The sequence below is a fragment of the Aulonocara stuartgranti genome, assembly GCF_965226115.1.
Source record: "Aulonocara stuartgranti genome assembly, chromosome: 12".
NCBI classification, from domain to species: domain Eukaryota; kingdom Metazoa; phylum Chordata; class Actinopteri; order Cichliformes; family Cichlidae; genus Aulonocara; species Aulonocara stuartgranti.
In genome coordinates this window covers 20,337,926-20,406,606 of record NC_138948.1, presented here as the reverse complement: position 1 = coordinate 20,406,606, position 68,681 = coordinate 20,337,926, and the positions used below count along the sequence as shown (strand labels likewise).

At 40.0% G+C, this 68,681-nt stretch overlaps 7 protein-coding genes across 12 annotated transcripts in view; 1 reads left to right on the top strand and 6 right to left on the bottom strand.

Moving 5' to 3' along the window:
* The window catches only part of LOC309718783 (transmembrane protein 248), a 4,352-nt gene extending 1,670 nt beyond the window's left edge, over positions 1 to 2,682 (bottom strand). The window contains exons 1-5 of the mRNA XM_082554338.1: positions 2,514 to 2,682; positions 1,922 to 1,988; positions 960 to 1,152; positions 116 to 377; positions 1 to 27 (exon numbers count right to left, since the gene is read on the bottom strand). The exon at positions 1 to 27 is cut by the window's left edge and continues 73 nt beyond it. Coding sequence (XP_082410464.1) covers positions 1 to 27; positions 116 to 377; positions 960 to 1,121 — 451 coding nt within the window. The 5' untranslated portion in view covers positions 1,122 to 1,152; positions 1,922 to 1,988; positions 2,514 to 2,682. The remainder of the gene's footprint in view (positions 28 to 115; positions 378 to 959; positions 1,153 to 1,921; positions 1,989 to 2,513) is intronic.
* Positions 2,683 to 6,363: 3,681 nt separating this feature from the next.
* Positions 6,364 to 11,703, bottom strand: plbd2 (phospholipase B domain containing 2). The gene is made up of 12 exons (XM_082553302.1): positions 11,448 to 11,703; positions 9,418 to 9,511; positions 9,176 to 9,334; positions 8,984 to 9,084; positions 8,678 to 8,892; positions 8,179 to 8,273; positions 7,894 to 8,054; positions 7,621 to 7,716; positions 7,428 to 7,499; positions 7,175 to 7,327; positions 6,900 to 7,062; positions 6,364 to 6,756 (listed from the first exon to the last, which is right to left on the bottom strand). The coding sequence occupies exons 1-12, from the start codon at positions 11,666 to 11,668 to the stop codon at positions 6,586 to 6,588; spliced, it is 1,701 nt and encodes a 566-aa protein (XP_082409428.1). The 5' UTR covers positions 11,669 to 11,703; the 3' UTR covers positions 6,364 to 6,585.
* Positions 11,704 to 11,817: 114 nt separating this feature from the next.
* rbm19 (RNA binding motif protein 19) lies at positions 11,818 to 21,355 on the bottom strand. The gene is made up of 24 exons (XM_082556142.1): positions 21,187 to 21,355; positions 20,917 to 21,099; positions 20,723 to 20,836; positions 20,447 to 20,488; positions 19,831 to 20,062; positions 19,424 to 19,656; positions 19,269 to 19,328; positions 19,094 to 19,172; positions 17,627 to 17,698; positions 17,214 to 17,423; positions 17,004 to 17,134; positions 16,779 to 16,903; positions 16,593 to 16,689; positions 15,253 to 15,363; positions 14,960 to 15,160; positions 14,805 to 14,871; positions 14,547 to 14,695; positions 14,406 to 14,466; positions 13,687 to 13,766; positions 13,537 to 13,592; positions 13,254 to 13,370; positions 13,052 to 13,157; positions 12,213 to 12,333; positions 11,818 to 12,116 (listed from the first exon to the last, which is right to left on the bottom strand). The coding sequence occupies exons 1-24, from the start codon at positions 21,220 to 21,222 to the stop codon at positions 12,034 to 12,036; spliced, it is 2,766 nt and encodes a 921-aa protein (XP_082412268.1). The 5' UTR covers positions 21,223 to 21,355; the 3' UTR covers positions 11,818 to 12,033.
* Positions 21,356 to 25,082: 3,727 nt separating this feature from the next.
* Positions 25,083 to 32,730, bottom strand: slc2a11b (solute carrier family 2 member 11b). 2 transcript variants are annotated; one of them, XM_082555581.1, is made up of 12 exons: positions 32,526 to 32,730; positions 30,931 to 31,029; positions 30,444 to 30,604; positions 30,231 to 30,355; positions 29,960 to 30,089; positions 29,710 to 29,858; positions 29,229 to 29,416; positions 29,006 to 29,116; positions 26,743 to 26,844; positions 25,829 to 25,904; positions 25,604 to 25,731; positions 25,083 to 25,470 (listed from the first exon to the last, which is right to left on the bottom strand). In XM_082555581.1, exons 1-12 carry the CDS (start codon positions 32,562 to 32,564, stop codon positions 25,276 to 25,278), a joined length of 1,503 nt encoding a protein of 500 aa, XP_082411707.1. In that variant the 5' UTR covers positions 32,565 to 32,730; the 3' UTR covers positions 25,083 to 25,275. The 2 variants fall into 2 exon arrangements, with proteins under 2 accessions (XP_082411707.1, XP_082411706.1); XM_082555580.1 differs by lacking the exon at positions 32,526 to 32,730 and adding an exon at positions 31,159 to 31,337.
* Positions 32,731 to 34,852: 2,122 nt separating this feature from the next.
* On the top strand, positions 34,853 to 44,935 carry LOC309719232 (uncharacterized protein). Its single transcript, XM_082555205.1, has 12 exons — positions 34,853 to 35,021; positions 36,259 to 36,370; positions 37,912 to 38,005; positions 38,749 to 38,803; positions 41,346 to 41,486; positions 41,613 to 41,773; positions 41,856 to 41,954; positions 42,297 to 42,442; positions 42,565 to 42,736; positions 42,847 to 42,959; positions 43,940 to 44,027; positions 44,404 to 44,935. The coding sequence occupies exons 1-12, from the start codon at positions 34,910 to 34,912 to the stop codon at positions 44,455 to 44,457; spliced, it is 1,347 nt and encodes a 448-aa protein (XP_082411331.1). The 5' UTR covers positions 34,853 to 34,909; the 3' UTR covers positions 44,458 to 44,935.
* Positions 44,936 to 47,644: 2,709 nt separating this feature from the next.
* aifm3 (AIF family member 3) lies at positions 47,645 to 65,693 on the bottom strand. Of its 5 annotated transcripts, none has more exons than XM_082553986.1 (21): positions 65,155 to 65,693; positions 60,341 to 60,555; positions 57,036 to 57,249; positions 55,791 to 55,900; positions 54,875 to 54,984; positions 54,730 to 54,774; positions 54,546 to 54,642; positions 54,298 to 54,410; positions 53,757 to 53,843; positions 53,517 to 53,608; positions 53,291 to 53,421; positions 52,782 to 52,897; positions 52,456 to 52,527; positions 52,068 to 52,131; positions 51,878 to 51,954; positions 51,685 to 51,802; positions 51,484 to 51,582; positions 51,199 to 51,274; positions 50,963 to 51,067; positions 49,015 to 49,035; positions 47,645 to 48,870 (listed from the first exon to the last, which is right to left on the bottom strand). In XM_082553986.1, exons 2-21 carry the CDS (start codon positions 60,369 to 60,371, stop codon positions 48,828 to 48,830), a joined length of 1,821 nt encoding a protein of 606 aa, XP_082410112.1. In that variant the 5' UTR covers positions 60,372 to 60,555; positions 65,155 to 65,693; the 3' UTR covers positions 47,645 to 48,827. The 5 variants fall into 5 exon arrangements, 3 of the variants coding, with proteins under 3 accessions (XP_082410112.1, XP_082410114.1, XP_082410113.1); XM_082553988.1 differs by having other exon boundaries at positions 57,036 to 57,213; XR_014280025.1 differs by lacking the exon at positions 49,015 to 49,035 and having other exon boundaries at positions 50,963 to 51,105.
* Positions 65,694 to 67,547: 1,854 nt separating this feature from the next.
* Positions 67,548 to 68,204, bottom strand: cldn26 (claudin 26; the record flags this gene model as incomplete). The annotated part of the gene is made up of 1 exon (XM_082553919.1): positions 67,548 to 68,204. One exon carries the CDS (start codon positions 68,202 to 68,204, stop codon positions 67,548 to 67,550), a length of 657 nt encoding a protein of 218 aa, XP_082410045.1.
* Between the last annotated feature and the right edge of the window lie 477 nt (positions 68,205 to 68,681).

The window sequence follows — 68,681 nt, the reverse complement described above, 5'->3', positions numbered from 1 at the left end:
CTAGTGTCAAATTAACATTTTCATTGCCTGGGGAGTAAAAAATTACAATCAGAATGTAAGGTGATAAAGACTTTCACATAATATCACACCCATAGCACTCCATGGCAAAACTAACCTCCAATAAGCAGCTGACTGGCTCTCAAGGTTGTATGTAGACTGAGATCTCTCAGCGAGACACTCGGAGAGCTGGAAGTCACAAGAGCAAGAGGAACCTTGAGATGTAAATGGGTGACAGAAGAAGGACTCTTTGCTGAGTTAACTGAGGTCTTTCTGTCCTCTTCCTGCTTGATAAGAGGTGATTGGACTGAGGAATTAAGCTCATTTGCTTTCACACATAGGTGGAATGTTGATAAGGAGGACAACACACGGTTCCAGTCCTATGAGAATAGTAAAGTGCACAAATTACACACAGATACAATCAGGGCACAGAATGTGTGGGTATATTCAGTCACAGCCTGCACAGCATCATATTTCCTATGCACACCAGCACCAATTATCTATTTAGAGAAGGCATGGAGGAAAATTAGCTCAGTTTACTAAGGAAACCTACTATACTCATTCCCAGCTCCATATTGTTATCTTTGGACTGATCTAAAGTTTCTTTGCATGAGTCACTGCTCTAAAAAAAAAAATCCATATTTGTCTGACATCAGGCCTTGATTCATTCTCAATCTGAACCCAGTCATTTTAACTCCCCTATCTTTAAGGTACATTTCTTCTGATTAATCTGATTAATTGCTCCTCTGTATAGAATATTTGAGCCTCAAAAAGAACCAAGAGTAGAAAAAAAAATTGATACAGAGAGCTTAGAGCAGTCTGCAACCTAGGTTTTGACACAGGTTGATTGCACGTAAATATTTGAAACTTCAGCCATGTTTATTGTGCATCCACTACTCTAATATATAGATAACAGAAAAGAGCAAAAACCCAAAATTGCTATAGTTAAAATCACTCCTCACCTTTGTTATATCAGGGTTAGGCAGAGTGTGAGTGTTGCTGTAAAAACTAAGGCAGATGAATGAAATAGCCAGAGTTAGCAAACACAGGAAAAATGTAGTCCCTGGAGGATTCTGTGACACATAATCTCTAAGATTAGTCAGCGGCTGCCAGAAACCCATCATCAGGCTCCACAAAAAGCAGAGATGTGGCGAGCTGTAAACAGAAGAGACAAATTTCACATAACTTAAGTAATGTACCTTTTCATTATTATTAGGCAAGTTCAATACATCTGTTCTTCATAGAGGAAGACAATTTCAGTAGGAAACAAATGGAAGAGAGCCTGGAGAAATAGAAGTATGCAAAGGAATGAAAGTCAGTAGAAGAAGAGAGAGTATGTGTGTGAATGAGAAGTAGACAGGTGGAGTGAAAGTGAAGCTGCAAGGAGCAGGGGTAGTGAAGGTGGACCTGTGTAAATAGATGGGGTCAACCATTCTAAACAACAAACATTGCAAAAGACAGGTGAAGAAGAGAGCACATAGAGACGGCAGGATGGAGTCAGGTTTTAGGGGTGATTTGTAACAGTAGGATAGCAGCAATAGCAGAAAGAGAAGGTTTACAAGATGCTAATGAGAAATGCTATAACTTTGGTTTGGAGACAGTGCCGCTAACAAAAAGTCAAAATTGTAGGGGGCAGAGTTACTCAGAGTGACCACAGGGACAATTCATGGATTCATATATACATGCAGGGGCAGGGGTGTGACAGAGGAGGATGCTCGGGTCAGAGTAATATGAGGCAGATTGGAAGTCCTAAAAGGAGAAAGAAGTCTGTTCAAACCCACTCCAAAATGCTTTTGGCAGAGGTGGGTGCCTATGTCCCACATTTTAGCCAGTGTTGCCCTCTTGGCTGTTTGACCTTTACTCTCCAGAATAATCTCTGTTCAGACTTTGGCACTGGGAGACCAGAAAGTTTATCTCCACTCACCTAACATCTAAATGTAATCTTCCTTGTTGGGAACAGAAAGCCAATCTTGGTCCAACAGACAGGCACCCTGTAGTGCAGTGATACAGATAGTGTACATAAATAGATATAATCATAAATATATACACAAAAACTTTGGCATGAACACACATGCTCTGTATTGCACATACATGGAGACATCGTGTATGAAGCAGTTAAACTTTTCTAATGAAAAATCTTTGCATGGATCACCTAGTTATGTTCATAGTGAGCATTAAGCTGTAGAAAATCTGTAACTTTTATTGTGGAAATACTATATAGCTACTGCTTAACAAAACAGGATATTCGGCATGTCTTTTCTCGAGCGGACCTCGTTTTCAACATAACCACATTTAGTTTGAGCAAAGCTGAAAGCACGTACTCTCTGTCACGTGACTGTAGACAGTTAAACGCTTACTTATAATAAAAAAAAAAGAAGACATCTATGTAGTAATTACATTAAATCAATACTCTACGCAACAGGAGACGTACAACTAGTCTAACAACCAGCTCTACTGGCAAAGATTACCGCTCTTATGACGCTAACTAGCTAGCTTTCTGAAATATAACGTCATACCTCGAGCTCGTATGCTTGTTCACGTCTCCGCGCTTGGTAAAATACACCGGAATAGTTTCTTAAAGACAAGTAAACAAAAGTTCGACATTTAAGAAGGAAGTTCAGCAGTTAAATAGTGACACGACACCGCTGTCACTTTACGACAATACACTGCTATGACGACAACAAGGACCAGATCACATGACTTTAAATGGGTTTTTTTAAACGGGGGAAAAGCAAGGACACAGCAACAGTAGATATCATTATTGTTATCTGTTAGGTATTTTAGTACCATGGTAGCATTTACTGGATATTGTTTTATAGTGACATTATGCAGGAAAACTCTGTCATTCAATAAGGCCCCTTTGTTTTAGTTATTTTTCTCTTTGACCCAAGAATTGATGTGTGAGAATCACAGGCTGGTACGAGGTTGAAATACCACAGAGATCACTCCCTCAGCTACATTAGTTTCTTAATCTTTTAGACGCCTGTTGAAGGCCAAATGGTTTGTTTCAGATTTCACTAATGAAAGAACTCTTCGTTTTGTGCCTTGAAAATATGTCGCTGAGATAATCACAATTGTAGCTGAACTGATACACTACACAAAGGATGCTTCTTCACCCAAGGGCAGGAAGACGCTCCCTTATCTTGGTCTGTACTGGTTTAAACTGATAATCTGCTGTCTCATGAATTTTACCCTCTATATAAACTGTTGTACTTGTGAATAAAGTTGAGTCAATTTGGGAAGACAACCTGAAGCAGTCTCTGTTTTCTTGTTCTCCCAAGCTGCTCCCGAGCTCGTACTAACACGCTGAATGGCATGCTTGAATATTACTTGAGAATATATTTGACTGTGTTACAGACTAAGGGACATTCTCTGCTGATAGACGTCCACGCCTCGAAGGAAGTCGATCCACGGATTAGGCCTTGGAAACCGTTTCCTTCATTATCTTTATTCTTATTTTGAGCATTAGAATATATATATATATATATATATATATATATATATATATATATACATATATACACATTGGGTGAATGTGCAGTAGTAGCAGCAAGCAGGTGAATTCTGTACATTAATAAGAATAGACATCTGACTATTTTGGACATCTGACTATTTTACAGGATAGACAATATAAACATATTTAAATTTAAAGGAATTTGAAATGTACATTGTTCCTTGGTTTAGTGTCTGGAAGAGAGTCCTGTCTCAGTCAATTATAGATGATGTGAGATGATGTGAGCGGGCGGGTGTGTGTGTTTAGGGCACGGATGGCTTGGGGATAGAAGCTCCTCTTGAGTCTCTCTGTCCTTGCCCGGAAGATGCGGAACCTTCTACCAGATTGTAGAAGTTGGAACAGTTTGTTGCCAGGATGGGACGGGTCCTTCAGTATCTGCGCTGCTCTAGTCCGGCATCTCCTGGTGTAGGTGTCCTGAAGCGGGGGGAGAGCAATCCTGCAGCAGCGTTCTGCTGTACGGATCACTCTCTGGAGAGCTTTTTGGTCCTTCACACAGCTGTTCCCAAACCACGATGTCATGTTCTGTGTGAGGATGCTCTCCACAGCGCCTGTATAGAAAATCCTGAGGATCTTTGGAGAGACCCTGAACTTCCTCAGTTGTCGTAGGTGATACAGGCGCTGCCTAGCCTTTTTGGTCTGGGCCTGAATGTGGGCAGCCCATGTCAGGTCTGAGGAGATGTGAACACCAAGATACTTGAAGGACTGCACCCTCTCCACTGGAGCTCCATTGATGATAATGGGCTGATGATAATATATCCAGAATATTCAGTGGTAGCAATACCAAATTTGTTTCAGCAGAAAGTCTGAGGCAGCTTCAGCCAAATGTTGAATCAAATTCATTCTGCTGGAGTTGTATTGTGTCATGGTCTGTGGGAGCAGACTGTGTGAAGTGTGAATTTGGAGTTCTATTTGCATGGTCTCTTATATATGAACACAACTTTACACCCCATACGTATTGGACTAATATGCCATATTGTTTGATTTGATACCTATGGGTATTATAATGCTATTTAAAGAAATTCAACCTTGTATATCACCTGTTTCTCTCCCCAATCCTGTGGATTCACACATAGGAAGAGTCTGTCTACAAACCATAGTAAAGGTAATAAGAATCTTTGTGCTTTGTTCCAGAGAGAATCTCTGTTTGTTCCATACGTGATTTCTTATTGGAAGTCCTTTGTCAGTGACATTACTTGGAAAAGAGTATGGACAATTCCTAATAAGCATCTTGTACCCAATAAAGTAAAAGAAGTTTCATTCAAAATACTTCATAAATATTATCCTGCTAATCATTATATGACAAAGTTCAAAAGGGACATAAATCTGAACTGTGGATTTTGTGGAAGTCAACCTGAGACTGTGCAGCACCTCTTCTGGATCTGTTCACATGCTAGAACGTCTTGGAAAGACTTCAGTAAATTCATTACTGGACAGCTCTACAAGGACTTTACTCTGAAATTGGAAAATGTTGTATTTTCTTTCTTTTGACGGCAAAAAAGATGTATACTTTATAATAAACTTGTTAGTTACCTTAGCTAAATTTTATTTCCACAAATGCAAATACATTAGCCAAAAGCCTAATTTTAAACACTACTATAATGATACTCTGTCTTACATGAAATTGATTAGTATTAGTGGATCACACAGGAGGTGATCAGGGAAGTAAAAACATGTGAGGAAACAGCCAACTAGATGAACATATTGATGCCACAGGGAAGTCTAAACTAAGCACATAGAATATGGAAACAAGACTTTCAAAATAAACAGGAAACATGACAGGACGCAGACATGACACAACTTGACAACATGAACCACACAGACATGAAACAAGACAGATTAGACACACTAACCAACAAGGGAGACTTAACAGAGGTGATGACACAAAGGAATCTAAATAATCAAAAGAATATAACTAGATGGACTTAACCATAAACAATGAATAACAATATACAAGGAAACTCAGATCCAAACTAATAACAGCCACAACAAGAACTTAACATACCTTCAATATACCTAAGAAAAGAAATAGAGGAATAAACTCGAAGTGCTGGGTCAGAGAACCAGCTACTGACATAGTGGTAACTCATTGAAGTGTTATTGAGTATTCATAACCAGCCACTTTGCTGATACAGTGAGTAAAAGCATTGGGTGAACTGTTGTATGTCCTGTTGCTCCTTCTCTTGAAGCAACTGCTGATTTTGGAGCAGTGTTTCATTAAGAGTTATTTGGAGCATTTTGTATTTTTCCTCCATGTCTTCAAGCTTGCATACCATTTCTTCCTCTTTTATGTCCTGCTGTTCTTTCTCGTGAACAAACTCTTTATTTCTCTGCAGTGTTTTATCGAGCCTTATTTGCAGCACACTGCCTTTTCCCTCCATGTCTTTAAGCTTGGAGTCCATTTCTTTCTGTTTTGTGTCATGCTGCTTGTTCTCTTGAAGAAACTGTTGATTTTTGTGCAGTGTTTTATTATGCTTTACATGCAGCGCTCTGTATTTTTCCTCCATGCCTTGGAGTTTGCACTGCATGTCTCTCAGGTCTGTGTCCTGCTGTTCTTTCTCTTGAAGGGTCTATTTTTTCCAGAGCTTCATCAAGCTTTACTTTGAGCTCCTGATTCACTTTGACCATTTTTTCCTGTTTTATCACACACGCACGCACACGCACGCACGCGTGCACACACACGCCTTTTAAAAAGAAGTGATCGCTCTGTTGTTTATTTAAAAAGTTATTTACAAAAAAATCTAAACTTCAGAAAATACTGAATAACTCAAAAATGATTTATCCCAGGATTAAAACATTTGCAACAAGTGTTACAGAAAATGTTCATCAGCATAAAAGTAAGTAATAATACTTGGTGATTTCTCCACAGAAAGGTGCATATTTATTGGGTTTATTATAATGATTTTCACATATTTTGCATGAGAAAGAAAAATGCAAAAAAAATAAATCTAATTTTCTGTCTTCTTATTCAAATAGAGGTACATTATTAATCTCTGTACCACTTAAAGATTTTTGTGAGAAGCAGTGATGCCATTTCCCTTTGTCAAACATCATAGAGCTGGAACTACTGATGCCAGTTAAGGAGTCCAGGTGACTTTTATAGGCTTGAAACGCCATACATCAGGCTGACCCATGTGTAGCAGGTCTTTGTAGGGGGAAGCGCTCCACTGGAAGGGTGGCACTTGGTCCCAGGTTGGACCACTCACTGCCACCATGCCGTACTCTCGAAACATCTCGTAGGAGGTCAGCTGCAAAGAATCACACACAATGGCTCAAACTCAGTGGACATCTCTTTTAAACTCATTTTTACTTACGGCAAACCAAAAAAAAAATCTTCAGGGTGCATGATGGGTAAAAGGGTTAGGGCAAAGGGAGATGTGAAAATGAAAACCTTCATGTCTGTTCCTCCGTGTGGTCTCTGCTTTAAGGCGCCAAATGGATATGTTCCATTAGCTGGGTTCAGGTCTGACCGCGCTGAGATCGCATTCTCTCCGTTCTCAGGTGGATCACAGCCGTCACACTTTGAGAGTGGATCTTCCTTAAAGTTATTATACCTGAGGAGGAACAGTGTATCTCATGAATTAAGAGACCTTTTTCTCCCTAACTACAACATCTATCAGAGATTGTTTGTTTTGGGAATACAAATCTGCTACACACAGACCGTACCTCATCAGGCGGACCATCGAGTCCACATCTGTAACATCTGTCTGGTTTCTCTGGAAAATCTGAGCCCGAGGATTCTGGTCCAGAGAGAACCACGGGCCAAACTTCTCAACCAACTCATTGCAGCCACTCTTATTAAATATTTCCACATAGTACCTTCAGAAAGAATTTGGAAGTATGGACAAAAGAAAAGACACATGCATAATCTAAAGTACAGATTAACATTTACCTTAATGTTTGCACACCAAATACTTACGGTATGTTGTAACTAGCCCAGTATCCTTTCTTCAGCAGTTCCTGAGTTTTATCAGCGTAAATGGCGAGTCCTCTGCAGCATTGGAAAAAATAAAATGCTTGTTTTAAGGTCAGATCTGATAGGGTTATATATTGTCAATAGAAACACTGAATAAATGATCTATTTTGATCCAAGTTCGGGTGCTGTGACTTACGGAATCTGCTCCAGCACGACAAAGAGCCCTTCTGTGATGTCAGTCTTCCCTGGAGTGAAGAGGTTGTAGTTGACAATCATCCACTGGTTGTTGTAACTGCAAAGCAAAGTTAAAAGTGGCCTTCTTTTCACTAATACGCACAACACGGACAAAACAAAATGTTACATAATCTGGTCTTCAGTGAGGATTATCAACACAAGCTAAAAAGCAGAACAGTCTGGAGCCTTGTCAGCAGATCAAACAGTTTCTATTTGATGATTAAAACTAACTCACGTTCCACTGTTGTACTTCGTGAAGATTTCTGCCCAGTCCTTGCCAGTAGCAGCGAGCCGATTTGCAACAATGTTTCTCAGCCACTCCATGACTGTTCCAGTGGGCTGAACATATTTCCAGAGAGCAGGGTTGCTGTTGCCAATGGTGGTTTCCAAAGTAACCTACAGACAGAAAAAGAAAGAAAAAAAATAAAAGCAGTAAGATAATCTCAGCTTTCCCTTTTTAAAAAAAAAAAAAAAAAAAATCATATTCTGTTATATAATGTCAAGTATAAAGAGATCTTACCAAGCCGCTGCTTAGGATGTAAAAGTCATCCCCAGAGAAGATGGATCCAGGGTAGGATGAGAATGCCTGAGTTCTTCCAGGAAGAACATAGTTGTCTGAAAAACATGAGAGCACGTGCTGAAGTCACACTATCAACTAGTCCCTAAAATAATTACATCAAAAATGGTGCTAGGGTACTTTTGGGGTTTTAAACGTGCATTAAAGAATTCAAAAGTCAAGCATTTAAGGACATATCTAATTGTTTTGCCATTATATAAAAAAATTGGGACCATTGTTTTTGTATTGAAAATCTGAAAAGTAGAGTGAGCAGGTATCTAGAAACAGCAACAGCTAAACTGGAAAAATCTATGTCCAAATCATCTAACCTTTGCCTCTCTAACTTTGTTGTCACTCAACCTGATCTGTCCCTCTGATGTGCTCATTTCTAATCTCGTCTCTCCTGATCAATCCCAATGAATCTCATCACCAATCAGGAGGCACACTTGCGTCAATTAATTACCTAGAGGAGAAACTTTAAAGGCAAAAATGTATTTCTTCATTATGCGCAGCATGGCCTGGTAGGTGTTCCAGGTGTCATGTGACACCAGCAGTTCCTTATTGTTAGGCAGAAGCTTAATCAGTGCAGAGCAGGAGCCAGAGCCAATGGGTCGGGTTTGACTGGATTTATTCAGAGCCGATTCCAGGTCCTCAAGGTCTCCGCCCATTTGGAAAAGTCTGTTTGGGCAACAGCAAGTGAAAGTTTAAAATCTCAGCAAAAGAGGGTAAAACATGTTTGAATGATTCAGAAAAGGAGATAACTACTTACAGGAAGCCAAATGGGTTGAGAGAGAATGACCCTATTGGCAAAGACAGCTGATCATTGTAGCTGTCCTCCAAACCTTTGAGCTGCAGCAATGTCAGACGCACCTGATGAAGAAACAGATAGCACAAAGTCTGATTTCTGGCCTTTAAAAAAGCTTGTCATGTAAGGGATTTTTTTCAGTCCTGCTCATTGTACCTGGTACCAGTAGGGTGAGTTTGGATTATTCTCTATTTGGTCCTGAATCCACTGCATGTTGGTTATGATGAAAGACTTAAGGCGCTCGCAGTAGGCAGATTCATACATCAAGGGTTCGCAGTAACCCATTAGAGTGTTCATCCAGTGTTTATAGATCAGCTAAAAAACACCAGCATACCTAGTCATTAGAATAATTAAACCAAAAATATTTTAACGTCTGACCAAATGAGGGTTAGACTGACCGGAGACGTTGCTGCAGCCTCAACTGCACCTGCAGCGTAAGCCTGGATGCTGTCGTTGTACCGACTGCTGCTAGTCACCTCCAAGAAAGACCAGCTGAAAGAGGGAGCATAAAAATGTAAAACGATCTCCAGAAAAAAAAAAAATAGATTTATGAAGTTTACAGCACTGTGCAAAAACCTTGAGCCACCCCCCATTTGTTTACATTTTGCTAGGAAAATAGGTGGTGCAGTGCTCTACTGAATTATGTGCAAGCAAGGTTATGAATACAAGTCAAAAGCAAAGTCTGTGTAAATCTAATCAGACTGAAAGTCAAGTTTTGGTATGACCATCTTAATTTGCCAGCACAGTCTGAACTTTCTTAAACTAACTTTCGTGTAATTTCTTTAAGTAGGTTCAGGAATAGTTCTCCAGGCTTAATACTATTAATACTTCAATACTGAGTGTTTTTCTATCCAGGTATGACTTTATGGCATTGGCAGTGTGTTTGGGATCATTGTCAAGCTGAAAAATGAAGCAGCTGTCAATCACATGCTTTTCAGATACTATTATACGGTGGATTAAAATGTGAATGCACTGTTCTACATACAGAGCTATTTTGTTATATTTTGTAACTTTGTAAGAGATTGCATTTATATGTATTATTACTATTATCATTATTATTCATGTTATTGTTATTTAATCTATTATATTATTTCATTTAGTTGATTACTGTTCTTACTGTCTTGGAGCAACTGTGACCACTCTGGGATTAATAAAATATTCTGATTCCGATTGATCAATTTTAACAAGATCTCCAGCACCACTGGCTAAAACGCAGCTCCAAAAAAAAAAAACGACAGGGCGTCCACCATGTTTTACAGAAGGATGTAGATACTGGTTCTACCTCTTGCCTGACCTCCTCCATACATGGTGCTATTTGAACCAGAAGTTTCAAAATTAAATTTATCACTCCATCAGACCTGTTGTCACTGATCTTCAGTCCACTTCTTGTGTAATCTGGGGACCTCAGTGGCTCACCCTTTTCTTTACAGAGAAGACAGATTTCTTTATGACCTGCCAGTTTCCTCACTTTTCATATAGTTTCCACAGGCCACACACTATGGATGCTGTATTATCTTTTCTATTTTTTTTGTTTTTGCAACTAAAGAAATGGGTGCAAAGGATGTGTTCTTGTAACAGGCTGCTAGTAACAAAGTGCCTAAAGATACAAAATATTATCTCCCCTCCCAAACAGAACAAACAAAAACCCAGCCAATGTCCAAAGAAAAACTTTTAAAGACCTCCAGAAGATTTCTCAGTGTGTCATGTGTGCCACTTCTGCTAATTTGGGTTCCTCAAAACAAAACCACAAGGATTAAATGTTGCTCAACAAGTCAACATTTACGAAAAAACAAGGAAAACAATTTAGACCATTGACACTGCCGAACACCATTCTGTTACAGCTTCATAGGGGATGATTGTTTACGTTCTTTATGAACTCAAATATTTTAATATGTATAATTTCTCATTTTTTCTTAAATTCTTGAACTAGTCTGAGAGAATCTGGATCGGTTTGGCTGTAAAACTAGTAAAACACTGTGTGTGGAACTGCAAATTATACACTAAACAAGTGGTGGGGAACTCCAGGCCTCAAGGGCCGTGTCCTGCAGGTTTTAGACGTGTCCTTTAGCCAACACCGATGATTTAAATGGCTAAATGACCTACTCAACATGTCTTGAGGTTTTCCAGAGGCCTGGTAATGCACTAATCATTTGCTTCAGGCGTGCTGACCCAAGGTGATATCTAAAACATGCAGGACACCGGACCTTGAGCTCTTCACCCTTGCATTAAACGATTAACCGAATAATTGAAACAATATCAGGAGTCAACGCTGCAACACGCTTTTCTTACTTTCTGTAAGAAACTGCAGCACTGACCCAGCTTGACCATTCACCAACGACCTATTTCAAGCACAAACCGCACAGACAAACCGAGCCTTTAGAGGCAAATAGTTTACATTTTAGACCAAGAACAGCCTCTAAACACTCACCCTGACGTTTCAATATCATCAGTGAAATTCGCCCAAGCCACAAAATCCTCCTGATATCCCTCTATGACAGACAGCTGTCCGGTTTGCTTGTCGATCACAGCCGTTCGTATTTCTGCTCGAACGGCCGTAAACATACAAAACAAAAGCAAAAACATCTTTAAAAGATCTAAAACCTCTGTAAAACTTCTAACACGGTCAGCTCCGTTCCGCCTGCACGCCATGTTTACATGAACAAATCATGTGACTTCGATGGGCCAAGTCACCTGACTACCGCCGGGACTTTCAAAATAAAAGACGCCGCCCGACATCCCGCATCATAAGTTCATCAGTAGTTCAGTCACTGTCACAAACGAGACATGAGACAAAAAGTAACATGTACGCAGCTTTTATACATATATAAAAACCAGTCGTCAGGTACATCAGATCTCTTGGACATTTCATTCTGTACAAAATACTAGTTAATCCATAGAAAACTGGACCTGCTTTTAAATTCATTATAAACTTCTGCAGATATTCGGGTCCATGTTTTATTCAGTCCATTTTACACAGAGCGTTGGGGTCAGGATTTGTGTGGAGGCTGCAGATGTCAGTCTTCCACACCACCTTCAGTTTCCATTGTCTCCAAAATTCCTTCCATAACTTCCGCTTTTCGCTGCTTTTTGGCAGTGACTGAGGAGGAATAAAACAAAACAAAAAAAAATGAATAAATGGCAAACCTACTTTTTATTTAATTGTGTCCTGTTAACAAGGATTTGGTGGATTTACCATGAAAATGTTCAGCTGTTTTTCGCCTCAATGCCTCCACAGTTTCCTCTGCGTCAGCCCACTCCAGCACAAGACGTCTCCCGTACAGATGGGTGCTGTGGCATAGCGCCGCAAACGCTTTCTACATAGAAAGAGAGGAACACAACTGCTAATCAGTGTGACAGCCAAAATCCCTCTAAAATAAATATTGCCACACTTTACTAATTTGAGTCACTTGAGCTAAGACTGATGCTTAAAAATGTTGGCTGGATCTCCTTTTTAACAATATGCTACAAGATCAGTTTTAAGGCCAATAATTGGTAATGAAAACCAGAAATTAGTTAAATACATGCTTATCCCTGAATGTTGGTGAAAATGGTTGAAAGCACGGTATGTGCTAATATTCAGATGGCTGCTCTTCTCAAAACACTCGTTCGATTACTTCTTTTGATTAAATTTGTTCAAACTGTGATCATCAAATTAGATTTTTGAAATTGAAATTATATTATCTCTCTTGGATATGTCAGCTTCCGGCTTGAAATTGTTTCTAAACTTCCTATTAGCAGAAAATCTGTAACACAAAAATCTATTTTAATATTTTTAAAGCACATTAAAATATCCCACCTTGAGTATTTTAAAAAAAGTTCTTTATATGCTGTTGAAAGTACTGTATGTCACAGACCTTGGATCATTTCCTCTATTGTTGCCCTTCAATGTTAAATAATAAAATACATTTGGCGATGGAGACACCCACAGACCGACATGTAGCCAAATGATGAGGCCTACAAATCTACATGCTATAATATTCTGAGTAGCTGATGAAATGTAGATTTTCTTCGTTTCATGAATCACTCACAAACCTTAGCATCTTGTTTGGTGAGGAAATCAACAAAGCCAAAACCTCGATGACTTCCTGAACCAGCCGCTTTCTTTGGAAGACGGACAGTCTTTAGCTCCCCAAATGTACTGAGAAGATGAAATACAAGGAGGAAATGTGAGTATTAATTTAGCTCTTCCAACAGCGTAAATAATAATAAAAAACGATAGCTGTGTACGTGTTACCAGAAAAGCTCCCTGATTTCCCTGACAGATGCTTGGAAAGGAACATTGCGCACAAGGATCTTGGATCCCGTCTGCTTCTTGTCAGCTTGTTTCTTCTTCCGTGTCACCACAGCTGTCCTGCACATGGGAAAAAAAATGAATGAGTGGTGACAAGACGAGCGATGTCTTCATGCTACCACAAATTCTAACCATAAACATGTCAGCTGAAATGTTTAGGAGCATATTCTTGTAAGTAAATAGACATAAGTGGGGAAAAAGAAAACCTTTCTGATTCACATCTGACCTTGTGGCTCTCTCTGAAACCTTCAGCTCTAACTGGTGATCATCCACCTTACAGTGCTGAAGGAGGGTTTAAGGAGAGAGAAGACATTAGCCAAAAACCTGCTTGTGGAGAAAAGCTGCGAGAGTGTTGCTGAGGAGGTGTGGATGGTACCTGTAGCTGCCTCAGGGCCTTCTGAGCTGCTTCTGCCGTCTGATACTGGACAAAACCGTAACCCATTGACAACAGTTTGCCTAGAAGACAGAACAATAAGCACGAGAACAGTGATTACGCAGAGAAAAGCAGATGTTTAGCACAATATTAACAGCGTGCTTGTCTGTGATTAAACTTCAGATGGTTCTGAAGTCTCGTCCTCCCAGATCTGGACCAGGGCATCACTGAGCTCCTGGAAAGTCCAAGGTGCAACCTGTCATCTTCAGATGGACTGAAAAGTGTCCCAGAGGTTTTCTATTGGATTTAATTCAGGCAAGCATGGGGGCCATCAATGATATCAATTCCTTCATTCTCTAGGAACTGCCTGCATACTATTGCCACATGAGGTTGGTCATTATCGTGCACCAGGAGGAACCCAGGACCCCCTGCACCGGTGTAGGGTCTGACAGCAGGTCCAAGCATTTCATAATGTTAACTATGGCAGTGATCTGTGCCTCCCTCCATGGATCTGCCTCACCAGACCATCACTGACCCATCAACAAAGTGGTTATGCTGAACAATCTTACAGCAGCATAACTTACCACTGAGTCTACAAAAATACTTTTCTTAACCAAAACATAATTTGTGGTTGAATAGTGAGCACTCCATTTGTATTATCAGTTAATAAGCACATGCCGGCACTTGTTCTGAAAGGAAATATTTGAAACCCTTCTCGGTACCTGTTTTATCTTTTTTCTTGGATATCGTGCAGGATTTGACTTTGCCACATTTGCAGAATGTCTGAAATGAACAAATAAAAACCATGACCATCAGCCAGTGATTAAACAGTTAATAATAATAGTATTTATTAATGTACCCACCTCCAATAGTTTCTCCTCTGTCGTGTTGAAATTAAGATTCTTAATGAAAAGCGTAGAACCTGGAAGAGCTTCCTCCTCCTCCTCTTCATCATCTTCTTCCTCATTTTCTATCTTCTTCTCCTCTTTCTCGGCTGCCTTCTTCTCTAATACTTAGTTAAACAGAGCAATGGTGGATTCTGATTATACATATATTTTCAAGTCTGGAAAATACTGCTCTCTCTTAAAGAGACTGCCCGGCTGTGTTTTGAGAGAGTTTACCTGGTTCTGGTTTGGCTACAAACACCCCGACAGGCGCCCACTCCAAATACAGCGGGACATGATGGAACTGGATTAGGAATGAATTTGATCCAATAAGAAGTCTTCAGTATCCAGCAGTCAAAACATACTATATGCAGGTGAAAGGTTGCACACACCTTACTGTAAGCCATTCTTGTGAAGGCTCGTTTCGCTTCAGTCGACTCCAGAAACTCAACGATTGCAGTGAGTCCTGAAGGTGGCAGCAGCACACGGCCCAAAGAACCATAAGGTGAGAAGAGCTCCTCAAGCTCTGACGCCTGCACTCCAGCTGGAAGGTTCTTCACCAGGATCACTGTGTTGCTCCTTGCTGCTGCCGCCTGTAGACGAAGGGACGCAAGCCGTGGACTTTTCATTCAAATTTTCATTCACGCATTTGGATCAAGAGCACTGAGAAGTACATCAAGCATACCTGACTGAAGGAATCCAGGCTGACACTGTTATCCAGCAGAAACTGCCGCGTCTCCTGGACAATTTGTGTTTCCCCCAAAGCCATCCTCACTGCAACACTTCCCTTTGACTCCTGCAGGGGAGAGCAAGGACCATAGATACATGCAATAAATAAATAAAGAGGAAATGAAAAACACAAGTCTGTAAAAAGAGGATTTTTTTTTTGGATTGAGATGATGTTATTACTGTGCCATTAGCCTAAAGCATTTGAAAATGTGGTTACCAAACTATAACAGTCATAATAAACCAAATTGGTTTCAGCGAGAAACTGACCTGAGCAGTGGGCTATTGCTGCGGTATAGACTGTGTGGGACAAATCCATAATATCAAAAAGAAGATCCTATTATCACCAACACTAGGTCAGTATGCTATACATTACACAGAGCAGGTTGTTGGGACTTTTTCAAATCCTTATGAAATCTCTATGGAATAATAAACTAATCATAAACAAATCAGTTAACCAGGTATATGTCAGAGAGCTGGAATTACTTCTGTTTTTCACGTATTTGGTATCCAGTCAAACATTTTTCAAAGTTTTAGTCAATTAACAGATATTTATAAATAACCATACAGTCAATTCTGGAGGTAAAAAGTGGTCTGTCTAAATGGTTTGGATGTACTCTTACCTACCCAACAGGTAGTTCAATCTAACAGCTACTAAAAAAAAGTGAGACCCTTTGCTCAACCGAGTGGTCTTGTCTGTGTCTTGTCTGTGAAATCTACTGCCAGCTAGCTTTTCCTGCAGGGGTGGGGTTACAAGGGTCTTTAATTCTCCATGTACATTGAACTTCTGCAGGACTCAAAGTTTGATGGAATAATATTCAAGAGGTTAACCTTTTCTCTAAGAGAAAATATTTCAAATCTCTGTAAAACTGTTTATCTTAGGTTCAGCAACTGAATTTCAAGACTCTGGCTTCTGTTCCTTTAAAGAAAGATGGATTTTCTGACTCTTGCTACCTCCTTATAGAGAATGGATAACAATGATGACACAGCTGGCTGCCTGTGAGACTAATAAAAATTCATGAACACATTCTTAAATGGGACCCATTTATTAGGTGGCCGTCTGCAGTTTAAATAACTTTTACCAAGTTAATGTAATATAAGGTTGAAAGAGGCATTTAATAATTAGTTGTGCTGAACTCCCTTTTCCCTTATATATTATTATTATTTCTTCTCTTGTATTATATTTTTATAATTTGTTAAAAATTGTAATAAATTGTTCAAGTAAAAAAAAAAAAAAGGAGGAGGAAAAGAGGCAGACAGGAGCGTAAATGCAGGTGAACTAGATGTAAAGTCACTCACGTGGTCCAGGACTTGGCTTTTGGTGGTGTTGTATTTTTCAGCAATAGCATCTGCCACTGCACTTGTACCCAGAAACAAGGTGTTCCAGTTGTGTGAACTAGAAAGAAACCGAGAATTCAAGTGTAAGCTTAAAAAAATATCAGCATGAAAAACAGAGAAACAGACGGTCACTTTGATCCCGATTACCTGGAACTTAAAGCTTTAGTTTTAGCATCTTTTTGCCGTTTGTAAGATGAGGAGCCAGGACCGCCAGCATCAGAGTCACTCTTTTCTTTCTTCACAGTGGAGGGAAGCAGGTGAAGCATCCTGCCCTAGAGGTGTAAGAAAGTTTTCAAACAGCTGAATTTAATGAACTGCACTTTGAATCCAGCCATGAGGTGTAGAGTGATGAAGAAGTTCTGACAAAAACACCTGAAAAATGTGTCCGTCCAGCTGAGCGAGCGCTGTCACGGCGTTCTCTGGTATCATGTAGGTTACAAAGGCAAACCCTTTAGGTCTCTTGGTTAGCGTGTCAATTGGGAACAGCACATCAGATAAAGGACCTGCAGAGATTTTATAACCATGAAACACTTGGGACAAGAGCGCATTTCTTTCTACAGACGTGTAATCAATGTAACTCACCGTGTTTGCTAAACAGATCTTTGATGTCCTCCTCTGTGCAGGTGTAAGGAAGGTTTCTGATGAAGAGTCGGCCCGACTCTGAAACATCTTCCTCCTCCTCGTCCTCCTTGAGCTTCCTGCTAAAGTTTCTGTCAGTTTCTTTCTCTTTTCCATCTCTTATGTTCTTTCCCGCTAAAGCATCCACGCGAAACACTTCAATGTAACGCCCTCCTGAAAACACAAGGACAAAGTCTAGGCTTCATCAGCTAGTAGAGAATGAGAAATACATCTATAAATGTCTTTGTTTCCCCAACTGAATGGTGGCTTCAAATGTTTTCGCTCATATTTTGTGCAGAGTTTTTACACCCTGTAACATTTCATTCATAGTAACACAGCCAAATACTATGAACAGAAATAAGTCCTAATAATTTCACCTATATAATCCTTGTTTTTCTTCAAGGCCTTTTCCACCTCTTCCTCAGAGTGCAAGTCCACGTATACGTAACCTAAAAAACAACAGCACACTGTTAAGATGCATCTGCCTGTATACAGTTCATACAGACCTGTAGTGCTGTGAAAAAGTAATTGCCCTCATCCTGAATTATTGTTTTTGCATATTTGTCACACTCGAGATCATCAAAATATGTAAAATTTTGCAGAAAGACAAGCAAACACACAAAAGTGGGAAAAGGTTATTCAAACCTACCTGAATGTCCCCCAAACCCAATAACCGTTTGTGCCACCATTGGCAGCAAGAACTGCAATTAGCCATTTGTGATATCTGACACAAGTCTCTCATATCACTCAAACTCAGTCACACTTTTTTTTGAGCCATTTAGAGGTAGACCAGTGTGTTTTGGATCATTGTCCTGCTGCATAACCCAAGTCCACTGGAGCTTCAGGGCATGAACTGTTGGCCAGAAGTTCTCCCTTAGGATTTTCAGAGTGGAGAATTCATGGCTCTATCAACTACAGCAGGTTGTCCTGAAGCAGCAAAGACGCTCTAGACCATCACACTACCACCACCGTGTTTGATCATTGGTATGATGTTCTCTTTATAGAATGCTGTGTTAGTTTTATGTTAGATGTAACGAGACTCAAACCTTCCACAAAGTTCAGCTTTTGTGTTGTCACAGAATATGTTCCCAAAGGTCTTGGGGATCATCAAGAAATATTTTGGCAGATGTCAGACGAGCCTTTGGGTTCTTTTTGGTCAGCAGTGGTTTTCTCCTTGGACTCTACTATGTATGCCATTTTCTTAGTGTTGAATCATGAACTTTGACCTTAACTGAGACAAGTCAGGCCTGCAGTTCTGTAGATGTTGTTCTAGGCTCTTTTGTGACCTCCTGGATGACCAATCAATGTGCTCTTGGAAGTCATTTAGGAAGGCTGGCCACTCCCAGGAAGTTTCTCACTGTTGCATGTTTTCTCCATTTGAGGATAATGGCTCTCACTGGGTTTCACTGGAGTCCCACAGTATTAGAAATGGCTTGGTAACTTGCAGACTGATTGATGTCTGTGTTTTTTAATCTCTTTCTTTAGATTCAGTAATCAGGTCTGTGTGTGACTGCTATCAGCTTTTTAAAAAAAGGTGAATAATTCATGGTTTAAGAAGGGGAGAATAAAAATTTCACTTAGGACCAGGAAGGTTTGTATGGGCTCTTTCTCTTAAAAAAAATTAAATCATTATTTAAAAACGGCATTTTGTATTTATTTGGATTCTCTTTAGCTAATATTAAAATGAATTTGATGATTTGAAACATGCAAATGTGACAAATATACAAAAAAAAAAAAAAAAAGAAATCATGAAGTGGGCAATTATATTTTCTCAAGCCACTGAATACAGCATATGTGGGTGACTGCTGCAAAATGAGAAACTTTAAATACTTTTACTATCACACCTGTTCTATTTCCGCTTTCGTTCTTCCCAATCCGGACTGCTGCAGGCTTCAGTGGAGTCATAAATTCTCTAATTTGTTTCTAGTGGTGTTACAGGAAACAATGTTAGCGTCACAGATTCAGAGTGATACAGTGAACATTTCAGTGCCGACACTGAGAAGTTTCTTGTTCGCTCACCTCTTTAACATTGAACGGGACTCCTCTCAGCTTCACTGTGAACTCTGTTGTTGCCTCCGTCTGTAGTAAATACACAGGGGTTGGTGTGAATCACTACAAACTAGTAACAATGACAGAATGTAAAAATTTAAAACAGCTTCTGATAGAGGAGTCACCTCCTGCTTGGCAGGTTTCTTCACTTTACTCTGGTCCTTTTCCTCAGAGGTCACTGAAGACTTGACCTTTGAGATGTTTTCCCTGTCTCCACTCTCGTAGTCACTGTCTGTGTGCTGTAAAGGACCATCATCATCCTCTTCTTCCTCCTCCTCCGTGTCTGCTGTTTGTGCCACCTTTGACCGCAGGTAGTCCATATCTGATAAGCCAGACTTCAGTGCTTCTTTAGTGGCATCTGGAATCAACAGCATAGCAAACAATTAACAATAATTCACTGAACCTGGATGAATATTTTCTAATATAGTTTAATCTGATTTTCTGTGTGTACTTTAGAACAATATTTCTCTGATATAAATTTCAGTATTTGATGTTGATGTAACCCCAAAATTAAAACACAACCACTACCAACCTTCATCCTCACTCTCATCATTTTCTTCTTCCTCATCCTCTTTGTCTTCTTCTGACTGGTCTGAGTCAAAGTTGAGGTAATCATCTGAAGCAGGTTTCTTCTTGCTTTGAGTCGTCTTCTTCTTCTTGTCGGGATCGGGTGCTTCCTGTGCAGTGTCGTTTGCCCAGGTCGGAGCTTGGCTTCGATTCTGATGCACTGACAGAAACTCCTTGAATTCTGCTTCCTCTTCCAGCTGAAATGAGATATGAGCCGATGTCCAAATATTAAGTGTTACATCATACAAAAACTGATGAGTTAGGCAAATTTTTTTTAAAAAAATTGTACTCTCACAGGCCACTTCATTGGGTACACCTGTTCAACTGCTAATTTACCCACATATCTAATCAGCAAATCAGTGAGGCACTGGTCAGTGTACTGGTAATCTTAACCATAACCTGCTGAACGTCAGACTGAGCATCTTAATAAAGAGGAACGGTGATTTAAGTGATTTTGAACATGACATGGCTGTTGGTGCCAGATGGGCAGGTCTGAGCATTTTTCCCAAAGCTTGCACCCATCTCCCGACCAACATCTCAATTTAAGAGCAGATAAATTTTAAAGTTTATAATTTACTTACATCTCCCAGAATACTGCTGGATTCCTTTTTCTGCTTCTTCTTCTAAAATTCAAACACACACACACACACACACACACACACTATTGTATTAAAAACACAAATTCTATGAAATCATACTTATATTATTCTCTGGTAAGGCAGCAAAAAATTATGATATACAGAGGGAAGAATGAATTATAAAGATATATGGTAAGTTTTATATACAAGTACGACCTCTGTAATTACAGAGTGTCAGTTTACAAATACTGTTATTTCCCGTCCACAGGTGTTTCCTACCTTTTTGCCATCAGTGTCGGCCGGAGCAGAGGGTTTGCCCTGCCCTGAGCTCTGAGTGTGTTTACTCCAGGCTCTTGCCTTACTGGGGTCTCCAAACGCTTTACACATCTCCACCTAGAATAAAGGACAGGTAAACCATCAAGCATGCGCGTGTTCCCTCTCGAGGCACAGACTGTGTGCGGCTGAGGCCATACCGTCACTCTGGATGTGTCCACGAAGCTCTTATTGAAATGCTTCAGGGCCTTGTTTGCATCCTCCTCGGATTTAAAACCCACAAAGCCGAACTTACGGAACTTGCCGTCTTTGGTAAATTTCAGCGAGCAGTCTGTCAAAGTGCCAAAGGCAGCAAACATCGACCTGAATCTGTCCTCCTTCATCTGCACAGAGAACAGTGAAATTTAGCTGGGCTCAAATTAAAGGCTGCCCTCGCTTTGTGTTCACATGCGAGCGGGCTGTTTACTTACCCCATTAGGGAGGTTTTTAACGATGAGTCTCGACATCACGACAGAAGGTGTAATTCCACTGTTAACGCGTAAAACGGCTTTATATAACTTGTCAACAAAAACAGCGTGGACAAGAACCTCTAGCTCGCCATCTTGAGTGGGAGGGGCTTCTTCTTCTTCGGCCGATAGTAACCGTATCAGTGAATAAACGCCACCCTATGGTCGGGAATGGTTACTGCGTATATAATCAAACAATATTTAACTGGGTGTTCTAATAATCATATCAAAAACACATTAAAAAAACTGATGTTATATATGATATGAAAACATGTAACTATAACAGCTGTTCAAGTATTACTAAAATATGACAAGTTAACATCTGGAAAACGAATTAATTGTGACTGAAAGGTGTGGCGCTGGCTTTCTTGAAGTGTACACTGCAGGTCTTCATGTGTTTTCTGTTGTTGTTGCTTTTGCAAAACCTTTCATTGATACTACTATGCATCGCTGAGCATTGTTTTTCCATTTTTTTCTTTTCGGCTTCCAGTTCAGTTATTTGGTACTTTATTTCATTATAAAATTCTTGGAGTTTTTGATTTTTCCTCTGGAGAATAAGTTTTTCTTCTTTCTGTTGTATGTCCTGTTGCTCCTTCTCTTGAAGCAACTCTTGATTTTGGAGCAGTGTTTCATTCAGAGTTATTTGGAGCATTTTGTATTTTTCCTCCATGTCTTCAAGTTTGCATTGCATTTCTTCCTCTTTTATGTCCTGCTGTTCTTTCTCTTGAACAAACGCTTTATTTATCTGCAGTGTTTTATCGAGCCTTATTTGCAGCACTCTGCATTTTTCTTCCATGTCTTCAAGCTTGCAGTCCATTTCTTTCTGTTTTATGTCCAGTTGCTTCTTCTCTTGGAGCAACTGTTGATTTTTGTGCAGTTTTTTTTTTTATTATGCTTTACATGCAGCGCTCTGTATTTTTCTTCCATGCCTTGGAGTTTGCACTGCATGTCTCTTGGCTCGATGTCCTGCTGTTCTCTCTCTTGGAGGATCTCTTTATTTTTTTCCAGAGCTTCATCAAGCCTTACTTGCAAGTCTTCGTTGTGTTTCTTAATGTTATGAAGCTTGCAAACCATTTCTTTATGTTGTATGTTGCTTTTTCTTACATTGTACTGTGAGTTGCAGTCATGCATACTGCAGCCCAACTGTGGTGTTCCTGCAGCTAGAAAAACTACCTTAAGCTCCAAACACAGTCTATTAACTGTATTTGAAGCTGGCTTAAAGGCGGCAGGGTGGAGAGTGTGTGGAGAACAGAAAGAAGGGAGGTTCAACCAGGGCCTGCAGCTTACACATGCCTTGCAGGTTAATCTGGCTGTGTATGGTCTTTGCTTCCTGCTGAGATGACGACTTGCTGTTTAAAATCAGTAGCTTATTGTTTAAAACAAAAGAAAAAAAAACTTGGCTGCCTACATTTTTCTGCTAAGCGAAGCGTATCATCTAAATCAGGAGTTAGTTGGATTGCTAAGCAGCTGGAGCTGGTTGGATCTTTGGGGCTGAATTTTCATGCTCTTCACACACATTATATTTCCTTCAACTTCAAGAAACTCAGTGGTTTTTTCAGGTGTTTTTTTTTACATTATAAGCTTTGATTATATTTTAATTTTACACTTTTAATGAAGATGTTATGACAGCTGGAACAAAGAAAAAGGAAAAGGAGCTGTCTTCTTGGTTCTGGGTTTAAGGTATCTGTAGGAATGGGAATCAGAACTAACATGAGTACTCAGTGACATAACTGTGGTTAAAAAGCAAGCCATTGCCATTTCCCTGTACATCTGACCACATTTGAATTTAATTATCCTTCTCCTCAATGATACAGAATTATACCACTTTAAGCAGTGTCATTGGTTTATGTGGTAGGTACCATTACTAAGCAACCATGTAACTTGCTGTAACTAACAACCATGTAACTCACTAATCAATGACGGAATCTCTTCTTATACATATTTCTTTTTTTATATATTCAATATATTTTCTCTCTGAGTAATACTATAAACAAATATTAATACTTCTAATACTTTTTCACTCTTTTTCACTCTAATACTTTTTTTATTCATGTGATGCATGACAAACTGTAGAGTGAACTCTTTGTTCTCCTGATCAAATGTCATGCTGAAAGATTGGAAACTGAAATATTAAGCAGCTGAAATGCCAAGCAAAGTTCACAAATGATGAAACGTTTTTATTTAAACTGGTCTTTATTGAAAATTCTCAGAGGAGCACCTTTTATTTTTTATTTTAATCTTTATTTAACCAGGTTATTCCCATTGAAATTAAAGGTCTCTTTTACAAGGGAGACCTGGCCTTAAAAGTTACACAAACCAGCCTTTATTATACCAACATATTATATATAAAGATTACTTCTTCAGTATTAGTTGGGCTAAAGAGACACAATCACAACTGCCTAGAAGATCTGTTAAGAGATTTTCTACATTATACATTATAACCAAATCTCTGTAATACAATATAATCAAGTGTGCCTTATATTCTAACCAAGTATGCCTTATATTCTGTGTGTTCATATATTTTCACATAACCAAGATATTTTCACATAACCAAGCGTAGTGTTAAAGAGAACATAAATGCATTCCTTACCTTAGTGTGTGATGTCAGATAAGCATGATATACTTCTGCATTGTTATTTTCAGTATGTGTGCAAGGTCAGATAAGCTGAGATAATGCTTGACCTCTCCCTTTTCAGTTAAAAGAGGAAGTACTATGTAACTGACTTTCACTATAAATAAAGGACCAAGCCTGCGCTCAGTGTGTCTGTCTTCTCAGAGACATTCACCCGTGTGCACGTCTTCTTTCTGAGTCGGTCTACAGTGTCTCATTTCTCTTACTTGTGTTTGAACTAATGTCTACCCCTGACAAGATCTAAAAAGGAACTATAGTTTACAGCACAATTCATTATTAAGCAACATACACCCACCAGAAACTTTTAGGTACACTTTGATTCCACTGGGCAGAACCACCTTTAGCAGATGGATACACTGTGGTCACGAAAGGAAGGAAATGGTCAGCAACAGCTGTCAGGTAGGCTGTGCGGTTTAAACAATGTGTGCCAAGAAAATATCCCCACATCGCCACCAGCCATAATATAACCCTTAAAATTCTAATCCTACCGTCTGAATATTGCCACAGAAACTCAGACTCTTCAGACCAGAGAACATTTTTCCATTCTTCTGTTGTCCAATTTTGGTGAGCCATATGAATTTGTGGCATCAGGTTCCCGTTGTCAGCTGACAGTAGTGGTACCTGATGTGGTTTTCTGGGTGTAATGGTTCAACATGTCATCCTTTTCTGTGCCTTGTTGTAACGACTGGTTATTTAAGTTACTGTTTCCTTCCTATCGGCTCAAAGCAGTCTGCCCATTCTCTTTTGACCTCTGGCATCAGAAGTTTTTTCAGACCATTCTCTGTGAAGAGATGGTTGTTTGAGACAATCCCAGTAGATCAGCAGTTTGTAAAATATTCTGACCAGCTTGTCTAGCACCAATTTTTTGCCACTTTCAAAGTCACTTAAATGTTCATTCTGATGCTCAGATTGAACTTCAGCAGGTCATCTTGATCATGTCTGCACGTTTAAATGAGTTGCTGTTACATGATTGGCTGATTAGAGGTAGTGGGTGTAGCTAACAAAGTGGCTGGTGAGAATGTTAACCTCAGACCCTGCATCATCAATTTGCGTATTTCATTTTGCTGTTCTGCACCTTATTCTTCATTCTGCTCAGCTGTGTTTTATACGTTGTTAAGCTGTGTTGACTTTATTGTATTGTGCTGTAAAATGACCTGATTATCCCAATATTAGGACTTGATAAAAAAAAAGTATGTAACAGCTTTGTAATAAAGTAACAACTCCCTGCTCAAAGAGAAAACTTAGTTTATGTCCAACTAATCAAAAATAACAAGGCAAAATTACAAATTGCATCCCAAACATGAACCTGGGTCTCAGGAAGTTATCTCATGTGTTCGCTATAAATATTTCAGATTTGTGTGATAAATATTGTGTGACATAAAGAATCACTGATTAAATAACCCTGTTTAACGAGGCACATTTCATATTGAAGTTGACAACAGTATTGTCCCTGCTCCGTCCGAACAGCCGATCTGCCTCTTTTTGGAAGACTGGAACTCGTTCTGGATTTCCAGAAAGGTTTTGTTCTTGGTTTCAGGGACAACAAGGAAGATATATATTATCACCAAGCAGCAGATAACCAAGAACACCAGGAAACAGTACTGCTTCAGTCCGAGCTGTAAAAAATAAAACAAGTGAGTGGAACATATCCAAGTACAACATCGAGGTTTAAATGTTCATTTTAAATGCAAGAAATGGTGAGAAAATATTCCAAAATGATCATAGATCCTCAACCATTTGAACACCTACCACAATGAAGGGGAAGACCAGGCCAATGAAGAAGAAACTGGACCAGTTCACTGACCCTGCAAGCATGTACGCTGCAGGGCGCGAGTTTTGCGTGAACAGCTCAGTTGTTAAGATGTTAGTCACGCCACCTTCATGGGGGAAGACACAGAAGAAATCCCTGTTACAGCTGATGTGCAGACGCAGCTGATGATGCACATGCTTCGGTGAAAGAAAGAACATTTTTACCTGGTCCTAAGCCAAAACTTAAGATGAAAGCAAAAACACAGACCATGCTGAGGTATGGAACAACTGGGCTCGCCTCCTGAGAACAAGGAAGTTGTGCAAAAGAAACGTTATAACACAGGTAGGGACATGCCTTAACCTCTGTGTGGCGTTCAGGTCTGTTGGACCCGTTTTCAGTATTTACCAAAAGAAAAAATATGTAATTTTGATTGTTTCTTCAGACTTTTTGCCTTTGGCTCATTTTCTGCAAAGAATGCATACAATAAAACTTCATAGAGCAACCCTGCACATTCATATTAAGCATGTGTGTTCAGGTGTGTTTTTAGTGTGTATGCGTTTGTGCTCCTGCTTTTCCTGCACATTTTAACCTCTGGGTTGTGGGAACCACAATGTAGTTTCTCACGCTCCATCCCAGGCTGCATATCGAGGGTGGGGCACAACAAATACAAATAGCTTGACCTGTGTGGCTGCGTATTGGTCATGAACTCATTCTCTGCTTAGCACTTTTAGATGAGTCAGTTTTGGAAGATGATGCAGAGAAACAGTTGAGTTTTATCAGATGTGATGGTGCAGACAGGAAGGAACGACGGGACAGACTCAAACTCTGCAGTGATAACTCTAGCCTTTAGCACGCAGGTCACTCGCTGTCAGGTGAGCACTCTGACAGTGCTCACCTGACAGAGTCTGACAGTAAGCACGAGGCTGACCTTTAGTCATCTCCAAAATAAGCTTACCAGCGGCCAACACAGGGAGAAATATGGATGCCAAAAATGGTTAAATTGCATAGTTTACTTGTCCAAGGACTGAAACACCTCCATATGTGATGCAACCAGGGTAACGAAAGCATGAACACCACACAGGGCTTAAACCCTTAAATATCTCTTTTTAAAAAGATTTCTTGGCCTGACGATAATTACCTGAAAAGTTAGGGTCAGCGTGAATAAAACGCAGCAGATAGCCATCAGTGTGTATCCTCCCATGATGAGTACTTTCCTTCCCAGACGGTCAATGAGCATACCCTGTGAGACACACAGCATGTCACAAGACCAGAAAGACTCCAGGCAAACATCTCTTTTGAGGATTACTCTGATCCATTTCATGTTCTATTTCCAGCCATCTTACACAAACGTCTTGAAATTCTTTTCTATTTTTCTTCCTGATGGTTTCTTTTTTATAATCTGACCGCCTCTGACAGTTCATCGCTTGGAAGCGATATTTGAAAGGTCTCATCTTGTGATTTTAAGATTGCTGTAAGTGTCATAGAGGATCATTATTTCTGTGTTTGCTGAAACAAAAAGAAAAATTTGAAACTAAAGTTCAATGTATTTTCCAGTTAAGATAGATTATAAATACAAGTATGCACAACTAAAGCCATTTCACACATAAACTCTGAACAGTGTCAGGAGCTGGACTTGGTCACATGAGACACATGACACCCGGGAGAAGATAGTTCACTTCAGATGTGCTGTCTCACCTGGCAAAACTCAGCTTGCTTCAGGAGATCCTGCCTCCTCGGTAGAGTAAGCCGAAGTTATTGCACTGCAAAGCTGAGGTCTATTGTGACTTATTTTTTAACAAATGATAGTCCTGAGTGGGCTTGCATGAAATCTTATAGTCTAAAACTCCCTTGTATTCATAATCTGACTCAGTAAAAATAATTGCAAAAGTATATTAATATTCGGACCATTACACACATTGTTTTGGGTTTACCAGTTGGATTCTTTGTCACATATTAGTCCAGTAATGGGTAAGCAGTCCTTCACCCCAGGAAAAGCAAATGTTACTTTTAAAGGCTTTGGGCTTAAAAAGTGTAAGATCTGTATCTTCTAACCTCTGACGTCATCATGCATTATGAATAAGTGAGGCATACATTTAGTCTATAAAGAAAACTTGTCTGTAAACAAGAAGAAGTTTTATAAGAGTAAATTTCACTTCACAGACCACCACAAGCACCCCAAGCAATAGCAATGACAAAGAAATTCGTAGAAAAAAATGTCACATTAGAGTTTTATGATATTTGTATATCCTGAGTTAAACTGGAAGCAGAGATCTCATAAAAAGGACTACAAGTCAGCTTATGCTTTGAGTCATACTTATAAGGTGAATACACTCAGATTAACACACAATAACTGTGTAGGGCAGGGATGATGCATACAGCTCACTTTGATCTTAAATGGGTCAGAGCAGTAAAACTACACAATAAATGTGTAAAATTACAAAAAAAAGCTCTGGTGGTTCATGTCATGTAATTAAAACATATCTAGTTTTCATTTTTGCGGGCATTTCTATAGTAGGTAGTGAAAAAACAGGAACTTTCTTGTTATTTAATTGTTTATCTATTGGGCCAATTCTGGCCCCCAGGCCTTATGTTTGGCACCCTCAGTGTAAAGGGACTGGAATTTTTTTTGAAGTCAGAGTTAGGTAAAAAATGATCCCAAAATACATTCATCTACACTTAAATCTATTGAGTTTATTGGGTTTTTAGAACATATCTGTGTAAATATAAAAAAACTAGTGAAGGTCTACAATAAAGAGATGTCTTTATGAATGGAAATACAGAAGGCTGACAACGAGGCGCAAACCACTGGTTACACTCAAGAACAAGAAGAAGATTCGACATGTACAGTACTGAAATAGATTCTTTGGGTAGATGAAACACAGAAGCCCAACTGATTGGAAGAGAAAAGCATGGCGAAGGAGAAAATCTGCTCGTGATCTGAAGCATGAAATGCTATCTGTCAGACATGGTGGAGGCCTAATGCATAGGCATGCATGGCTGAACAGCATTATAATGTTTACTGATTATGTGACTGCTGATAGAAGTAGCACAAAGACATCAGAAGTTTGCACAGCTATAATTTCTATTAAAATGGATAATGATCCAAAGCATACTGCAAAGAGTTTGTCTGAGGCAAATAAATGGGATATCCTTCAATGACCAAGCCAGTCACCTGATTTCAATCCACCAGAGCATGATTTTTTAGTTCTTAAATAAAAAACTGAATGAAGACCCACAAACTAGCAGCGACTGAAGATGGATGCTGTAAAAGCCAGGGGAACATCTCAAGGGAGGAGATCTGGTGATGTCTGTGGGTTCTAAACTTCAAGCAGTTGCAGTGGATTTTCATCCAAATACTAAAAACAATACTTGAAAATACATGACGAGAAACTCATACTTACACATGTTAAAGCGGTGATGCATTCACAGGCACCAGTGCCGACAGTGGCGTATGGTATCTTATCACTGGGAATACCAGACTGTTTGAACACGTAACCTGCGTAGAAGTAAATCTACAGGGAGTGTAGAAAACAAATAAAGAAACAAACACAAAACCATAACTTTCAGTTCTTTGGAAACTCCTTTTTTATCTTTGTGTGAACTTTTTAAAGTGGTCGTACGTACAGCATTGATGCCGTTCAGCTGTTGTGCAGCGTTGAGCACCATGATGGTTAGAACTTGCCAGCGTAAAGAGCGATCAGCAAAGAGCTCCCAGGGTTTCTTGGCCTGTAAACCTGATAAGCTATTCCTCTCCTTCTCAATATCCTCTTGTTCACTGTCACAATCAGCTATACCGTGCAGCTGCTTCAGGGCTGCAGACACATAAGACACACAGGACTTCAAGTTATTGCACTTCCTTCATATCTGACTAATCTGCGGTGGCTGTTTGCTGTTTGGGGGGGTGTCCTGTCAGAAGGTTTCCACCGTCAGAAATTCATCACATGCTTGAAATGAAAAGATAAATGTCTCTGCCTCTGGTTATTTCTGCCAAAGGGTAGTCTTTATACATTTTATTATTTACGCTGTCACATGCACTAAGTCATCTTTCCTGGAAGAATACAATTCCCAGCGATCTGAAATGGAAGGAACGGTGCAGCTGTTTTACCTTTCTTACAACCCTCTTCATCCCCTTTGTCGATGAGCAGATAGCGTGGGCTCTCAGGGAACCAGGGCAGGATCAGGAGCTGCAGAAAAGCTGGGATACAGGTGGTGGAGAGCAGGATGGGCCAGTACTCCTCTTTCCCCAGGAGCTCTCTGTATAATTGTACAAGGACTTCAGCTTGATATTTTCTTTGAAGGGATGTAGCATTGGAACTGTGTGAAAAGTTCTTCTTCTTAATGTGTTTATTCATCACCTGAGGCCAATCACTTGTCCGGTAAAGATCCCCCCAGTAATGAAAATTGAGGTTCCCATTCCCATAGCACCACGCAGTGAAGTCGGAGCTATTTCTCCCAAATATAGAGGTTGAACACAAATGGCAATGCCTATAAAAATATTTAAAAGACATTTCAGAAGGTTTTCATGCAGCATCATTATTAGCCATTATTAACTGGACATCTAATTCATGTATCTGTGTTTCTCCAAGATTTAGAAACAAAACATTTAAGTGTTCCTGATGTACTCACCTGCATTTAATCCAGAGATGAAACGTCCGATGATGAGTAATTCAAATAACCCTGTAGGATAACTCAGACCCATCAGCAAAGCAGCCAGGAGTGCAAATATGTTATTGGTCAGCAGTGTCCCTTTTCTGGAAAGAAAAAATGAATCCCATTATTTATAAAAGAGAAGACAATTTTTCATTAAAAAAAAAACAAAAAAACAAAACATGTCCATACCTTCCGACCCTCACAGACAATGTTCCACCAATCAGTGCCCCTATAAGTCCTCCTAAAGTGAATATGGACACGATAGTGGACCAGAGGAGGGTGAGACCATCATCTGATATTTGAGTTTGGTAACGCTCGCTCCAGGTTTGGTTGATGAAATCTTGCACATACTGGAGAGAAAAGAAGAAAATTGAACACAAACACTGTTTTTTATCAACACGAGTGCAAAGCAATGTCTAAATACTGCCACTACTCTTATTATCAGTCTACTTTTTTGTCACTGAATAACATCACTGTACTTGGCGATCATTAGACCGCCTGTGCTTGTTAGAACAAATTATGTGTTGTGTGTTTGTGTGTGCGTGTTCTCTAATATCAGAATAACAAAAACAGTGACTGTAGTCCACGTGTTACTAAGTTTGCCCTCAGACCGTGTTTTGATCATTTAGATCAATAGTTATGGAAAAAGTCCAGTGAGAGGCAGCAGAATTATTACCGCTGTGGGCGCATTGATGACAGATATATTATATCCATACTGAAAGGTCCCCCCGATGCCAGCAGCACACACAGCCAGCAGAAGTGATTTGTTTGGAAGCTGCAAACAGAAAAACAGACCCACAAACAAAAGTGTTTCAATATCATCTTGGACAGAAAGCTGCGTCCCACCATGCTGCCAAACGTACTTTTATTTTTCAAAACCCTTAATCCATTACAATCCACTTACCTTTGGCCGCCTTCTATCTTTGGTTGCTTTAGCTAGAAGAGGCTGATATTCATTCTTGTATTCTTTTGGCATGTTTTATATTTTTCTTAAAGTCCTGGATTCTTTGAGGGAGAGCAGAATATCAGAGTATCCTTCTCGCAGGAGCTTGCATCCAACAGGAAACTTAAAGCGGATGGGGGGATGAGTTTATGACGGGGATAATACAATTGATCTGTTGTCAGAAAGTGTCCTTAGGGTGTGGGGAATTGGCTAAATTATTCCATGTTTATTCAAAGTTCATGGCGCACTAACTGAATCCAAACACAGCATGCAGTGTAGTTTAATTACTTTCACATAAAAGAAGAAAAGTATTTCGGGATCCACACATAGGGGAGTTACATAGCATTATGATTTTGGTCTACCGAAAACATGTTTCACAAAGAGTAGCACAATGTGCACCTATTTTAATATATTTTGGTTTCTTTTCTTTTTTTTGTTTTTAAAGACTTGCATAGCTCACAGGTTTGATGCCATGGAAGTGTGATGTATGCCTACAGGCAGTATGCAGTACCACATTCACATTTTAAAAGGCTGAGAAAAAAAAATCCATAGTTATGCCGTAACATATGTCCTAGGCTATACGCTCAGCAGTAAAGATACTATGTGCGGACTCCCCCTATAGTTCAAGTATAGAAAAGCAGTTGGTGAAGTTTTTTGAATAACTGCAGCCGCTGGATGGATTAACTGTGGAGAGCAATCTGGGCCGGCCATGGTGCAAGGTTTTTGTGGCTGCTGTCTTTTCCATCATAAGGACTCCAGTCTCCGTCAGAGGAGGGATGCACGGAAATGTTTATAAAGAGCAATTCATTAGCAGTTTAATAAAGTTGATAATAAATATTCATAATTTAAGACATTCTGTATACAACAATCCGAACTGCAGTTATAATACATATCAATACCAAGTACTTTAAACGGATTTTTGTCAATCTGGCAACCCAAAACCACGCGCTTTTAGAATTTAAATATTTATTTAGGATTTATTTTAGGATTTAAAATATAAATGACATTTATTTAGGATTAAAATTATTAAACTACGGATTACAGCTCGCATCCTCCACAGACACTAGCTATGTTTTATTTCATGTGAATTTAACGTTTTTCTTCACGACTTTGCCTCGTGACTGGCTCTCTTTAGTCATTTGAGGAAAGACGTCTGAACCCAGGAATTATTTTTTTAAAAAAAAAACCCAAAACGAACAAAAAACAAGAAAAACAAAAAGAAACAAAAAACCCTGCAAATATTCTAAAATAATTTATTTTATTTATTTCTTTATTCTTTTTTTTCTTTCTAACAGCCCTCATTGGTTCCAAACCCATGTATGACTCACCTCTTTCCTTGATTCCGCACGTCCCTCATCCGCGTTCATTTTGAAAGCTGCCGTAAAGTTATGCTCGCAGAAACCATTTACAAAGACTAAATTTTGCACTTGAATCCAAGTTCTGACAAAGTAGCTGCCTACTGTAAGGTGCAGCACATGACCTCGGCTCAGCGTAGAGGCTGATTAAGAGGTTGAGGCACATTCCTGCTGCATGGTGAAGCTTGCTCTCGGGTAAAAGAGGGCTTGTTAACCCAAATATTAAAATAATATTCACTTTGTGTTACACACTTCACACTTACAGCTTGTTTCAACTGTCATGTGACTTTTTTTTAAGTTTGGTTCATGTATTGTAGTCACGAGAAAAAATAGTACAATAGGTTCTCACTATATTCAAAGATGATAACACAAATTTATTGTTCAGGTAGCAGAAGATGTCATCTGCTAATTTGTAGTTCCATAAAATTGGATTCTATTTTCCATGGATGACTGCCTCCTAGGTAAATACATATTTGGGTTTGAATTACTTTGGAATTACTTTGGATAAAAGTGATAAAACAAATAATTTCTAAAACGTTGACACTGATTTTATTTCCAAGGTCGCTGCGCTCTTAAATTTGTAAATCATTCAAAGAGTTCTGTAGCTTACCACAAAAAAACAAAAAACGTTTTAATCCCGTGAGAACTTTTGAGACTCTAAAAATGGAAATCTCAAATAGAGTTAACAGTGGATATTTTTTTCAAAATGTACAGCTCAGCTTTAGTTTCAGTCTGTAGTGATGATTTGTTGATCAACGTTAAAACAGAGACAGAAAAAAAAGGAATACTCTCGTGTGACACAGCTTAAAGCTTATTCAAATAAAACCTACTGAAGTTACTTGTAGTACAAAACAAATAAAAAAAAGGTTGCTCTTTGATAAATATGGTCATTATACTGACCACATTTATGAAACAATGACGCAAAAGATCATTCATTCAGCTGATGCTGTGACAGCGCTGTTTCCACAAAGTTTTTACCATTTCGTTGTACATGTACAATGACAATAAAGGGCGATTCTATTCTATCTATTCAATGGACATTCTATTGCACCAGCTCCACTCTATACTACAGACGCAGCAGAGCACAGTCTCCCTCAGGCTGATCTATTCAGGACACAAAAAACGTGTCATTTTTACTGTTTATGAAAAATGTATAAAAAATTGTAAAACTTGTATGATGCTTAACAAGGAGGTGCAGCAGGTAGAGTTACAAACTAAAAGGTCAATGTTTGATCCCTGGGTCCTTCAGTCAGCTTGTTGAAGTATCCTACTGAACCCCAAACTGTCCCCTCATTGGAGTGTGAATGTGTGCAAGGCATGGAATAAAGTGGAGCATGAATGTGAGCACTCTATCTGAGTGCTCAGTTAGGTAAAAGTGTGATATAAGTACCAGTCCATGAAAAATTAAATTTTTCAAAAAGTTTAAGTCAAGTGATGAGGTTAGGGGTTTCCCTCCAGTCCATGAAAAACTTAATTTTTCATGGACTGGAGGGAAACCCCTAACCTCATCACTTGACTTAAACTTTTTGATAAAGATAGGGGTGAATCAGGTGACCCTCAACCATTCCTTAGTTATGCTGCTATAAGGTCAGACTGCTTATACCTTTGATACACTGAGCATTTCTTCTTCACTTTTCTTTCCCCAGGTGTTCATACACTACTGCATGCCATTGAATTGTGTCTTTTATCCCCCACAATCTGTGTTTTGTCCTGTCTCCCCGTACCCTCTTTGTCTTTTCTCTTTACCCTTACTCTGAGTTGGTTGCACCAGAAACTGAACTGGTTCTGCAGGAGTTTTCTTCCTGCTAAAAGTGTGTTTTTTCTTTCTCATTCTGGCCGAGTGCTTCCTCATCAGGGGTTATCTGATTGTTGCTGTTTCCTCTCTAACCTTACATTTAAAGCACCTTGAGGCAATTATTGTTGTAATTTGGAATTACACGAATAAAACTGATTTGAACTGTAATAGTTTTAATAATAGTTTTGTCAGTTATAATTTAGCCTATTTATAATAATTGACTTCTTAACGCCCACTTGTAGTACCATTCGGGGCCCATCAGGGGTCCGTGGCCCACATTTTGGGAGCAGTTCGGGAGTGGCGAGAGCTAATTGTAGACATTCAACATGGCAGCAATTTTGTCATATTTCTATGGACAAAGGTCAGTAATACAAACTAATCATTAAATAATATTTAAAGCCACGCAGGGCATAATAACACCTGTGTGTTCAGATGTCATGATGACGTCTGGCCGCAGGGGGAGCGCTTCTTCAGGACATAACGGTGTTTGTGCAACCCTGAAACCCTTCCCCGTGTGGTGTAGGAAAGGGCAGAGAAGCGGGTTCCCCTGGCGTCGTTAACCATGTCGGGTAGAAAGCCCAGGTCTGTGGCAAACCCCCTGGAGTCTGCGATCACCACACCGAGTGAGAGGATACTGAAGGAGTGCCACAATCTGTATGTGGACAGCGAAAACGGTAAACAGTCGATAATCTGGATTAAGGCTAAAGCAAAGTTAGGACCGCAAAGTAGAAACCAGCCCGCCCTGGCTGTGGTATTATGGTAACCGAGCTGTGCCACTGCTGAAGCCCCCGACTGAAGTTTATGTGGACTTAAAGGTGTAATGCTGCTTGTTTAGTGTGTGTGTCAGTCTGCAGCAGCTGCTAGTGTGTGTCAAACACGTGACGTTGAACATCTCAGAGGCTCCTCTGCAGCCTCGCTGGGCAGTGCCCCATCTGACTGTATGCATTGATGCAAAATCACATACACATAGATATATAGAGACTTCATTGATCCCAGAAAGAGGAACATAATTAAAGTGCCGCAGTCGCATAGTGACGGCCTTATACTGTAAGATATTACAGTTAAAAAAATCAACAATTTAATAAGAAAGCCTCCTGTAGTGTGCTTTTTATTAATGGGAGATTATTATACCCTTCTGGGGTGCAAGCAGAGAAAAGCAGAGAGAATATCAACTTGTTTTCTAGAAGGTAAACATTTGGAAAGGTGTGGTGTCACGAATAATCCTGTAACTCATTTTAGTTACCTTGATCACCATGTGTCCTTTTAAAAAAAACAACAACTTATTATAGTGTAATAGCTAAATAAAAACACAGGCTTGTATAATTTGTTATATGTCAACCTTTGCCCTCTCTTCCCCTTCCTTAAGAATAACTTGAGAGATAACAAATGAGAGATGCCTCTAGACCTTTGTATTGTATGTCAAAATCAAGTAGATATATTGGAATTACATTTCTAAAAGAAATTTTTGCTCCAAAGAGGAAAAAACCTTAGAATTTATGTTCATTCTTGGGAGTCTGATTTATAAAACAAACATACACATTGTGACCGCATAGGGTTAGGGTTCAGGTAACTTAGACTTCAGAGGTTTAACATAGTAGAATTTTACTTTAAGCATAACTGTCTTGGAGCTCATGCCAGGCAACAGGCATCAGTTTATTTTGCTTTTACTGTGATAATTGTCACTACTGAGAAGAGTTGTGAGGGAGGACAAGTGGTAGTCATTTCATCTGCCACTTTGTAAAATTTTCCTCTACCTACTCTTTAACCATGTACGATTAACTATGCATCTGTGCAGGCTTACTATTTACTCACAACTACATTATTTTATTTTAAAACCAGTCTAGAGCATCACAGTACAAAGGTACCACTATAGTCATTGCATGTCATGATTGTGTTGTGTGTGTTTTTCAGGCTTGGTAAAAATTGCCAGCAGCCTGGGAATCCGTCTTCTGCCTCCCAGAAAGAAGATCATCGTGATGATAATGGGTAACCACTCTGCAGGAAAGAGCTCCTTCATTAACTGGTATTACTGATACTTCTTATTGTTGTTGTGATCTAATAACGCTGCCTGACCATCACATGCTCTGCTCTATGTTTCAAAGAGAGACTGGTGTCGAGAACATCCTGTTCACACATGACTTTTTGAAAGCGCTTTGTGGTTTGAATGCAGCCCAGTTTTGCCCCAGGAAGTGTGGATTTACAAAAGAAAATGGGGGAAAAAACAGGTGTAATTTGTTATTTTGTATGTCAGTTAAATCTTTTGTCACCATCAAAGTTTTGTCCTCTTTTGAATAAATGCTGGGTAGGAAATATGTATGCTGTAAGATTAGTGACCTTTAGGCTACTCCCTTATTCGCGTCACCACATTGGGTGGATCTGCATATTTGAAATGCAGATCGAGGCATACAATGACACTGTAATACTGTCCCACATCCGTGCTAAAAGAAAGAGCATCAAATCACCATTAATAAATACCATATGTACTGAATCAAATATAAACAATGTGTGCAGACATAAGAAGGAGGGTCTTTTCTGAAACAAGCCTTCCTGGGATTTGTGTCTCCTCCTGTCCTTGAACTGGGGACCTTTCACAATCTGGGAAAAACTTCCTCTTCTCCCTTCTTCTTCTTAAGCTTCTTATTTTCCTCTTCTCCTCCTTTTCTTCCTTCTCCTCCTCCTGACCCTTCAGGGGTTGCCAAAGCAGATTATCTCCCTTCCCGACCCTATCCCTAGCATCCCCCTCTGTCACTCCAGCCTTCCCCACAACCATGTACATCTTCTGTGGTCTTCCTTGTTTCCTTTACAGACAGTTTAGAATAATCAGTAACCCAACATGCTTGTCTGTGGTCTGTGGGTGGAAGCCCCAGTACGCAAAGAGAACCCACCCAAGCCCCAGCTGGCCAATAGATTCAAACTCGGGACTTTTTATGTTGTGAAATGGCAGAGCTAACCACTGCACCACCGCGCCGCCCCTGATTCTAACTGATCTGACATATTTTAGAGAGAGGGGGCTTTCTGCTGACAAATTGGTTAAGGTGACATTTTTTTTCTATTGCAATATTTGTTAATTTGTTAAATCTTTCAAGATTCTTATATACTCATCTTCGCTAATGTTGAAGATGCTCTTAAGGTCATCACTTTGATTATTACTGCTTAGAGATTGCAAACTGGTTCGAGGAGTGTTTTTCTACCTGACATTTGTTCTCTAGTCTCTTGATGTCCAAATTCTGTAATATCCCACTGATCACACAACTACATCCTTTTAAACAAGCCACAAGCTATATTATTACAGATGGATGGGTTTGTGGGTAGGTAGGTAAATTATTCTAAACATTAAAACATGAAAGAATGAATTTAGTTTCTTGTGGATAAATCAAATTTACCAAGCAAAAATTCAAACAGTGCATTGTTTGAGCTTCTTAAAATGTTAGGATTTGTTTATTTTCCCTTTGATTGTAAACAGAATCATTTTGCAGCGTTTTTTTCACATGTAGCTTTCCGCAAGAATTGAGGCGTTGTTGCTTTAGCTCTTTCTCACTTTTGATGGCGTTATTATCTTTCTAGGTATGTTGAAGAGCACATTCAGAAAACTGGGGTGGCCATCGAAACGCAGGGGTTTACCTTCATCACAAGTGGACGCAAAAGAGAATCTCTGACGGTACGATCAGCGTGGACACGGCCGGCATGTGCAGCTGTGCCACGAAAAGATTTCCCAGCCAGAGCTTAAAAAGGAAAATTGTGACAGTTAACTCTTTTACTTCAGTGCAATCCTTTAATTTTGTTCTCAGTATTTGTTAAGAAGCTTGTTTTTATATTCAGCTATCACCTTTTAGTTTTGTACTCAAGGAGATGTTGCGATTGTTTGACTTCAGTAACATGAACTGAAGCTGCAGTCAGTCATAAAGGCTGATGAAGCAGGGTGTTTGATGTTGGCATTTATGTAAGGCACTCCCTCAGCCAGTGGTGATTTCTCATTCTATATGCTGCTCCACTGAGGGGCTTTGTTGTGTATGCACACACACACACACACACACACACACACACACACACACACACACACACAGAAACATCTTTGCAGCATGAGAACAGGCTTGGGAGACACCTGCCTCTCGGTCGTCTCTGATATCCCTTCCCTCTGCCTCTCTGTTCATATCCTGATGTGGTGAAGGGTAGGAGTATGAATAATACATTTGGAGTGTAGGACTGCAGAGTAGAAGGATTATCTCCAATGTGCAGGAAGAGCTAAGGCGTGCACACTGAGCCGCAGCACACCAGCTCGTGTAAAGCACCAAGATGAGAGAGGACTCTGTTGTAGAGGGGCGGGAAAAGACTGCAGGGGAAAAAAATGCAGGTTTGTCTCATCGGGTTGTTTCTAACACTGTCCTGTTAACTCTTTCGCAGGGGAATGCAACGCTGCATCTCTATCCTCACTTTCGACCGCTCCTGGAGTTCAAAGGTAAGACTTTACTTCTTCAACTCTTTACTATACTACATTTTCATGCTCTCTCAGTGAATGTGCAGATAGTTCCTTCTGTGAAACATTAGATTTGATATATATTCCACGTGCGGGTAAACAGTAAAAACTTGGGGCTTTGCATCTCTATGCCTTTGATCGTGATATTTCTATGCTCATTGATGATCATCACCAATCAGTCTCTACAATTCGCAAATTATTGGAATCGAGAGTTAAAACTGCAGGAGATGAATGTAATCACAAACTGCAAAAAGGTAGCTGTACCTTTGAGGTTTAACATAAGGCTCTGCTGGTGGCTAATGAATATTTACCTCTGGATGCTGCTGATCAAAGTCGGTTTTAAAGACGCGTTGTGATCTGTAACATCACAAGAATGTCTGCCTGTTTAATGCTCGGTTACTCGTGGGCTGTTATTAATCCTTATCACAGGCTTCTGTGATTTAAGGTTGGGTTTAGGTCCTTCACCTTGATGACTCAATAGTGAGTCATAAACTTGATGATAAATCGGTCCAGACTCCTGTTTTCTTCTTCTCACACACGTGCGGCGCTCTGATATTGTTTTAAGACAGTTTTGCTCAGATCTGTGCGTCAGCAGCGCTCTGGATACGCCACCGGACGGCCGCTGTGAACGTGGTGATCGTCTACAGAGTCTGGGTGTTGCCTGCTGGCTGAGTGGGGGTGTGCAGCGGAGGGTGGGGGAGTGTGTTTGAGTGTTGACAGGCAGTGTGTAGAGAGTGGGGGTTCACTGGGTGCGGACCAGAGCGAACACTGTATGGCGTATGAGTCACACGCCCCATCGGCAGCAGTGCAGTTTAGTCAGAAGGAGCTGCTGAGAAATGTCACAGCTATTAGAGACGGCGCAGCCCAGACTCCAGCAGCAACAGCTTCGCTCCGCAGGCCCGAGCCTCGCAACAATCTGCTGCTGGAATACAAGCAGGATTTTTCTTTTCAATTCATTTCAACTTTATCGTCATCGTCGCCGCCGCCTGTGGAAACCAGCTGTATGAGACATTTGTTTACCTGTCACAGCAGCCGAGGATGACTCATCAGAAAAGCTCCATATATCCATACATGTGGGAGCAGCTGCTGGCTGCACACTTTGGTCTCCTTTGGGATGTGCTTCTTAATTTGGCTTCATACTTAGATCTTTATGTGTCTGTCTTATCAACCTGTTGTCATGGGTTTAGCCTGTATGCTTTGTGGGAACTGACTGCTTTTGCTGCACATTAAAAAATAATCATATCCGCTGGTTAATCAAGGTCTTTGGCTTCTCAGATTCCTGTAGAAGTATTTGCACCATGTCTGCTTTCACCTGTTCAGCTCAACAATTTCTTTTTTGGTCTTGGTCGATGCAGCGTTATTGCAGCCTTTGCCCTTTTCCTTGTGCACATGATCTCCTGCACGGTCCTCTCAGTTACAGTCAGTTCAGGAACTTAGCGCACATTGGCAAGTATAACTCTCATTTTCAGCTGGCAGAACTTTTTTCCTTTCCCGCACGGATCGATGTATCTGTCCCCGTTTGTGCCTGTTTATTTAGGATTATATGGAATAGCTGAAGTGCGGTCTTGCAGCGCTCTAAATTAAAGCTACTTTATGAAATCCGCACACACCTAAACACAAACATACATATTTTTAATGTTTCTTTTGCACAGCAGGGATATCTCGGTACTCAGAGACTTTTCTTAGGCGTGTGATAAGAGGCAGATCTATTGATATTGTGGCCATGCTGATGTGGGAGAAACATGAGGGAATGCTAATGTGCCAGAGGAGCAGTGGCTCTGCTCACTGCAGCACAAGGATGCGATTTGTGCTGGCTGTTGACACCTGCCTCTTTGCATGAAACGGCCTCAGTGTCATCCCAGGCCTCCCTGGTGTGTGTGTGTGTGTGAGTGTGGGTCGGCGTGGGAGGGGTTACTTTGTCACTAGTAGGGATGCATCTCAATAGTGATCCTGTTCTATTTAAGGGGAGGGGGGGTGTTCTTATGTGTGGTGGTTGTGGTGGATTATCGTAACCTCTCAGTGCGTTGCCTCACAGTCGTTCTTCACTGGCTAGCTTTATGTCCCACGCCCCACACTAAAGCTGCCAGTTGAAGAGCTGTTGTGTGTAACCATGACAACAAAGCTCTCCACAGAGGGCAGTGAGGAAACAGAGGCCTCGTTAATATTTTCATGATTAGAAAAACAGAAATAAAGTTTCATGTGCGAGGGTGCGGCTGCTGTATCATCGTCACAGGACGTGAACGTATCTTTTCACACGTGCACAGCTGTGTCTGTGAAGAATACGATCGTTTTGGAGTTAAATTATAGCTGCCGTCCCCAAAATGCAAAGCTCTTAGCATAAAAGTTGCCTTGAGATCTTGTTGCTGATCTCCCTCAGGCTTCCAAGTATTGACCGCACTGCGGCTTCCTGTAGCACACAATATTATAGCCATTAGAGGCGACATTTTCCTGCATGGACTGAACTCGTTACCTTAGTTACTGTGTCTTTATCTTTTTGCACATGCACGCCATCTCTGTTTTCCAGGTGTTACTGACTACCTATCTGCTGAGATCTCCACCTCCAAGCAGAAGAAATTCAGCCTGGTGACTTTCGTGGACACTCCGGGTTTGGTGGACGGGGACATGATCTACCCTTTTGATGTGAATAGTGCCATCACTTGGTTGGGTGTGTCCTTTAGCTTAAACTTGTCTCTTCAGTGGTGATCTGTCTTCTTCTTCTTCTCCTTTGTGTCTACTGTACAGCTGATGTACAGCTGCAGGAATGTAATAAATGCTTTTTTTCTCTGAGCAGGAGAACAGGCAGACCTGATATTTGTGTTCTTTGACCCGATGGGCCAAGCGCTTTGCAAACGCACGCTCAACATTGTGGAGAAGCTGAGCCAAAAATGCGCAGACAAGCTGTTGTTCTACCTCAGCAAGGCAGATGAAGCTGGGAAGGAGACAGACAGACAGGTCAGTTTACCTGATTTGTATAATTTATTTTTGTTTCAAAGAAAGTTGAACCTGTGAGATGAACTTTTTTTTTTCTCATCAGAGAGTGATGATGCAGATAGTCCAAGAACTGTGCCGCCGTCCAGGTCTTAACAAATGTGGCTTTGAGATGCCAACAATATACATCCCGAACCCACAGAAGGTAAAATGATCTGTGTTGGTTACTTTAAACTGCTGTGTTTGTATAAAAATTACTTCTGGTTGTGCAAATATTATAAACCACGGCAGTGCAGTTATCGCTGCACCATCTTATGATCTACAACCACGAAGCGTGCGTGGTAGATTTGTGCATCCCTCAAGACCTCCGCTTCATTTCTGCTGAGCGAGTGCAGCTTCACTTTCTGCCAAGTCCACAAGGCTGTCAGTCAGACTGCCCTCAGGATTTGTCATGGAACTTTCCAGACCATCCTTTATTGAGATGTGCAGAGTGTTTTTCATGTTCAGTCCAAATCTGACGTGTTTACGAGCTGTTTGTCTCATGTAGCCGAGCAGGTGTGTGAACCAGATCGATGGCGTTTGTCGGACCATCGAGAAGACCATTAACCAGGCTGTTCAGAAGACACTGAATCAGCTGGAGAAAGATTCTGACCTTATTTGTTCCACTATCAGCAGCAGACTAGAGCAGGACAGGTATGACCTCTTGCAGCCTTGATAAAACATATTATGTGTACACTGAGCAGATAAGCATCACCAGATACTATCAGTTGTGGAAAATGTATGATAGCACATTATTGTTATGGTTGTGTACACAGGGCTGATGTGGCTTGCAACAAAAGCATCCGTCTTCATTCATTCCTGTGCGGTGCTTTGGGTGTTTTCCTGCCTTTACTCTTCATCCTCAGTTTTATTGTGAGCACCTTATCCAAAGAGCAGCTGGAGGAGCTGTTGGGTGAAGGTGCAACTCGAACCATCACTATCTTCACAGTAAGTGCTCTGAATGAATATCAGTTTCATAATATTTCATTAATTACTTCATTAGTGACTTAACATAGTGTCCTGAGCTCTCTGACTGTCTATTACTGTGTGTCTGAAAGGGAATAGTGATGTATTTATGGGACTGGATACCTGAAGATGGGCAAGTAGTCTTTGTCATCATTTTTGGGGCTTTTTGCTACCTCCTGCTTTTCCTGGCAAAGTATTTTGCAGGGTAAGTGTGGCAAAATGCAATTTAACTCGTAGAGATTAATTAAACAGATCGATTTTGTTCATATTGACATGACAGCATCACACAGTTGCTGCAGATTCGTCAGCTGCACGTTAATGATGCAAATCTCCCGTTCCGCCACATCCCAAACAGATAGTGATCTGATCAGTAGTGATCATTTTCACACCCTGAATTGCAGCGTCAGTTTTTGGTTCTTAGCCAACAAGAATGGTACCTGGTGTGGTCTTCTGCTCCTGTAATGTTAAAAGCAGATGGGTTAGAGAGCATTTAGAGATGCTCTTTTGCTCACCTTGGTTGTAATGACTGGTCATTTGAGTCACTGTTACCTTCCTTTCTGGTCATTCTCGTCTGATTTATGACATCAACGAGGCATATTCACCCACTGGATATTTCCTCCTTTTCTGACCATTCTCTGTAAACCTTAGATATAGTTTTGTGGGAAAATCCCAGTAGATTAGCAGTTTGAAATATTCAGACCAGCCTGACTGGCACCAACCACAGTTCATGTGTCCGTTCAATGTCACCCGATCAAGGAGTAAACTAAACAGGGACTGGTTCATTCAAATTTTCAATTTCTTTGTAGTTTTCTGCAAACGGTTTTTCTATTTTTCTGTCCTTTTGAATGCTCTTGATGGTTGAATAAGATCATTATAAGATCGCAAGGGCCTTATGTCGTATCAAGACATTAAAAAGACTCCTTTAACGCTTTAAAGAACTAGGCCTGAGAACCGGCCTGTATGATACGCTCAAACATATAAATCACATTTCTTCCCCCTTCTGATGCTTGGTTTGAACTTTTTCATTTTAATATCAACTTGACCTTGTCTACATGTCTAAATGCATTAAGTTCCTGCCATTTAATTGGCTGGTTAGTTTTGTGTAATGAGCAGTTGAACAGGTGTAGACTGTACATGCAATTACAAACACGAGTATTTTAATGCTGTCATGTTCTTCATTCTCAGCCGGAGGAATAAGACTCTGACGAAGAAGGAGAAGAGGACGATGACAGAGTACAATGATTACATCCAAGATATCGTCAAGACTAAGAAGGTTAGATGTACATTTTGTGTCCTTATGCTCTCTTAACTAAGTTGTTTTTTCATTTGGATTGTGCAAATCTAAAGGCCACAGTAATTAAGTATTTTATTGATTTGTTATTGGTATAAAGGAAATTACTGCCAACTCTGCTGCTTCCCTTCATTTTATGGAGCTTTTTAGTGTTGATCGGGTTTTTTTTAAGTGAGCTGACTGCTAACTAAAAACTAGAATGCTTCATAAGGTAGTAAACTTTATGTCAGTGTTGTGTTTTCAGCTAGTTTAACTTCCCTCGCTCGGCCCAAAAAGAAAAGAAAATCAGTTCATGCGTGTTGTCAATTTATCAAACATCAGGATTGTGAATCTCACACAGGTAACTTTTTTTCCACAGAGTAAATTATATGAATGGTACCTCCAGCAGTGTGCAGCAGAATATGACCTCTGACCCTGGGTAAGCTGAAGACACTTTGCACCAGTACCTGTAAGCTCGCAGGTGTAAGCTCTAAATCAGCCGAGATCACTGCCAGCAATTATCATCTCAGCAGCTGATTTTAAAAGTGCCTTTATTACTAATTATTGGAGAAGCTATGATTGTAGTCGTTTAATGAAAGTCAGACTGTGACTGGATTTTTTTTTTTTTATAGTCTATGGGTAATTATTGCGAGAAAAATATGAAATGTTTACAAATTACAAATTTTGAACTTGGGGCTGCCTTTACCAGCAAACACATTTTCACAGTGTCCTCTATAAAGTTAGTTCTCATTGTTGTCATGTGATCAGTCTTTATATCGCACTACACTGTCCTGAGCACAGTGTTACCAGAATGTGTTTTAAGCAATAGCTACAATAACCAATGCTGTGATTAAAGCCTGGGCATTATAGTTGGACATCTGATAAAAACATGTTTATTGCGTTGAATCCTTCTCTTGCTTCCAAAGAGCCAATCACTTATTTTTATATATAAATCGTTGTCGTGTAATCATTGTTAGATGTTCCACAGACTTTCAGTACAGCACAGTACGGTGGCCTAGAGGTGCCACACACAGCAGCAAAAAGAAACATTTGACGGGAAAGTTGGTGACAACATTTCTTGTTTGTGACCGGATAAAATTCAAGTTCCTGGGAACAGGTTGACTCTATCATTATACGAGCATGTTTGCCCTACCCCCTGTAGAAACACAATATTCCCATTGTTCAAACCAACAGAGGATATTGTATATTTTGGCCTTGTGTCACCATTGTAATGATTTATATGATCCAGTCAAAAGGCTGGATTGGCCTTTTGTTCCCGCCTTACGTTCCTGTCCGCTCTCTACTCTTCTATCAAATAGAGGCTATAAAAATGCCACCTAGAAATCCTTGCTGAGGATCTGCTTTAGCTGCGAATGGTCCCATGGTGGGGATTGTAGCTCTCAGCATAACACAACCTCATCTCTTTGACCATATTTCTTTTAAGTGGGCCTCAGGGCTTTCAAGTAAGGTTTTTATATAAGAGTAGCATACACAGCAAAATCTCCAGTGTTAAATTAACACTAGAGAGGGTCTATATGGGTCCATTCCTCTGAGTGTTAAATACAACACTGTTGAGTGTTAAATTAACACTTTTGACAGTGTTATATGTTTAAAAGTAACCTGGTCAGTTTTGAAGATTAACAAAGACTAACACTGAGCAGTGCTGATTTTCTAACACTGGAATATTTCTAACATTTTGAGTTATTTTCCAGTGTTAGAAAATCAGCACTGCTCAGTGTTAGTCTTTGTTAATCTTCAAAACTGACCAGGTTACTTTTAAACATATAACACTGTCAAAAGTGTTAATTTAACACTCAACAGTGTTGTATTTAACACTCAGAGGGAGTGGACCCATATAGACACTCTCTAGTGTTAATTTAACACTGGAGATTTTGCTGTGTAGAAGCTGGAAATCTCTCCTGACTGTAGCCGGCGAACTTGATTTTGTCCAGTCACAATAAAAAATGTTGCCCCAACGCTTCTGAGAAAGGTGAGTTTTTTTTTTTTTTTTATAATGTTTTTTGTTTGTTTGTTTGAAGTTTCATTTAGTTCTTGTTGTAGTTTTTGTTGTGTTTTGCACCTCAGGGACACCATAGTACAGTGCGCTGTCAGGTACCTCTTACTTGTGTTAATAAGCACTGAATCCTGCCGGTCCGTTATTGATAGATGTAACTAGTGACACCATATATTGCCTTCACCACACTGTTTGTAGATGTATTTATCAGTGTTGACAGATGTCAACATGTGAGGTGCTTTTTCTTAGAGATGCACTGATCCAATGCTCTACATTACCATTAGAGCTGCTTTTGAGGTTTTCTTTTTTTTAATTGCAGTGACTGATATAAATAAACCTCTAACATTAGTGAGCAGGTTAATCGGTCACATGAAGATGGTTATCAGCTCGATAAGTTAACTCACAATTTTTCTACATGGCTACGAATGTGTTTACATGAACTGCATCTGATCAATCTGTAACAGCAGATCTGTCCGTTTTATAGGCTGATTTTACAATGGGAGGTAAAACTATAATATTAGAACAATATGAAGCAGTCAAACACACACAACACTGGCTGAAAGCAGAGTGTGTGTACGTAATAGAAAGATTATATTATTAAAAGGCACTTTGTGAAGAATTTTGGTCAGTAAGACTGGAAAAGCACTACTACATTAATAAAGCCTGGCCGATTGAAAGCCAGAAAGGAAAGTTGGTATAAATGCTGACTGTGTAAGTCAACAGACATACTAGCATTACAGCTCTATCGCGAATAAACAGCCACAGTAAATTGTGGATGAGATGCGTGTAAGGCAATTGTTGCCTTACCCTTTCAGCTGCAGAAAAAATATGAAAAACAGGTCAAATATAGATCTAACTTAGCTGCAAATGAGGTCCACATGCACAAATATGTGCCCTGTTTTAGCATCCTATATGAAGGAGTCTATATCTATATTCCTTATTGATGCTAATGACAGAAAAACTTACTCTTCCAGGAATGGTGATACTATTTTCTGCTCCAGAGCAGATTAGCTGTCTGGCATAAGTTTCTATGGTTATATATCCCAGAAAGATGTGAACTGCCTTTGTAATCCACAAAACCCAGGCCTAAACTTGAAGTTACCTGGCTAAGATGAAATCTTGCTTCATAATACATGATGCACTGAAAGAGTTGGTGGCAAAAGCACTGAGTTGACATTTCAGAATTTTTATCAGAATAGAGAAGTTGGATCGGTGCATCCTTACTTTTATCCAAGCCTCCAGGCTATTTGCAATATAGTTGTGGACACGCCCAGTTTGTTTGTTTTTTAATGTTAGATGGCTCACAATTCAGATTTTTTATATATATAGTTGTGAAACTTCATTTATAAATTCTGTGAAATGTTTGTGCTACTGCATGAAATCTAGACTCAAGTGATTTCATCTATATTTTTAATAACCATGAATCAAAGAATGAAATCTGTCAAGAAAAACATGCAAAAACTACGCTCTGTCACCTCTTTGGAAATCATTAAACATTTTTTTTAAACCTGTTACACTTTTTTTTTTTTTCCAGTTAATACAGTCAAGAACAGACATGCAAATAACAAGTAGAATAACATGAAAAATAAAATGTAACATAAAGCAGTTATTGTTGGAAGACTTTTATTTCAAAGTTTAGTTATAAAAATGCCATTCCAGACATCTCTGCAGGGAGAACAATGCCTTTTTAATCGCTTTGTTGACGTGTGTGTCAGAGCTCAAGTGTTTCGGGATCTGCGGCACTCCAGGATGCAATCAAATATCTGCTTTCTATCATGAAGCGCATTGCAAGCTCTGAACCACTGAAACTGCAGTAACTGTGAGGAAATATTTAAGCAACAAATTCAATTTTTCTGCTTGCAGAGGGACCGGCAAACCCAGGCCACAATCCTCAGTTCCCTGAGTTAGTAACAAACAACGTCTCTACAGGGGTGACGGCTATGCAAATTAACCTTAAGCTACTATTGCTCACTATTCATTTCCGAGGGGTTATACCTACTTGTTAGAAAATACACGAATCTGCAATGCAAGCACTAGTATGTGATCAAAGAATAAGAATTCCATTTGTGCACTCTACTAGCAAGGCAACCATAACAGAGAGGTAAGCTGTGAGTCTAACCATTATAATAAATCACAAATTAACGCTGCGAGTGAGAGTTGGTAAGTAGGTTAAAAGCTGCATTCAGGCTTGTGCTGAAGTGGTAACACAGTTTGTTTTTATTGCAGATTTAAGCTTTGCTCATGTGTCTACATTAAAAAATTTTTTTTACTATTTGGGGCTTAATTTAACTCCTGTTATAGCAAGTTATACCATGCAGATCTACGGCCTGTATGCAAGCATACGACCACGTCTGTCATTCACTGGAAAATGTATGCTCTTATTTTGTTACAGTGCATTCAGGATTATAACTATTTACAATATTATCTGTACAAAAAAACTCATTGCCCTTCCCTGGCTTCTTATAAACAAAGTGTACAGGTAGATACATCTTGCAGCAGCACAGAGGCTGATACCGGTATTGCTTCATTGTGAAACAAGACAACATCGATAATAAAAGACCTGCCGACACAGTCGCTCAGTGTTTTCAGGTCGTGCGTGGCTCCTTTTGTTATTTTAAAGTATCTCTTAGGAGAAAAAGTGATGTCCTCAGGTAAGCATGTCCCAAACAGACAGTCATATCAGCAGGTTTGTGTGTGTTGTGAATAGACTGTGATAGCTGCTCAGTATCTCAGCACCATGAGTGTCCATATGGAGGTGTCCAAAGGGACTGGGAACTTCAGATGGGAAATCATTGAGAGCCTTTGTCAATCAACCAAGAAATGTCTCCAGTCCTAAAACACACACACATAAAATCCCATTACATACAAACAAAAACATGCCAACAAAATCACACGTTAGTTGATAAATTACAGCTCCTTGTGAGTGGCTGTTAATGCGTGAAGCAGAAAGGAGAAAAAGCAGATATTTTTCCATACTTGCCAAGTCGTGTTAACATCCTTCAGGTTTTTTGCAAGCATTATTAGAAACAGAAGACACAACAACAGTATGGTCACAAAAACAAGGAAAAAGTGGACACAGGATTCCAGCAACATCATTACGGTACGGTTCTGCTGCATTTAACAGATCCAGCAGTTCCTGATAATAGTCAAGAAACTGATTTGTAAACCCTCTCACAGAGGCTCCTTAACCAGTGTGTGTAATTTCATAGTATTAATTGTGATTAAAGCTTTGTGTTACCATCACAGTTTTTAATCCTATAGCTGCACAGTCATGAAAAAAAAAGTTTTCACAGGACTTTCTGAAATCCTGTGAAACTCCAAGCACACCCCATGATTCAGTAGTTTGTTGAACCACCTTTAGCAGCAGTAACTTGAAGTAATCATTGTCTGTGTGACTATCTGATTTTTTCATCACCCCTCCAAAACTGTGCAAATAGTTGTTATGATGTGTTTGTGCTTATGTGCATTGTTTGGTTTTCACCAAACATGCTGCTATGCTTTATAAACAAACATCCCCACTTTAATGTGCTGCCCTGTTCTTTATTGAGAGAAGTTGGGTTTTTCTAGCAGCCCTTTTAAACAAATTCTAGTTGTTTGGTCTTGTTCTAGTTTTACTTAATATTATATTACTGTTAATGTTTACTCATAATAGAGAGCATCACAAGCAATTAATTCTTTTTAGAATTTATATACAGTTAAAGGCATAATAGTAGTATAATATTATATATCAATAATATTATTGGTGGTTAAAGTGAAACATGGAAATTACAACTGCTTAAACTATTTAAATACTTCATAACTATGCTGGTTCTTTCTTAAAATGCAAATGTACTCAGTGTATTTGCTATACAGTCAATGAATATTTTGTTAGGTACACCTGTTCAACTGCTTGTTACACAAATGCCTAAACAGCCAATCACATCTCAACAACATAACGCATTTAGGCATGGAGACAAGATAACCTGTTTAAGTTCAAACTCTGCATCTGAACGAGGAATTAAGGTGAATTTGAGTGACTTTAAACGTGGCATGGTTGTTGGTACCAGATGGGCTGGTGTATTTCAGAAACTGCTGATCTGCTGGGATTTTCCCAAACAACCATCTCTAGAGTTTACACAAAAAACATCCAGAGGACAGAGGAAAATGACCAGACTGCTTCGAGTTGACAGAGAGGGAACAGTGACTCAAATAACCCCTTATTTCAACCAAGGTATGCAGTAGAGCATGAATGAATGCACAACACATTAAACCTTGGAGCAGATGGCCTACAGTAGCAGAAGACCACATACGGTGCCACTCCTGTCAGCTACAAACAGGAAATTGAGACTACAATTCATGCTCACCTGAGACACAATATTCACCAAAATTGAGCAATAGAAGAATGAAAGAACTTTGCCTGGTCTGATGAGTCTCAATTTCTGCTGTAACATTAAAATGGCAGGGCCAGAATTTGGCATAAAGAACATGGACACATGGATGCATCCTGCCTTGTATCAACGGTCCAGGCTGGTAGGGGTGCTGTAATGCTGTGGGGGATATTTTCTTGGCACACTTTGAGCTCCTTACTACCAACTGGGTACCACTGGGATGTGGTGGAACGAGAGATTCAACCTGGTGCCAGCAGGGTTTAACTAATTGTCAAAAGAGTGTATATAGTTAGTGGGGAAAATGTGTAATTCTTAAAATACAGTTTTAAAATATCAATAAATCATGTAAAATATCTAAATATATAATTGCTCTGTAGTGTGTTCAAATAAAACAATTTATTTGGCTCACAGAAAACTTCGTATGATTATAAACTCCATCTCTCACTGTGGTTTCTGTCAGATTGAAAACATTTGTCAGGTATTTCTTTAACATAAACCTTAGACACCAAAACTATTATTGTAACCACGACCAGATTCTGGTCCGGAAGGACACTTACTCTACATCTCGCTTCTTAATCGTCTTTCCGGATCCTAGGACCTCTGCCACTCGGGATACAATGGGATCATAGTTCATGCTGGCGACAGAAACCACCTCCTCACTCCTATAGATGGACCAGAGGAGGAAACAATGAGAAGGTACCTTCACAATAGAAGATAAATATTAGTTCACAATAGTTAAAGAACAACAACACACAAGCGTACTAAGATATCAGAAAAATTCTAGGAATCTTACCTTGTATAAAATGCTACAAAGCGCAGTTCATCCAGATCTCCTTGTATAATGACATCATCAAATCCGTCACCATAACCTCCACAAATAGAAACAAATAATCCGACTCAGGCCTAATTCTTGGTCACGGGCTTCATTTTTGTTCAGCTAGATGGCAGTGTAGTACCAATATTTCAGGGCACACGCATTTCCTCTCAGTCTCTGATCTTTTTTTCACAGTCAGTCTTCCTCTTAACACAAATTTTCAGGCTAAAGCAAACACTAAAGATGGTTGGAAGGCCCGCCTACCTGCATAGCGTATGGTCTTCCCAAACATGGCTGACCAGAAGTAAGGCACGGTTTTGACCTCAGTGGCTCTGCCCATCATGCTAAGAGCTGCTACCTTTCCTGTTAGTGCCAGTGGAAACCGCAAACATTGACATAGTTGAGTTATAAAAGCCTTAGTTATGGAGTATGAATGCAGTCAAGAACATGCTACAACAAACTCACCGTGGACATGAGCCATTTGCCAGTGAGGGATGTTCACCTTCTTGTTGTTGCGTGGTTGGAAAGGAAACATCACCACATCTCCTCCAGCAAAGACCCCATCAACATTTGTCTGCATATTCTGGAAGAAAGATGGAAGAATTTAACGAAATGGGAGTCAAAGAGTTTAAGTGAGGCTCCAGGCTCTGCACAGCACCTTGTTTACAGTAATGAAGCCCTTGGAGTCTAAGTGGATGCCGCTCTGTTTCAGGAACCCTGTTGCAGGAACGCTTCCTGCAGGAGAGCAGAGCAAGAGTGCAAAAACACACTTTTAATGTCACCAAAGTAATTTTTAGATAATTAATGACAGACAATAAGGACATATTCTGTATTATGTTTCATATCACCTGCTCCAATGACACACACATCTGCCCGCAGGACTTTTCCACTCTTCAGTACAACCTCTTTCAACTGTAACAGGGAAAAAACAGCTTGCAGTTATGTGCTAGTGTATCTATTGATATGCTAACAACTCTCACGCAAAATAAATGTTAATATAAAAACTGGTATTTTTATTCAGTTAGTTTTTTTTACTGAGAAATGGGATTATACATGTAAAGTCACGGCGTCTCTCAAAGTTATTTAGATCATTTCCCCCAAGAGATGGATGCAATCTTCAATATCCCAAGTTCAGTGGACACAATGTCTATCTCCTTATCTGAGTTTTGCCACGTTGTCAAACAAGAGACAATAGTGCGTCCGAGCATTGTGCTGTTTCTCTCACTTTCTGAATACCTGTCCATGATGGCCAACCATCTCTGACACCTCGTTCAGCATGTAGAATTTCACCCTGTTTGCCTCAAACAGCTGCGAAGACAAAACGGTTCTAGTGAATACTCGAAAACAGAGAGAGAAAAAGTTCACCGCTGAATTTTCATGTGTCTGCATGATCAATCGCCGCTAATGAGAAGATTTACACTCCCATTTGTGGCGCAGTATTGACCTGCGAAACATGATTTGCATTTTAACTAATAGTTTCCTCTCAGGGAGAATGCTGATGATAGAATTGTGGAAGTGCTTCATGTTCTGAAAAGCTTGATTTCCCAGGAGGGCGTCTCTACCTTCATTATGGCTTTCCCTACTTTCTCCCCGAGAGCTTTTTTAAAAGGGACCGACTCGATCCCGATGACAGAGACTGAGTGGGCCTTGTCAGTCAGAGCTGCAGCCACCTCCATACCTGCCGTCATAATGAATAAACAGCACTTAACATACACACTAGTTAATGCAGGATGACACAAAACAGTAATACATTAAGAGTTAACACCTTTGGAAATGAGTGGACAATTTTTTTATATGCAAAGCTGTACTGTGAAAAAAACATGAGCAATGAATAGTAGTTAATATATAAAGAAATATATAATGTCTGAATGAATTAATATATAAATAAAACAATAAATGAAAGAATATAATATAATGTTTAAAAACTGTACAGTGTATCAATATATTAGTTTTATCTGTTAAATAAAAGATAAAAATTTGAATATCTGATACTTTTCTTTTCTGAGAAAATCTTTTTTGCGAATTTAAATGTTATGAAAACAATATGTTTATAAATGTGTCTTTGTCTCACCCACAAATGACGTTCCCACAATCACTGCATTCTTGTTGTTGGCTAGCCACGCTATGCTGTTAGCATCCTCGGGCGTCCTGAGGTGAAACACATTCCTGACATCTTTGCCCTTGTAGTTCATTGGTTTTGGTCTTTCAAGCAGGAACAGGAGCACAATCGGGTGTCAGTTTACTCATTTACATTCTCAGCTCTTTGGCATCACGAGAAAAGAATATTTTTTGCTTACTTGCTTCCTGTAGCAATAAAGAGTTTCCTGTACTCCATCCTCAGGCCATCTTCAAATATCACAGATTGTGTTTTCACATCTATTGCCACCACCTAAAAAAACACAAAACAAAAACAATGAAGGTGTAAATTGAAGTTTTCCTTCAGTTTCTTTTTTTAAAAACAGTCCTAACAAAAAACAGATATATACATATCATTAAACATTAATGAATGATTAATTAAACATTTAAATATTAATCACCTCTTTCTCTTTGAGAAGTTCAATGTCATGATCTTGCAAGAAGTCCATGGAGCGCAGTCTCAGCTGCTCTGCCGTGCTCTCTAAGGACTGAGGGGTAGCAAGTTAGCACTGAGCAAAGCAAACAGTTGGAACAAAGTCTAGAAATGTCATTTAACCCTTTCATTCCCACGCTATTGCTCGAAACTGCAAAGTCACAATTAATCATATTCAGCCTGTTGTAAAAACACAACAGATCCTGCAGTCATTCTAGTCACAGAAGTAATAGGCAGTCTCTTTTTGACTTGGCAGCCTTTAAAGTGTGTTCTTACACCAGATATGACTGAAAATCTTAGTCATATTTGGAATTATGAATTATTTATATATATTTTTTATGTACAAGCCATTTTCCTTTGCTTTGTTGGTTGTTCTGAAGTGTGTAGCTTTTCCTCAAAGAATTGTTTTAGCAGCGCTGACCACAGCAGCACCTCTGCGGTCTGTTATGTAACTTTGGTGGCTAAGTGAGGTCTATCTCATTGTATGTGTTCAGGGTCTGTGTACAAACCTTACTCAGTTTAGGCCTGTCATATGGAGGATGTTTGTCCATAGTGCACATGACAATGCGATCCGTGAAGCCCTCTTCCCTCAGTGTTTCTGCACACACCAAACCGGCTGGACCTGCCAGTAAGTTAACCAAAACAGATGCACATAACATTGCAAAGAAGAAACTCAAAGAAAGATGGAGTTATTTAGGGTCAGCTGTGAGACATAAAACAATAAAGAGGATATACACACACACACACACACACTAACCTGAGCCAATAATGAGAACATGGCTGAATCCTGTGTTGGAGTTAATGACTGCTGAACATCGGGCCATGGGCTTTGACCTTTTCTGTGACTGAAGAGCCTGAAAATCATTAAAGAAAGATCCTAGGTCAATCAGGTGGTCAGCTGACTTTCCTGCATGAACTCTTCATCTTCTTCTTCGTGTTACCTGCTTGTTTGCCCGAATGATCACCTTGTCCTTTTCAACTCTGACCTGCAAACAGAATTATGTGATGTGTACACTTTTTGATGATCATTAAAAAGATGATTAGGCAGGAAATGTGTTAAGAGGTAGCACCAGTGTGGAAGGTCACCTGAAAGATGGGCAGGCTGTCCAGTCCAGGGAAGTCCTCAATGTCTCCTGTTGCAATGTTGAAACATGCACCATGCCAGGGACAACGCACATGTCCTTTGGACAGCACACCTGAAATAACAGCATATGGCCCATCCATACATTTTGTTTAGCAGTCTAAGCAGCGACATCCAGACATCTCATCCACTTCACACTCAACTGTCACTGCCTGATGAGGACAGAAGAATCACAATATCTGCAAGGACCAGAGATTTCATCCTGAGGCCACTAAATCAGAAACCCTCCATCACTAGTCTACACCTAGAAAATCCATAAAAGTCATGAACAGAATCACTGACAAAGAACAGTCCTGGTCTTTGAGTCCAGCTTTTACTGGTAACAGGTTTACTACTGGCAATGTGGACCAAGCTCTTGCTGTGGTTATACGGGGACTGAATGGCCCTTAGTTACTCCCTACCCTCAAAGCATTGCCCACAGGAAAAAACACATAGACTGGTTGAGCAAACAATCATGAAATCTATCATCATAGAGTGTCCTGGGGTTCATTATACTTACTGACATTCTCATGCTCAAACATTGTGTTTGTTATGGACAAACTGTGGTTAGCACATAAGTTTAGTAACACAGCACCACTCAGGTTCAGATCTGTCAGGCTGCCCCTCCCAGTCATACCCCTCCTGGTCACACTGTTGTTGCCAATATGAGTATTAAAGTCCTTCAGCAGAACACTTTTAAGCACCACGCCAAGTAACTTCAAAAAAGATCAGTACACTTGATTGTCATTCAGCACAAACGATGGTCAGGACCTATTCCCCCTTCTGAGGGTGCAGGGAAACAGCCTTCTCATCCACTGTGGAACACTATGTGCAGACATCGAACTCGCCCCGTCACTCCATAACTAAAAATATATATCTCACCTTTAACCAGAGGTGCTCCATAGTGTGGACACTTGTGGCCCATGGCTGTGAACTCCCCATGTTCTTTAATCAACAGAGCCCTGCCGCTTCCCAAATCAACCTCTCGCATTCTGTCAAGCACACAAAATAAAATGATAGTCAGATCCAGAGTAACTGGACAATGACACGCTTTCTGTAATTTTGCCTCTGTGCACCAACTCAAACAGCTACGATGTGATTGATGATGTGATTGATGTGTAAACTTTACTTTGAAAGGATTTTACAACCTCAATTCCAAAAACATTGGGACACTGTATAAAATGTAAACATAGAAATAAAGCACAATAATGTGCAATTCGCATAAATTGATATTTTATGAGATTTTATTCACAGTAAAATATAGAAGGTGTGATGGGGCAAACAAAAGGCTGGAAAAGTAAGCGGTACTTAATAGATACAGCTGGAGGAACATTTTGTAGGTAACTAGGTTAACTGGTAACAGGTCAGTAACATGATTGAGTGTAAAAAGATCATCTTTTAGAGGCAGAGTGACATCTCTTTGGACTTCATATAGTCAGTCCTGGTGAACTATCACCACTATCATCAAGTTCTGGGAATCAAGTCCAGATCTTTCATCTGCTCAGTTTTTCATTAAATTACGTGGGAACTGGCCTCACCTAGTTATTAAACTGCTTGTCACTCAAGTGTCCAACCTATTTTTGAGCTTCTGAACATCAGACACTATGTATAATAGATGTCTTTAATTCCTAAACAGTTAATTCAGTACTTCTGTTAAAGTTTGAGCTAAAGCAGAAAGTCTGCACTTCAGCCAAATTTTGATTAATTGATTTAAAACTCATTGTTTCATGTACAAAACTACAACACTATCCCAGTGTGTATGGCTATAACTGCATGTGTTTGGTCATGGATGCTTCTAACAAACAATTTCTGCACTTTAAACAGGAGGCACTGTATTTGTGCTACATCTATGCAGGTCACCTAAAAACACTAAAAACAAAGAATTCATTCATTCTGGGTGACCTCCAAACGTCCTCACAATTTAGTTCTTAACTACCATTAACGCTGGGAAATGAAATTTCGACTTATCTTAACGGAAAAGGAAACACAATCCTGATCTCACAATTTAAGACAGTCTTACTTAATTCAATACTTCCCAAGCTTTACTTTCCTTCAGTATTTTAACATATTTAAAATGTGCATCAACAGGTAAGTGAATAAAAAAAAGCTGCGTGATCACGTTCTTACTGTCCATTTTCCAGATCTTTAACGTGGCACACAGAGGCCTCCACATAGTCCCGGGGTTTGTGGTAGAGAGGGAGCAGGGTGGAGTCATCGTCAGAGCCGTGAGCCAGGGCCCCGTTAGGTCTGCATTCAGCAAAGGGGCTCGCTTTGCCATTAGGCGACAACCCGTCCACCTCTTTTTCTTTATCCAGGAGAGAGAGTTCCACTTTTACTTCAACTGCACAGCAGAGACATGGTCCAATCAGAAAATGTGCGAAAACGCACAGCTGAATAAATGCAGTTGATGCAGAATTATGGTGTGAAGGTTTAAAATGAAAATGATTTCAGGGGATATTGATGCTAACGATCACCAGTGGACTATCTTTATTATTCCATAAACCTGTTCTGTGCTATTTCATTTCTATCCTTCTCTAGAATTTATAGCAGCAATTTTCCTTACAGCCTAGAGAGATGTCTACAACCTTAGGACAAATTGACTCCGACATCCACAAAGCTCAAACAAATGAAAGCAGGAAGCATGTGCAACCCTGTCTTCTTTTTTTCTCTCCCTTCTAGTGCATACCTCTTATTCAGTTGTTTCTTTGGTGATGTGGTATAAAAATCCCCAAAATAGGGAGATAGTTTGACAATTTGCATTTAAATAAAAAAAAAAAATCATCAGTTCATTCTCAAAAATACGATTTAACCAGGTTGAAGAGGCTTTTTAAATGATGCTCGTTAAATAATGCGATATTCATGGGAGCGGTGGAGATTTAAGTGCAGCTTCAGCTCTCCCAAGATGACAGCAAAAAATACAGACTGCAGCAGCACGGAGCACATTAATCTATGTATTTTGGAGCCACTCCGTTTTCTCTGATGCGCTGCTGTTTGCTTTGTATTTGCGAACATTAAGAAGCGGTTGTGTAACTCCTTTTTCACTGCAGCAGGCTTTATCTGTTCGGCTGGAAAAATGTGCTGATCATCCGGTTCTTACACAGTAATCTGGCTGGAATTTTCTCCCGCTGAGCAAGTCTTAATTAAAATCAATGGAAAATCATAGTAGTGAGTGCATTTGCAGGAGAAAAGAAAGAGAAAGCTTTCCACGGCTGAAGAGAATCTCCAGAAGCAGCTGTAATATCTGAGGCTAAATAAGACGTCGTCACACTGATGCTTCATTTGATCAGACTAAGTAGTTATCAGGGTTATAACATACATAAATATATTTGATCTAATTCTTGTAAGTTGCCCAGCACAGACTTACATTTACTCAGTAGCAAGCATGGCATAGATAATTATGTAAAATGTTCAGATTTTATATTTATTTTTTGTATTTCTTCACATTTTTAGGCAAATGAAGATGGTACAGCAGTTTGTCTTTAAAGGCCTCCCTCCATCATAGACTTTCTAATGGTGCAAATTTACTCCCACTTTTTACTCACTTCTATATAAATGTGAATAAATGATCCTCTACAGTATTTACTGTATATTTAGAGTGGGAGTCATCCTTATTTATAAATCATAGTATAAAGTATCCGAATAAGCTACTTTATAGGTTTCATGTTAATAATGTTCTTTTCCATCTCATGCTTTAACACGGCTGCCTGGGTAGAAGATGCTCTAAATCGCATTGTACATGTGTATAGTGACAATAATAATCTTTTCTATTCTTCTCATTCTATTAGAACTTGAAAGTGACTTCAGCCTTTGACCTGAGACATTTTTCCAGTGTAGATAGTAAATCTTTGTTGTGCATTGAGTGTGCATTAGTAGCTGGAGGTTACACTGTTATCAACACTTATTACTGTTCAGCTGCCTGACAGTCATCATTTACATACAACTAGAGTCTCTGAACAGATGATGAAATCTTATTCAGTGCACCTGAATGTGAAGTCGAGTATGTTATTAGAGTACCTCTTAGCAATGCCAACACTGAGGTGATGCATAAACAGATCTCACACATACTGTACACATGTCAGTTTTAGATATTTGTGTCTCAGTATGTAGTCCTTAATAACCAAAGACAGTAGGGAGAGCATTTAAATTCCTCCCACACACACACACACACACACACACACACACACACACACACACACACACACACACACACACACACACACACACACACACACAAAATAAACTGCAAACAGAGGAGGCTGAGGGGAAGTGTATAACAGGATTTGGAAGCAACAGCTCTGAAAATGACAAACAAAGACACCAAACGGTCCCGATTTACATTGAAAAGCTTCATAATTTTAACCTTGTATAGAATAAAAATTAAAATAGTGTGCTTTTTGTATAATTATTGTGTTATATTTTCTTCACTATCCTTACAACTACTACAAGGACTACAGTATTTCTTTAAAAAACATTCTGCATTCATAATGCCATCAGTTTTAACAAGATTCCCAACATCACTGAGTGAAACAGCCCCAAACCACAACAGAGATTTCATCATGTTTTACAGATGGCTGTAGACACTCACTATTGCACCTCTCTCCTGCCCTGACGTACATATTAACAATTTGAATGAAAAATTTGGCTTTTTGACAGCCACGCTTCAATTGAGAGCATTGCTGATGAGGCTTTGGTGAACAACTGAAGGGTTAAATGCATCACTCAGGTCGTGCCCCAAGTCTTGTTCGATTTTTTCCTATTTCTTAAGGACGTTACTTTCACATACTATTCATGTGCTGCAGATAGTTTATAGGCAGGCTTCTTCTTCTGTCTGGCACTTGTCCAGTTTCTTCACATTTTTTAAGGACACACTGTGCACCATGCTGTGATATGGCATGTTTTTTTTTTTCTAAAAGCTTTTTGGGAATCACCTTGTTAGTGCAAAAATACAATTTTATATCCATCAGTCTTTGTTACCTTTGGCATTTTTCATATATTCAGCTAAAGAAATTGGAACAAATTTTGTGTTTTTGGACGGCAGTGACAAAGTGCCTATTTAAAATAGTTTTTTTTTCTAATGAACACTGGTTTATCATTGAGTTAGGTCCCTTGTTGAACAGTGTTAAACAAAAAGCATTATTTTGAAAATGGTAAGGTACAAGGACTGGAGTGAAATGAGAGAAAGCAGCCAATAAATCCAATACATTTTTGAAAGACCTACAGAAAACCCAGAAAACCATTTCTGAAGACCACTTTAAAAGAATTAAAAGCCTGGCTCCTTTGAAGCAAAATATAATGAAACGAAGGATGACTCAAGGCTTATAAAGATGTATATAAAGACAAAAAAAATATCCAAAAAAGTAAAGGACATCATACAGCAGTTGTGGATTTTACAAAATTTACTAATGCTTGAATTGGGCAAACAGGCTGTTTACCTGGTTTGGGTTTGGAGAAGCATCCTCCCATGGTGGGCCCAGGATTGAGGGACACCCAGGGAGAGGGAGGGAGAGGGGGAGAGGAGAGGAGGGGAGGTACAGTCAGATCGTGGAGCTGGGCTGCTTGTTTTGAAGGTAACGGTAATGCAGAGCTGGAGGTCTGAGAACCTGCAGGTCCAAGCTGGCCATCGCACACGTCAGCTCCTCCACATAATCTGAATGCACAGAGCGAGTGAAATTGTAAACAACACACACACCGTCACACTGTGATGACTTGCTGTTAAAACTACAAGCGGTAGAAAATGTACTTGTGTTGTTTTTATCATTACCAAACTGATATTTGTCTTTATGTCTGTGTTACTAATGTGCAGCTGATGTCGCTCTGTGAAGGACGCAGAAGTCAGACCCTGAGGAGAGCCCAGCCACTGTTTAGCTTTGTCTATGTAACCTGTTAGTGCTTGTAAAAAGGAAGCAATTGTGTTAATTAGGAACATGTCCACACACACTGTTGCCTTTGTTCATGCATATTGCATGGGAAACTGTTAAATATTAACAGCACTCCGACACCTATTAGCTTTCTCGTCACACTGCGCTTTACAGGGAAGCAGGGGCCCCTTGAGTTTTAAAATCCCCCTTGTTTTGTTTCCACATTGCCCTCACACATTTCTGCCAGCTCTGGTATTTCACCCACACATACTGTAGCTAGTTACTCACTGGCTGCTATGAATCTCAGCATACACAGGATGGCAGGTGTATCACTCAACGTGGTGCAATCCATCACCAAATTATCCTATTGAGGTTCAACCAAAAGGACTGCTTGATATTCTGAGCACATCTTAATGTCCTTGAACTTTAGAAAAAAAAAACTTTGCAGTACTGAATGGAGCGCTGCTTAGAGAAAGTTCCTGAAGACAAATGAGAAATGGAAAGATCTCCTCTAATTGGACAGAAATCTGCAGCTAACAGTGTGTTGGTGTTGCATATGTAAACTGTATTTATTTGCTCTGGATGAAGGTAGATTTACTCAAGTACTTATGATACTTAGGATGGTCCTTAGGTTCTGAGGTTTGGATTCTTAGTTAATGCAATTGAGTTTAAGGGCTCTGTTTGAGTTTTATTGTTTTTCTAGTGATGAGATTGAGATTCAGTTTTGTAATCCTTGGTTTTGAGATTTTCACTTTTTTTTTTAGGATTTTTAGTTCCCTCTGGTTCCCCTGTCTTGTATCTGTGTTTGATATTTCATTGTTGTGTTATTTTCTATTTTCCTTTAAAGGTTAACCTTAGTTTAATGGTCTGTTTTTCCATTAGCCCCGCCCTAACTGTATTCAACTGTGCTGATTATGTTCAGTTGTGGCTCATCCCCACCAATCTCCTGTTGCCTCTCAGCCCTCTCTGTGTGTATGTGTAGACCCGCCTTCCCATTATTTAAAGCATCTGTTTATGTTCCTCTCTAATGCAGCTCAGTTTGTTCCCATATATTTTGGCTCTGTTTATTTTGGACATATCAACTGCGATAAAGTCTCTCTTTTATTTTCCTCCTTCTGGTCTCGTATGCTGGATTCAGGCTCTGTTTATACCACCAAACTTGACAACTTAAGTATATTTTTGAGCTACTAGTGCTGCACACAAAAATATTCATTTTATGCTCTGCTTTTCTTCATTTCCAGAAAAAGTTTAAATTAAAATATTTTTAAAAATAAATAAATGGATGTTAAGTGCTCTGTCCAAAATTGACTCATTTCAGGTGGGAGGCGCAGTAGTACAGTGGTTAACGCTGTCACCTCATAGAAAGAAGTTACTGGGTTTGAACCTCCTGGGCCCCTCTCTGTATGGTTTCCCTGGCCCTGTGAGTGCTCCAGGTTGTCCCCAAAACATACGTGTTGAGTTGACTGGTGACTCTAAACTGGCTAGAGATGTTGATGTAATGTGAGGTGTTATATCCAGAGTGTATCTTTCCTTTTGTCCTGTCAGCTCAGATAACCAGGCTGGATAAGCTGATGGATGATTTGACCTTTCAGACCTGCAATCTCTTACAAAGGGCAATTTGTAAAGACCTTTTGCCAGTGTTAGCTCTTAGTCTAAAGTTGCTTTCATAAGGCGCTATAGACTGAGCGTGAAGTTGCATCTGATAATGGAAATATCTTAGCAGGTTAATTGTACATTAAGCAGTTTTTAACCTGCCAGCTCTGTTTCTTTCAATGTAACAATAGCACAGGTATTGTCCAGTGAAATCACAGCATATTTCACTCCTGCCTGCTGTGTGCTCTAACTAGACAACACTCTTCCCTAAACCTTCTGAAGTGTTGCCAGTAGTGAGAACGCATGTGAGGTGTATCATCTCCTGCTGTGTGCCACATATGAAAAGGACAACTGCAGATTCTACAAACATTATTTGGAGTTCAAACACTTTATGAGTTGTAAGTGTTTCAACAAGAGACAGAATCCCCAATAAACTTTTTAAATGGTTTGCTAATCCAAAGACGTAAAACTATCCCAATACTTCACCAAAAGCCAAAGATGGCCTTTTTGTGAAATATTGGCTAGATCTCACTTCATTAATCATCTCAGGACTCTTCAAATGTATGTCATGGCCCTTTAAGTAAACCCTATATTGGAAATTGCTACTAAAATACACTTGTGCACATTTTTTTGCTAATCATTAAGTAGGGTCTATTTTTCCGTTTTTATTTCAGGACTTTTACTTAAATAAGGATAATATTTTAATGTAGGAAAACTTGCCCCTTGCTTGTTGTCCCTTAAATAATTCATCACCACTGAAACTTTGATGAACAACAAATTGGATCACAAATAGCTACCATACTGGAGCTCCAGTAAACCCAAGATATTTTGTGCAAAACTAAAGTAGGTTAAGCAGATTTGGTCCTCACAACATATGACGCAGATCCCTCACTCTTTCTCACTGTTGGGCCTGTCCCCAAGCAGTGCTAATAATCCTGCCTGCAAACAAGCTGTCAGCTTCACTCACTTCCCTACAAATGCAAAACCTGTTACTGGAATGTCAGAGGGGAGAATTAGCAAAATGCCAACTCCTGGTTGGTGGAAAAGAGGCTGATCTATAACGTGAACGTGAGTGAAACAAATGCCAGCCCTTTGATGGACACACCCACTGAAATTACCACGCAAACTGTGATAGCATGTGTAACGTTAGCAGAAGAGGAACATGCTGCGATCTCCATATGTACTAAGAGAAGATCAGCTTTTCATTGCCTCATTCACTTCATAACACCTCGACTATTTTAAAACACCTGCTTTGGCAGGTATCCTGACAGGTTAGCCTGTAGTTAGAGTTCTCTGATCCTTGGCTGATAAAAGGCCTCATGCTGCTTAATATTTGACCACGCTTCTTTCTTTCCCTCACAGTCAGCTCTTCTGGTTTGTGAAATGCAAGATAAGCCTGAGGAGTCATCCTGCAATTGCGCAAACCTGCTGCTGAGCTGACAGGCTCTTACTGACCATTTATTTTATTTACTAGCAATTTAATGAAGTCTTCAGTGCCCCTGACAAATGTATAAAAATGAAAGCATTTTAATCCTTGATCTTTTTTTGTTGGTGTCTTTTTGCTGTTCATGTGTTAATTGTTTGCAGTGAAAGGAGACAGGAGGGACAGGGAAGTGCAGCAAGTGTCCCAAGCCATGTCTGAAGTTAAAGGTGTTCCCTGAAATGCCACCAAGCTTCTGATTGACTTCTGTTTACTCCAGTGCCTACGTGTCACAGACTATGAAAGAAAAAAGTGTGGATTACAGTTACCACAATCCCCATTAGGAGGCTCCAGTGTGTGTGTGTGTGTGTGTGTGTGTGTTGAATTTCATTCAGATTATTCAGAGCAGTGTGTGTGTATAGTCTTGCTTTTGTTTCCTTTGAGTTGAAGAAATAAATTCAGCTCCATGTGACGCCAACAGAAACGGGAATATAATGTGTGATAAATAAAGTATACATTTACCTGATTACAGAGTCAGGTACAGTCCTAATTAAGCTTTTAAGGGGAATTCAAAAAACCTTACTGCTTCACATGATACAGCAGCTGCCACGTGGTTCAAGAAAACAAAGACCAAATAAGCATTCAGTGTTATTTACTGTCCAACAGCACAGAGTTCATGAAGTAGACAAGTTCCTGTGGCTTTATGTTGACTCAGATGCCAATATGTTTTGTATGTCTGTAAAGCTTAAGTTGGTTAACAATGGCACTACATGGCTCTATCAGGTAATTTTGCTGCTACTTTGAGCAATAACCTCTCCATGATGTCATGGAAAACTGGAACTGAGTTCTTCAGAGGGGTGTACACCCCTACAGGGCAGCTGTACTTCCTTAGAGCAGTTCTGAGAGTGACCAGTTTCTCAGCACACACACGCAGACGCATACAAAGATACACATGGCTGCTGTCAAATTATGATTGGAGATGTGCTGTGATATATTTGATCTGTTTTCATTTTTGTAAAAGTTACTGGTGTATATGGACTGGAAAACATTATCTGATATGTGTGAAGCTGGAGAGATCAGAATTTCTCCAAGATTTTCATCTATTCCACTCATGAAAGTGTTTTTATTAACAAACTGATTTGTAGAGAAACAGTGCGTGTTTCTCTACAGAAGAGCCCCCAGAGCAAGCAACTTCCTTTAAAAGTACTGTATGTGACCACAGTGCACCAATGCAGGCAAAACCCACTTGAAGAAATAAGTGGGATCTCTCTCGCGCACGCGCACGCACGCACACACACAGCATCACATAAACACATATAAAGTAATTACCTCAAACTCTGAGTCCCTGGTGTAAAATGAATGTGAAGGGTCTTACCCGCGTGCATGGAGCAGGTGCACTGAGATCCTGTCAAAGTCCCTGGTGCTCAGCCGTCCCCGCGGACCACGGCAGCATATTAGCACGGGTCTCCTCGCAGTCTTCTCCCTCTCCGGATTGGCTCTAGTATTCCCAGTCTGCGTGTCCCTCCGTACCCTCCTCCGCACTCCTCTTCTTCCTCTTGATGCAGCAGAGGCTCCAGTGAGTGTGTGGGTGAGTGTACGTGTGTGTGCGCTCTGCCCCTCTCAGAGTCCCCCTCAGCAGCAGCAGGAGCAGCAAGAGCAGCACACTGAGCCGACCGGTCGTGGGAGTTGCTCTCTTTTGCAGTCCAAGCCTGAAAACGCAGCACGGAGGACCTTTGCCAGTTTCTCAGCTGTATGCGGTATTGATGGAGTTGCTGAGGGGATGCTAACACAGCATGAATTCTCACCGTTCCCTGCTCTCCTCCACCCAACCCTCCTCTCTCTTTCCTAAACACACACACGCTCTCTCTCTCTCTCTCTCTGTGTGTGTGAGTGCACGCGCGCCAGGCTTGCTTTTCTGTTCAGACCCTTTCAGCCTCGCCTTCAAATGTCAAAGACCTGACTTGCCAGCTAAACCTGATCAAAGACTTAACTACCCTCCCCAAAGCACTGCCCCAATGACTGCCCACCTATTACACTGGCTGCTCCCTGTAAATGCTGCTTCCATGAGCATCATCTGCTGTTAAAACTTACCAGTGTTTGGATTTATTGCAGTTACACTGACCACCAGGGAACATAAAATAAACACCGAAGGTGCACTTACCGTGTGTGTGCGCGCGCGCGTGTGTGAATGCTACACTTCTATCAGTGTGTGCAGCAGAGGAAGAAAGCCTAAAAGTGCAGTTGTTGCAGTAAATCCTGGGTTCAGTGAGGGGGTAGCATGGAGACGGATTACAAAGGTATAGCCTACTAAGTCTTATAGAAATGAGCTCTTGAGTTATTTCCATTCCTTATGCTCCCACTGTGGGAGAGATGGGTCAAGGTCATTCACCTGATAACCACACATTCATTTCTATGGAAATGATGATGACAGCAGTGACACGGGTGATGATCAGCATGCAGGACCAAAACCTTTATGGTGTTTTCAGAATGCTAATGCTTTCACTTTAAAAAAAACACAAAACAAAACATATTATAGAAGAATAGAGATCATATTAGATAATTTCCACTCTCCACATGGACTAATTTGATGTTTGGCAGCTGACAGGTGCACACGCACTGCTCTTGTTTGATGGAAAAAGCATATTTGAGTGAAAGCCAGGGTGGGGCATGTGGATATGCACGACAAGATGAACTATCAGATTCGCCCAGTGTGCAGGGAAGGCCATCTGACATCACTGACACATCACTCAGTTTAATTGAATTGCCAGGGGTCACAGAGAGCTGCAGTATCTAAAAAGCCAGATCAAGAGAGCAGGGAGAAGTGAATGAATCATTCCTGGCTTATAAAACAAATGCTCTGCCAAAATATTAATGCCAGCAGTTATCAGGGGTAGATTTAACCTGTTAATTAGATTTTAACCAATTGGTAAGTAAATGCTAATAACGTACATCGCCCAGCCAAAGAAACATCAGTGCCCTTTTTTGGTGAAATAAAACAAAACAGTTTACATCAGTTCTGACAAAAACAGTGAGCAACAGAGTACATTAAGCTCTAAAAGGAGCTGATGGCACCAAGCCCCCTCCCCATGAAATGAAATTCAACACAGAGGAGCTGCAGCTCAAGAATGCAACCCCTGCTCATTTACTCACTCCTGCACGGCAGTGAGCACTCAGACTCTGCTCACAACTAATGTGGGACATTTTCATTACCGACCCGAGTGCTGTTTACTTATTGTTTAGTGTGCTGATTTTAGGTTTCTTTAAGTTTCTTCATCTTTCAGTTCAGCTAATAAATCAGTATTATGGTGCTAGTAGGTTCCTTTCTGATGTTTTGAAACTTTATGACATACTTTTGTGCGCTTATTGCACACATCACTCAACATTATAACTAATGCATGAGTAATTCAACCAAAATGTTATTTTGACTAGCTACCATACCATTAAGTGAGGTTCCAATGGTGTGTATGTTCTACTAAATAAATTGTCCTCCAATGCTTTAACAAGAATAAAAACTACAGCAGTCATCTACTGTCTCACATTGTTTTAATAAAATGTGTCGCACACAGTTGCTTCAGATTTTTTTCTTCTAAACAGAGATCACAGAAAAAAAAGTTTTATTTCCAGTTTGAAATCCAGTAAAAAAAAACAAAAGGGCCCCAAAAACACTTCTGTGCTTCTCGGTAGAACTACTGTAATCTTTCACAGGCTGTCATGCTTTCATATAACGTACATGAACACGCAGATATTACACATATGGGAATATGCAAGTTATAAAACCTCCGTCTTTAGGTAGTGCTGTGTCTTTTGCTTCACCTGTGGGCTGTTTGGTACACTCGATGTCTGCCGGTCGTAGTCGCCCATGCACACAGCTACAAAGAACAAAGTCCCTCCGATGACCAGTGCCAGTCCTCCGAACCATCCGGAGAACATCGCCTCCCCATACTCCCATCGTGGCATCACATCAGGAAAACCCTCATCCCAGAAGTCCACCACAGTTGTATAGGCCACAACAGACACAGGAGCCAGAGTAGTGAGCCCAGACACCCAGGACAGCACCCCACTAAAGATGAGGAGCCTTCTCTTCACACCAGGCGGCTCCATACACATCTCAACCCCCTCCAGACCCGGGAAAGCAGCCAGTACAGCTGAAGCACCAGTACCAATAGACACTGACATGAGCACCCTGGAGATCTGTAGGTCCAACGGCAGTCCCATGATGGAATCGTAGGCCTTACACTGAATTCCTACTTCCTCGGTGTAGAGGCAGGTGTGCCACAGCCCAGAGAACCAGTTCTCCACTTCATTGAGATCAGAGTTCATTGTTTTCCAATGTGGAAGGAAGGTGGTGATCAGAGATGTCACCAAGCCTCCAACTGTCACAAAGAGCGCGGTCCTTTGCATCATTTTAGCTGTTAGAAAAACCATCTTCTGCCTTTGTGCAGTGAAGTCTGTGCTGTGATTCTGTGTCCAAATCTAAGTAAAGTTAGGTAAGCCATCCAAGTGGCTCTGTAGCTCGTCCCACCTGCTGGACAGACCTGGACGGCCCACTTCTTACTTCTTTAAGAAAATGCACCTGATAAGTAGGAGAAAATCTCGTACCACACAACAACGGCCATACTGTTTGGTTTCAGTGTTCAATGTCATCCCAGTGAACAACGAACTCTGTATTTAAATGAAACCAGATATGAGCAGAGGGATTCTGGGCCGTGTGTTTGCACAAGTCAACTTGAATGAAACGAGCAACCTGTGCATGAGGGGCACATAAAAAAGAAAGACATAAAAGTTACTGTTTCACGTGACTGTGAACTTCAGTACAACTTTAAACGTTTCAGCAAAATTAGGTGAGGTATGGTCTTTCGTTTTTGATTATATATTATTTGTTTAAGATATTTATTTTGATTT

Bases quoted from the DNA above. Each gene is read 5' to 3' on its own strand.
- plbd2 (XM_082553302.1), bottom strand. From the start codon at position 11,668: ATGGCGTGCAGGCGGAACGGAGCTGACCGTGTTAGAAGTTTTACAGAG. The intron at 9,335-9,417 runs GTCAGTCTAACC...GGTGTTTTTTAG, and splicing joins AGGCTGCAGCAACGTCTCCG to CTGATCTATAAACACTGGAT. The intron at 6,757-6,899 runs GTTTTCATTTTC...GATTCTTTGCAG, and splicing joins ACGGAGGAACAGACATGAAG to CTGACCTCCTACGAGATGTT.
- rbm19 (XM_082556142.1), bottom strand. From the start codon at position 21,222: ATGTCGAGACTCATCGTTAAAAACCTCCCTAATGGG. The intron at 19,173-19,268 runs GTGAGCGAACAA...TAACACCACTAG, and splicing joins TCCCGTTCAATGTTAAAGAG to AAACAAATTAGAGAATTTAT. The intron at 14,696-14,804 runs GTAAACTCTCTC...TGTTTAACTAAG, and splicing joins TGTAGCCAAACCAGAACCAG to TATTAGAGAAGAAGGCAGCC.
- slc2a11b (XM_082555580.1), bottom strand. From the start codon at position 31,230: ATGCCAAAAGAATACAAGAATGAATATCAGCCTCTTCTAGCTAAAGCA. The intron at 29,417-29,709 runs GTAAAACAGCTG...ATGTGTCTGCAG, and splicing joins TGAAGAGGGTTGTAAGAAAG to CCCTGAAGCAGCTGCACGGT. The intron at 29,117-29,228 runs GTACGTACGACC...CACTCCCTGTAG, and splicing joins AGCTGAACGGCATCAATGCT to ATTTACTTCTACGCAGGTTA.
- LOC309719232 (XM_082555205.1), top strand. From the start codon at position 34,910: ATGTCGGGTAGAAAGCCCAGGTCTGTGGCAAACCCCCTGGAGTCTGCG. The intron at 35,022-36,258 runs GTAAACAGTCGA...TGTGTTTTTCAG, and splicing joins GTATGTGGACAGCGAAAACG to GCTTGGTAAAAATTGCCAGC. The intron at 41,774-41,855 runs GTCAGTTTACCT...TTTTCTCATCAG, and splicing joins GGAAGGAGACAGACAGACAG to AGAGTGATGATGCAGATAGT.
- aifm3 (XM_082553986.1), bottom strand. From the start codon at position 60,371: ATGGGAGGATGCTTCTCCAAACCCAAACCAG. The intron at 49,036-50,962 runs GTAAGTGTCCTT...AAAAACCTGAAG, and splicing joins ATTAAGAAGCGAGATGTAGA to GATGTTAACACGACTTGGCA. The intron at 48,871-49,014 runs GTATGGAAAAAT...TGTGTGTTTTAG, and splicing joins ATGTTAACACGACTTGGCAA to GACTGGAGACATTTCTTGGT.